This window comes from Natator depressus, chromosome 1, assembly GCF_965152275.1.
Source record: "Natator depressus isolate rNatDep1 chromosome 1, rNatDep2.hap1, whole genome shotgun sequence".
Lineage (NCBI taxonomy): Eukaryota > Metazoa > Chordata > Testudines > Cheloniidae > Natator > Natator depressus.
Window position 1 is genome coordinate 209,678,477 of NC_134234.1, and position 71,894 is coordinate 209,750,370.

General features: G+C 45.0%; 1 protein-coding gene across 2 annotated transcripts; it reads left to right on the plus strand.

The window, feature by feature from the left end:
- The first annotated feature begins 25,588 nt into the window (after nt 1-25,588).
- On the plus strand, nt 25,589-57,268 carry KEL (Kell metallo-endopeptidase (Kell blood group)). 2 transcript variants are annotated; one of them, XM_074948064.1, is made up of 18 exons: nt 25,589-25,750; nt 34,393-34,534; nt 36,217-36,420; nt 37,279-37,403; nt 38,335-38,481; nt 40,868-40,933; nt 44,386-44,574; nt 45,233-45,378; nt 45,823-45,949; nt 46,737-46,847; nt 49,266-49,364; nt 49,936-50,013; nt 50,514-50,617; nt 51,269-51,379; nt 53,513-53,580; nt 53,956-54,122; nt 55,261-55,356; nt 56,703-57,268. In XM_074948064.1, exons 1-18 carry the CDS (start codon nt 25,724-25,726, stop codon nt 56,877-56,879), a joined length of 2,184 nt encoding a protein of 727 aa, XP_074804165.1. In that variant the 5' UTR covers nt 25,589-25,723; the 3' UTR covers nt 56,880-57,268. The 2 variants fall into 2 exon arrangements, with proteins under 2 accessions (XP_074804165.1, XP_074804156.1); XM_074948055.1 differs by lacking the exon at nt 56,703-57,268 and having other exon boundaries at nt 34,393-34,582; nt 55,261-55,545.
- The last annotated feature ends 14,626 nt before the right edge of the window (nt 57,269-71,894 follow it).

A 71,894-nucleotide genomic window follows, 5' to 3' on the forward strand; every position in this document is an offset into this window, starting at 1 on the left:
CCTTCCCGCCCCCCCCCCCCGTTGCCAATCCCTCTGCATTTCAATCATGTTCTTTCCTCCTTCTCTTCCTCGCTGTCAGGGTGCCAGAAGGGAGTCACTGAGTGCACAGAGGAGACAGGATCCCTAGTCTCCATCCCCACATCTAGCCCCACAGCAGCCACAAGGACCAATTACAGGAAAAGTCCTGCTCAGCCCCAGGCTAAAGCCTGCTCAGTGAGCTCTGGTGAGGAAGAAGGGTAAAAGAAGTTTTGCGCCAGAATGCTGCCAGCCTCTACCCAGCAGGAGTGAGCCTCCCAGCCCAGGATGACAGACTCGGGCTGACGGGGTTCGCACTAACTCTCTAAAAATAGCTGTGTAGACAATGCTTTGAAGTTGCAGGCCAGGTTGGAGTTTGGGCTCTGAAGCCAAACCCCTGTTCCTAGGCTTCAGTGCCTGAGCCGCAGCCCAACTCACAACTTCAAAGTGCTCTCTGCAAAGCTATTTTCAGAGCACTAGCATGAGCCCTGCTAGCCCAAGTCAGTCAACCCAGGCTGCGAGGCTCGCTTCTGTAAGCTGTGTAGACATACCCTAAGAAACCACATGTGCAAATGGTGGTTTCCAGAGGCGTTTAATTTGGGTAGATTTTCACAGGGCTAGCAAAAAGCAAATCCTTCTCACTATATTGACCCCTTTCCTGCTACCTAATTTCAAATCCCTGCTTCAAAGCATGGAGGCTACTAATTTTACACCAGTGTAATGCCATTGTGTCACTCCTGATTTCCAACAGTGTGAGGGCAGAATCAGGCCCCATTCAAGGTAAATTCAATAATGCCTGTAAAGTTCTTTGAGGTTCAGAGGTGCTATAGAAACACCAGTTATTATAATTAGTAGTAGTAACTTCTATGGCTAAGTTTCCAAGAAGAAAAGGAGTACTTGTGGCACCTTAGAGACTAACCAATTTATTTGAGCATAAGCTTTCGTGAGCTACAGCTCACTTCATCGGATGCATACTGTGGAAACTGCAGAAGACATTATATACACAGAGACCATGAAACAATACCTCCTCCCATCCCACGCTCCTGCTGGTAATAGCTTATCTAAAGTGATCACTCTCCTTACAATGTGTATGATAATCAAGTTGGGCCATTTCCAGCACAAATCCATGTTTTCTCACCCTCCGCCCCCCCCCCCAACCTCACTCTCCTGCTGGTAATAGCCCATCCAAAGTGACCACTCTCTTTACAATGTGTATGATAATCAAGATGGGCCATTTCCAGCACAAATCCAGGTTTTCTCACCCCCCACCCCCCACCCCTTTTTCCAAAAACCACACACACAAACTCACTCTACACACACAAACTCACTCTCCTGCTCGCCAGCAGGAGAGTGAGTTTGTGTGTGTGGTTTTTGGAAAAAGGGGTGGGGGGTGGGGGGTGAGAAAACCTGGATTTGTGCTGGAAATGGCCCACCTTGATTATCATACACATTGTAAAGAGAGTGGTCACTTTGGATGGGCTATTACCAGCAGGAGAGTGAGTTTGTGTGGGGGGGGGGCGGAGGGTGAGAAAACCTGGATTTGTGCTGGAAATGGCCCAACTTGATTATCATACACATTGTAAGGAGAGTGATCACTTTAGATAAGCTATTACCAGCAGGAGCGTGGGATGGGAGGAGGTATTGTTTCATGGTCTCTGTGTATATAATGTCTTCTGCAGTTTCCACAGTATGCATCCGATGAAGTGAGCTGTAGCTCATGAAAGCTTATGCTCAAATAAATTGGTTAGTCTCTAAGGTGCCACAAGTACTCCTTTTCTTTTTGCGAATACAGACTAACACGGCTGCTACTCTGAAACCTAAGTTTCCAAGGTCTCTGTAACTCTAAGGACCCCAGGCTGAAGAGCCAGACCACAGAGCCAGATAACAATAAGTCAAGTTACTTCCCATAGCCAACACTTTGCATGAGACATTGTCTGTGGTTACAAGCCACTACATTGGGGGTGACTGCAGAGCTGAATGGCAGGAAGTCAAGAGAGTGTCCAGCACTCGCACTCTGCAGTGGTGACATAAGCCTCACTAACTGTGGTCTGGAGTCACCTGCTCACACCTCTCCCTTCCGGGGCACCGTGAAGAATTAATTTGGATAATGATATCCACCTTGAGATTCCTCCTACTCTGCCTTCTCTCTGACGGGGACCTCATGGCAGAGGGTGAGTCTGCAGCTCTGATCAGCCAGTTACCTTGAATGCAGATGGCACTGTGCTTGCTAGGGAAGCATGTTGACTTCTCTGGTTTCCTTTCAGAAAGGTGGGGAAGTTATAATTTTAGGATGAAAAATTCACATTGGGTGGGAAATGTGTCAGTTTGGAAGACAGTGGCCTTGTCTGCATGAGAAAGATCCCTGGGTTTAACTTAACATATAATTTAGTTAAACCAGTGCAAAGGGCTCTTATTTCAGTTTAAAAGTGGTTTGTATTAGTTACTCTTAAATCAACTCTGATTGCTGAAAATCAAGAAAATGTCAGTTTTGGAAATTTTGTTGAGAACTCAAAAATTTTTGTAGCAAATTAAAAAAAATTGTAATAAAAAAGTTCATAGGGAAAACACATTTCACAATCAACTGTACTGGACATACTCCAGTGTGAACACTGAACTGCCCTATTAAGCTTCTTACTGAAAACAAAGATGCATTCACTAAGGTTATGCTTCCTTATTCACTCAATTCTAATTGCTTTTGATATTTTGACCTTTAAATAGTAGGGAATGTGCAGGGGTCCGTAAACTGTGGAAAATTGGAAAGAATTTTTTTAGGATATTATTATTTTGTAAAGACTCTATTTGTTACTTTTTAAAATGGCCACATCATTAATAATAATTCGGATTTGAGGTTTTTGTTGCCTTTCCTCTTATAGAGAAGACAATGTGATGGATTATATCACAGTTACAATTTTAAGCTCGTCTTGTTTCTCTAACTTTTAGTGGCTTTTAAATCAGACAGTAATCGCCAACCCCTACCCTCTGGCCATGTTTTCCCAGACAACTGCTGGCAGATTGTGTCTGACTCCTAATTCTGAAGCTGTAAACTCAAGGTGAATGAAATGGAATCCATTAGAATCACAGAATCATAGAACTGGAAGGGACCTCAAGAGGTCATCTAGTCCAGTCCCCTGAACTCAAGGCAGGACTAAGTATTATCTAGACCATCCCTGACAGGTGTTTGTCCCACCTGCTCTTAAAAATCTTCAATGATGGAGAGTCTACAACCTCCCTAGGCATGATCTTCTTTTCATCTCACTGATCTGTGGGAGAGAACTCTTTCTCTGCATATTAGGCTCTTACTACCACATTTAACCTTGCATACTGGTCACATAATAATTAATAATACTTTGCACGAGGGCTGTCAAGTGATTCAAAAAAATATTGTGTGATTAGTCACACTGTTAAACAATAACAGAATACCATTTAAATATTTTTTGATGTTTTCTACATTTTCACATATAGTGATTTCAATTACAACACAGAATACAAAGTGTACAGTGCTCACTTTATATTTATTTTTGATTACAAGTATTTGCTCTGTAAACAAGCAAAAGAAATTGTATTTTTCAATTCACCTAATACAAGTAGTGTCTGTATCATTAAAGTTGAACTTACAAATGTAGAATTATGTAAAAAAAAACTGCATTCAGAAATAAAACAATGTACAATTTTAGAGCCTGCAAGTCCACTCAGTCCTACTTCTTGTTCAGCCAAGACTCCTTGGGGGAGAATTGTGTCACAAATTTAATTAATACATACTTTTTTTAAATGTGCATCATCAGCATGGAAGCATGTCCTCTGGAATGGTGGCTGATGCATGAAGGGGCATACAAATGTTTAGCATATCTGGAACGTAAATACCTACAAAAGTGCCATGCAAATTCCTGTTCTCACTTTCTGGAGACATTGTAAGTAAGAAGCAGGCAGCATTATCACCTGTAAATGTAAACAAACTTGTTTGACTGCGCGATTGGCTGAACAAGAAGTAGGACTGAGTGGACTTTCAGGCTCTAAAATTGTACATTGTTTTGGTTTTGGTGCAGTTATGTAACAAAAAACATCTGCATTTGTAAATTGCACTTTCATGACACTACTCGTATGAGATGAATTGAAAAATTTTTTTTATCATTTTTACAGTGCAAATATTTGATCAAAAATATACACTTTGATTTCAATTACAACACAGAATACAATATATATGAAAATGTAGAAAAACAGCCAAAATATTTAATGCATTTCAATTGGTATTCTATTGTTTAACAGTGTGATTAAAACTGATTAATCCTGATTAATTTTTTTCAGTTAATCGCGTGAGTTTACTGCAATTAATTGACAGCCCTACTTCGTACTTATACAGGAGATTTTTTACTTAATTTCAAAACATTTTACAGTAGTGGATAAACATAATTATCCCCATTTTCCAGATGCACAGAGAGGTTAAGTGATTTGCCCAAAATCACACAGTGATCGGAATGGAAGTGAGGTCTCCTGTCCACCAGTTTTGTGCCCTAGCCACTGGAGCATGGTGCAATAGTTTGAGATGTGTGTGAGCTTAAAAGGATGGGAGTGCAAGACACCAAGTGATCACATAGTGGCAGAAGACAGTAAGGGAATGGGGAAAGGTGGCTACCAGCCCTGAGAACTACTTCAGTTCAGGTTACCTATGTATAAACTGACAGGTCACTGGTACATTGCAGAGAGTGAGAGAATTTCAGCCCTTGGAAAGGAGTATATTGACTCCTCTCATTGATTCTCTTCCCATAGATATTTCTAGTGTGCAACTGGTGGGTGGAGACAACTCCTGCACTGGGCGGTTGGAGGTACTGCATGAAGCCACCTGGGGCACAGTGTGTGATAAGCACTGGGATGCTCATGACTCTGCAGTGGTGTGCAAACAGCTGGGGTGTGGATCTGCATTGGAATCTCCATGGTTCAGCTTTGGACCAGGCTCTGGTCCTGTATGGCTGGAGGCCACATTCTGCTGTGGTACTGAACAACATCTCTCACAGTGTCTGAGCCATGGGATGGGGCAGAAGTCCTGCAGTCATGCTCAGGATGTTGGAGTAATATGCTCAGGATCAGGTAACTCCATTCTTTGCTATTAACTCATATGGTTTAGTGCAGGCAGCCATGAGACAATTCCCCTTCCAACTTGCTCACTCTCCAGGAGCCACGAGTGCTGTGGAGGCTGAGTCTGTTACCTCCTATGGGTTAGAGCTCTGCACTGCCATGTAGGAGACACAGATTTGGGTCACCTGGGCCAGGTCTCTTGCTTTCCCTGGCCAGGGCCAATGGAGGTTGGGAGTGCCAAAGCAGATGGGCCTGGGGGACTTAGAGTTGGGCACTCTAAGCTGCCTTATGGGAGACCCAGATTCATTTAGCAATTCTAGCCTCCTGCTGTCCTACAGCTGCAGCAGGTGTTGGGAGAGCTTAGAGGCTGAGTTGGCTGCCTCCTAGAGGCTAGCATTCTTTGTCATCATGTTGGAGACCTGGGCTCAATTCCCAGTCCTGATCTCTAACTTCCCATGGAGAAAACACTGCAGCTGCTCCCTACTCCGACACAGGGCCAGTCTCAATCTGCAGTACTTCTCCCCAACCTTGCCCTTTCTCCTGCAGATATCTCTGGTGTGCGCCTGGTAGGTGACCAAGGCCCCTGTGCAGGGCGTGTAGAGATATTTCTCCAGGGCAGGTGGGGCACTGTGTGCAGCCTGGGCTGGAGCACCGCATCCTCCTCCATCCTCTGTGGCAGTCTGGTCTGTGGATCACCTCTGGAGACATCATCTATGCCAGCATCAGGCCACTCATTGGCACTCCATGGCCTACTCTGAGGCCCTGCGGACCACAACATCTCTCAGTGCAGCTCATGGCTGTCGGAGAGGAAGCTCCACGCTGATGTGAATGCCGTGGTGGTGGTCTGCTCAGACCCAGGTATGACTCAAGAACTTGTCTTGATCCCACCCCTGATCCCTGTGGTTGAGGAACCCCTTATTCTCCCCAGTCCAAGGCAAAGTGGGCTTGCAGAGGGTAATTGCTGATAGGGAGAGGGTGGGAATGATTTCCTGAGTTCATTAGCCATGAGGAGGGGAACATCACCAGGATAGTAAACCCTTGTGGGGGGCATGTCTCTCTCCTTCCTGCCTCCCACCAGTGGCAGAAAGCCTATGGATTTAGTGTGTAGGTGCTGAGTGGTGCTGGTGGTCTGTGATCTACAAGTGGTCAGACAAGATGATCTGGTGGTCCTCTATGACTCTATGGAGGACTGTAGGGTAGCAGAGTAAGCCTGGGAGAGGGGAGTCTTTGGGGAAGGGATCTGAGAGCTGGGGGTGGGGCAGGGCAGGAGTTGTGGGATTGGGAGAATGGCTCTCATCTGGCTCTTCACAGCCCTGGAAACCCTGTGGCTTGGGGTCTTTGTGTGAAGCACGAGGAGGAGGGAGTTTTAAAGGAGTGAGGGCTGAAGGTTTGCCAGGGCTGAATTTTTGGATGCAAATTTTGAGTTGAGTGAGAAGAATTATGGGTGTAGTTGAAATTTGGGGTGAAGGTTCAAGTTTTGGAGTGAGAGTTTTGGGTTAGTTTATGCTTGCTTCCACCCTGTCCCTGCTTTCTTAGATGGAGTTTTCAAAGTGAAATTATTTAGCCTGTGTTAGTTTGCATGGAATGCTAACTGATGGCCCTTGGATTTGTCCTGCTGAGTCCTGTCCCGCTTCCTGTTTCCCCAGAGAAATTTGTCAGTTGGTCCATCCCACCACCGTGTCTTCTTCTTTTGGAGCTCCTGGATTTTCCGCCTGTTGATCGTCATGGCTGTGTTTGTGTCCATTCATCTTGGGACCCACCTGCTGCTTGTCTCCCAGAAACAGAATTAAGATCACAGTCAAGGCTCCTGGGGGGACTGGATGCTCAGAACAGTCAGGGGATGGGATATGGAGCTTTTCACCTCTTGGTCCCCAGTTTCACTATAGCTCCGGGTCGGGAAGTCTGGGTATCTCAGTATGATTACGGAATGGAATATGACTAAACCATTTTGCTTTGAGTCATGGGACCCTAGGTTAGTAGAGCTGCACAGGGACTAGAATTTCTGCTCTGTGAAAAATTTGTTTTCATTCTAAATCAGAATTTTCCACAGAACACAACTAGATGTTTCATTTCAATAAAAATCAAAGTTTCATTCAAATTTTGACTTTTAAGAGAAAAAAAAATTGATACAAAACACTATTCTAAATTAAAAAGTCAAAACATTTCATTGTAAAAATGCTTTTACATTTTATTAAAATGAAATTTTGTCCAAACTGACATGTTTCCACTGGAAGTTTCAATTTTGACAAAATAGCATTTTCAAATAGAAAAAATTCTGTTGGATAAGTTTTGACCAACTCTAATCATGGGTTAATTCCCTCAGCAGCCATTAGATTCCTATAGACCTGTAGATACTGTGACCGGGATCCTAATGGGGGCCAGCTGTGGTCATTCAATTAGGGTGGACTGCAAAGAATGGGGCAGACGATCCCCAAAAAGCTGGTGGATATTCCAATACTTAGATTTACCAAGCCAACATAAAACAGCTTTTTTATTACCTCACTGGTTACTCCGAAGTCCAAACACAGTTCTCTTAAAGTGACCCAGTCTCAGGCCTCCATCGAGGTACCTAAGTCAAACATGATGATTTCCGAAAAATCTTGTTTCATCAAATAAAAGAAAAGGTTCTACCAATCCCAAAGGATCGGACACATTACTTCCCAGGTTAATGCATGTTTCAGATCTTACCCAAATACATGCTACAACCAATTCTTATTAACTAAACTAAAAATTAAAAAACAAACAAGCAAGAGAATGGTTAAAAGATCAATATACGTATAGATGTGAGTTCAATTCACCGAGGTTCAGATTCACAGCAGAAATGGTGAGCTTTGTAGTTTCAAAGAGTTCCTTTAGAATTCAGTTCATAGGTTATAATCCAATGTCCAAATATCATATTCAGGGCATACCAGCATAACTGGGACCTCAGTCTTGTGACTCAAAGATGAAGTTTAAGCAGATCTGAGATGAACAGGATCAGGACCCACGGGTCTTTTTATACAGTGTTCTAGCATCCGCTTGACCACACAGTCCTGGGTAAACAGGCTTTTGATGTAACCTTTTGCTTTCTAAACACCAGTAATTAGTTACACAAATTAACAAAGGGAAATTTATCCATTATCACAAACTTCAAAAAGACAATGACAATGACATATAGACAATGACATTATTTGACCCAAGATTCATCCAAATGTTAATATTCCCTTTTGATCTCTGAATCAGTAGTTACAGTGACAGACAGGAACTGTCTGTTTATGAGTAGCATCTAAGATACACACAATTAGTATTACTTCTAACAATATAGGTTTGCATTTCAAAGTTCTAGCCTATTTATGGACCTAATTATCATTTGCATACCTTTCTAACACGACTAAGTCATTCAGCCTGCAAGCTGTTTAACCCTTTCTATCCATGCGTCACACATATCATTAGCAAATATGAGGTTTTATGAGGCCAGCTGGAGGAAGCACAGAGTGAGAGAAGGCAGGACGTAGTTTCTAAAGATAAAGAGGGGTACTCCAGGAAGCCAAAGCCAAAGCGTTTTGTGTCTTTATCTTGGTTAGTAGACGAGACACAGGTTCTCAGAGCAGAGACTATTGCAGTTTTATTGAGCATGGCCAGATAGCCCAGTCTGCAGCATCACAGCTCTAGCAGCCCAGAATACTCCAGTGCAAGAGATCATTTTGTGCACTTTACATGGATCCTCACAGTCTCAGCTTATCACCTTTCTTTCCATTCAATACCATAGCTGCACATTTCTTCCTGACCACTGATGATGGTCAATATATGCCGAGAAGCATAAGAACTGGTGGCCTTGTAATTGTTATCCTAGCTAATTTAACTGCAAGTGCTGTTCTTTCTAGGTTTAAAGAAATTTTGACTCTTCCTAAATTAATTGCCTCTCCTACTTTGAGTTCCTTCGGAACATTACATTAAAATTTTATTTCCTTTCCTCCCCCATTTTCAATGTGTTTTCTTTTCATTGCCAGTGGCATCTTACACTTTTGCTCTTTTTAATCTGTTAATCCTGACTCCTTTAAATCCCCCCTGACATATATATGCACACGCAAACATCTCTCATTTTTGTTGCCCTTCTCCAAGCCTGTTTTATTTCTACTATATCTATTTTATAAGTGAGCAAGCCTGGATGAAGTAGTCAAAGGGTTTGACCCTAACTCCTTCCAAATTCAATGGGAGGTTTGACAAGGAATTCAATGGGTGGAGGTTCCATTTTAAAGTGAGGATACATGCTAGTGAGGCCTGATTTTCAGTTTCCTCTTAAAAGGGCCAGTTACATTTGTGTCATTTTGTAGGTCACCTCCATGGTCTGATCCTGAGAGCTGGTGAGCACCCTCAATTCCCATGCACTTCCATAGCAGTTGGGAACACTCAACAGCTCTCAGGAGGCGGTCAACACCTTGCAGAATTGGGCCCCAAATGAGTGACTTTCCCCTACAATTTTGCTGCACCCAGAAAATTTTTAAAAATCCAGTTGTTGAATCTCCACTTGCACTGTATGTATGTGCAACTGTTCAATCTCTGGGCCCAGTTCTCCTCTCAGTGAGACCAGTATATCTGCTTTGACTTCAGCATTTATTCCTGATTTACACCTGTGTAGTACATATCCTTTGTTTCCTACAGCATTGTTTTTCAGAATGTCTCAATCTAATTAGTTATACCAGAATGTGACGGTTTATGCCCCTAGGGTCAGGGCAGTGAAGCCTAGTGGCCAGAGTCTATGGAGCAGCCCTTATGTGTGTAGGGCTTGGGGGGATATTTTGGGGGAAGACGTCTCCAAGTGGTCTCTTCCCTGATTCTTTGTTTAATCACTTGGTGGTGGCAGCATACTGTTCAAGGACAAGGTGGAATTTGTGCTTGGGAAAGTTTTTAACCTAAGCTGGGAAAAATAAGCTTAGGGGGTCTTGCATGCGGGTCCCCACATCTGTACCCCAGAGTTCAGAGTGGGGAAGGAACCCTAACACTGTGCATTTACCAATTTTTCAAAAATCTTTTCAAGGGAACAAGTGTTTCAAGAAAACAATTTTACTCTGAAAAATGACTCCTTGTAAACGGCATCATGGGGCTTCTTGTTTATTGGCTCTCAGTGACTCCAGATCCAATGGGCTCAGTTTACAGGTAAAAATATGTTTATTTCTGATGCCTTGGCTCTGAGAGTCAAGCTGAGCTCTTTCCAGCTCAGACATCAGCACCACAAGTAAGGAGTCTGCAGGCTAAATTCTGCCCTGTCACCTGTGCAGCCCTTTTGCCTTCAATGAGTTTGCTCAGGTGGAACTTAATAAATAATTCTGTTGATAGAATCATAGAATATCAGGGTTGGAAGGGACCTCAGGAAGTCATCTAGTCCAAACCCCTGCTCAAAGCAGGACCGATCCCCAATTAAATCATCCCAGCCAGGGCTTTGTCAAGCCTGATCTTAAAAACTTCTCAGGAAGGAGATTCTACCACCTCCCTAGGTAACGCATTCCAGTGTTTCACCACCCTCCGAGTGAAAAAGGTTTTCCTAATATCCAACCTAAACCTCCCCCACTGCAACTTGAGATCATTACACCTTGTTCTGTCATCTGCTACCACTGAGAACAGTCTAGAGCCATTCTCTTTGGAACCCCCTTTCAGGTAGTTGAAAGCAGCTATCAAATCCCCCCTCATTCTTCTCTTCCGTAGACTAAACATCCCCAGTTCCCTCAGCCTCTCCTCATAAGTCATGTGTTCCAGTCCCCTAATCATTTTTGTTGCCCTCCGCTGGACTCTTTCCAATTTTTCCACATCCTTCTTGTAGTGTGGGGCCCAAAACTGGACACAGTGCTCCAGATGAGGCCTCATCAATGTTGAATAGAGGGGAACGATCACGTTGCTCGATCTGCTGGCTATGCCCCTATTTATACATCCCAAAATGCCATTGGCCTTCTTGGCAACAAGGGCACACTGTTGACTCATATCCAGCTTCTCGTCCACTGTAACCCCTAGGTCCTTTTCTGCAGAACTGCTGCCGAGCCATTCGGTCCCTAGTCTGTAGCGGTGCATGGGGTTCTTCCGTCCTAAGTGAAGGACTCTGCACTTGTCCTTGTTGAACCTCATCAGATTTCTTTTGGCCCAATCCTCTAATTTGTCTAGGGCCCTCTGTATCCTATCCCTATACTCCAGCGTATCTACCTCTCCTCCCAGTTTAGTGTCATCTGCAAACTTGCTGAAGGTGCAATCCACACCATCCTCCAGATCATTTATGAAGATATTGAACAAAACCGGCCCCAGGACCGACCCTTGGGGCATTCCACTTGATACCGGCTGCCAACTAGACATGGAGCCATTGATCACTACCCGTTGAGCCCGACAATCTAGCCAGCTTTCTATCCACCTTATAGTCCATTCATCCAGCCCATACTTTTTTAACTTGCTGGCAAGAATATTGTGGGAGACCATGTCAAAAGCTTTGCTAAAGTCAAGGAACAACACGTCCACTGCTTTCTCTTCATCCACAGAACCAGTTATCTCATCATAGAAGGCAATTAGATTAGTCAGGCATGACTGGCCCTTGGTGAATCCATGCTGACTGTTCCTGATCACTTTCCTCTCCTCTAAGTGCTTCAGAATTGATTCCTTGAGGACCTGCTCCATGATTTTTCCAGGAACTGAGGTGAGGCTGACTGGCCTGTAGTGCCGAGGATCCTCCTTCTTCCCTTTTTTAAAGATGGGCACTACATTAGCCTTTTTCCAGTCGTCCGGGACTTCCCCCGATCGCCATGGCCAATGGCTCTGCAATCACATCTGCCAACTCCTTTAGCAGTTTCGGATGCAACGCATCCGGCTCCATGGACTTGTGCACGTCCAGCTTTTCTAAATAGTCCCGAACCACTTCTTTCTCCACAGAGGGCTGGTCACCTCCTCCCCATGCTGTTGATGGTGCACAAGAAGGAATAGACTCCAGTTTCCTCTCATTGAGCTGTGCTGGCTCTGCAGGGCAAACATGAGTAAAAAGCAGTAAATATCTGCCTTGTCATTAAATTCAGCAGATTTGACTCTGAATACCCCAAAGGAGCAGGTCTGTTGGGTAGGAAGGGAACATTTTTACCTAGTCACTTTTCACAGTAAAACTGCACTTCAGATCATATATCATGTGATATTTTCTCTGGCCAGATGCAACTGTAATTGTAAAAAAAATAACTGGAGAGTAGACACTACCTTTTAGGACTGTGGGTAGCTCAGTTTCTAGCACATATTTGGGTAGGTGGTGTACTCTGGAGGACTAAGTATGGGGTTGCAAGGAAGGATTCCTGAGTTCTAATGCAGGTCTTATGACTGACTTGCTGGCCTTGGGCATGTCATTCACTTCTCTGCCTCAGTTTCCCTGTCTGTAAAATGAGGATAATTATTCTTACTTGCATACATCACAAGTATGTGTGTGTATCCTGAAATCATGTCTTTAATTTCTGTGTAATGCACCTTTAAAGTTGTGTAGTGCACAGATTTCACCAAAACATCCATTTTGTATTCTGAGTGATTCCAGCCTATTATAAGGGAGATACATACACCGTGCTCTCCTTTGCAGGGATCTTATTTTTGTTCTACCGTGTTTTGTTTTCCCATAATCTAAAATAAAAGCCGTTCAAGGTTTGCTTTTTTGAACAGGAAAGCAGCACCCCAGAGGAGTGTTGGCAGAATTTTATAGAATCATAGCTATCATAGAAATGTAGGGCTGAAAGGGACCCCAAGAGATCATCAAGTCCAGTCCCATGCTCTGAGGCAGGGTCAAGTAAACCTAGAGCATCTCTGACAGATGTCTGTCCAACTGTTCTTAAAAACCTCCAGTGATGGGGATTCTACAATCTTCTTTGGAAGCCTGTTCCAGAGTTTAACTATCCTTATATAGTTAAGGAGTTTTTTCCTAATATCTAACTGTAGCAATGCAACGCCTCACCAGTGTGGCATCTCCTGCTGCTGGTCCAGGAATTAGCTCTTTCCAGCCTTCAGAGTACCCTCTGCAGGCCAGTGTCTTGCCTCCCACTGGCCCCATGTCCCTCCCAGACCCCAGTGACCTTTACCCTGTGGTTCTGCCCCCACACTCTGGGTGTCCCCTCCCTGGGGAACCCCCAACCCTCTAAACCCACCTTGTCTCAGTGGCTACTGCCAGTCGTCATCTAGCCCCCGCTCACTGGGGCAGACTGCAGTGTAATGGCCACTCATCATTGGCAAGGGGTTAGGACCAGCTGCCTCTGCCTATTCCCAGGTTGCCCCTCTGCAGCCCCAGTAGGTAGGTCTTCACCAAGGCCTGCAGGTTTACCGGGCTGGGGCTGGGGCTGGGGCTGGGGCTGGGGCTGGGGCTGGGGCTGGGGCTGGCTCTTGCTCTTGCTCTTGCTCTTGCTCTTGCTCTTGCTCTTGCTCTTGCTCTTGCTCTTGCTCTTGCTCTTGCTCTTGCTCTTGCTCTTGCTCTTGCTCTTGCTCTTGCTCTTGCTCTTGCCACCCCAGGCCTAGAATGAGCCTCCTTCAGCTCCTGGCCCCCAGCCCTCTTATAAGGGCCAGCTGGGACCTGATTGAGCTGGCTACACCTGTGGTCAGCTACTCACTCAGCTTTTCCCAGCCGCAGCCCTCTCCAGAGCTGCTTTTAACTCCTTCAGGGCCGGAGCGGGGTGACCACCCCGCTACACTAACCTAAATCTCCCTTGCTGCAGATTAAGCCCAGTACTTCTTGTCCAACCTTCAGTGGACATGGAAAACAACTGATCACTATCCTCTTTATACCAGCCCTTAAGATAGTTGAAGACTGTTATCAGGTCCCCCGTCAGTCTTTTTTTCTAAGACTGAACATGGCCAGTTTTTTAACCTTTCCCCATAGGCCAGGTTTTCTAAATCTTCTATCATTTTTGTTGTTCTCCTCTGTCCTCTCTCCAATTTATCTACATTTTTCCTAAAGTGCGGCACCCAGAACTAGATGCAGAATTCTAGCTGAGGCCTCACCAGTGGGTAGAGCGGGACAATCAACCCCTGTGTCGTACCTATGACACTCCTGTTAATTCACCCCAGACTATTAGCCCAGAGGTCCCCAAACTGTGGGATGTGCCTCCCTAGGGGGGGCGTGAAGGAACATCCAGGGAGGAGTGGTGGCGACTGTGCCAGCCCCCACAGGAGGTGGGGAGAGAGTGCCACGCAGCCCATCCCTGCCCCAGCTCTGCTCCGGTCCTGCCCCCAGCTGCGCCCCTGGCTTCTGGCCCTGCACCTGGCCCTTTCCCCAATCTAGGCGTGGTTCTGCTCCTGGCCCTGCACCAGCCCCCAGCCGTGGCTGTTGGCTGCGGCTCTGTTCCCAGCCCACGGCCGAAGCTGGGGGCGAGGCTGGAAGCGGAGCCGCACCTGGCCGCAGGACTGGCTACCGGCCCCCACTGCAGCCCAACTGCAGCTCCGCTCCTGCCCCTAGCCTCGACCCCTGGACACAGCCAAGCTCCAAGCCCCATCCCCATCCCCAGCTGCAGCCCCAGCCTTAGTTCCCTTATCCCTGGCCGCATCCCACCTGCCCCAGAGCCACAGCCCTGCTCTCAGCCCCAGCTTTGGGGAGGGCACAGACAGGTTTAAGGGGATGCAACCCTCAAAAGGTTGGGAACTGCTGTATTAGCCTTTTTGGAGCTGCATCGCATAATTAGCACCTGAACACAAATAGCACTATACAAGCTCTAAGTATTATGATTAGCTTGAGTCCTTATAACGTTTTGTGTGAAAAGCTTAAACTCAGTATCACGTTTGCGAACTCATGTATACACAAACGAGAACTCAGTGGATCTAGCCTGAAGTGATGTTATAATTAAGACAGATTCGCTCTTAGAAACCTTTCCCAATTCAGCAGTAAAACCAGGCATTAAAGTTACTCAGAAAGTGATGAAAGGCATTCTCAGTAGGCAGAATTATGCCCAGGGAAAATGACAATAATAGGAAGAGGTAGGTGCTCTACAATTTCTATCTAACACCTTCTCCTATTACCTGCACCTTTGATCTCCTCCCTGCCTCTTGGCTTTCAGCTCCAATCCTCTCTATCTCCTGCCCTTCTTTCCCTGAGGCCCTGAACACCCTGATTTTTCCTCCCTCCCCATGATTATCCACCCCTGCTCTCTTCCTGGCTCTCACATATTTCCTGCTCTTTTCTCTCTGCATGACCTTCCTTCTTCCCTTCCTCCTGTCTCCCCTTCCGCTCCCCCCCCCATCCAACCCTCCAGTCTTGCCGCCCTCCAATCCTTTCCCCTCTTTCCTGGCTTCCCCTGATCTCCCCCACCCCTCTCCATTTTCACCCTTACTTCTGGTTTCTCTCCTTTCCATGGATATCAGGCTCCCTGATCCAGCCTCTGCCTCTTTCATACAAACTCAGCTTCCTGGCCTAAATGTGCTCTGGCTCCAGGCTGGATTGGCCATTTCCTTCTCTCCAAAGGGCCCACAGAAATGACACTATTCCACTCTCCCTGCCCTAGTCCTATTGTAAGCTTCTCTGCCACCTCCTCTGCTATGAGTTAGACTATCCCACTATCCCTCCCTGACTTGAATGCTAGAGTTTCCTTCCCCTTTTCCCTGTCATGGTGGCTAAGTTTCCCTGCCGTTTGAGCGTGGGGAGCCTCACAGGCTTTCTGTCCTCATTCATGGTTGGAGATGAAGAAGCAGGTGGAGGAATGAAAGTAGAAGAGATAGTGCACATAAAGAGGGAGGTATGGATAAGGGGGTTAAGCAGGGTGCCAGCTGGGTGTGTCACTGAGTCTCCATCAGCACTCTCTGCCACCGATGGGCTCTGCCACCTACTGGCTGGTCAGAATGGAGTGACAAAACCCTGAATCAGAGTAACAGTAAATTGGTTAGTCTCTAAGGTGCCACAAGTACTCCTTTTCTTTTTGCGAAAACCCTGAATGGCATCCTCAGTCCTGGCCTATTGGTAAGAGGTGAACTCACCCTGCCCATAGGGTCATCCTTCCACCCTCCACAGTGTGACAGCCTCATGCTGTCTGTGTGTCCCGACTCTCCTCACTCCCCCCACTCCGCCCTTCTCCAGATGACAATGGGATGGTCAGCACTCTTGCTAGCTCTAACAGTATTTGGTGTTTTGCTCTATGTCTCAGCTCCTAGATTCAAGCAATTACTGGAAAATCTCAGCTTTCATATAAAAATAGACGGAAGTTTCTAGCTCTCATGGTTGCAGAGAAAAGTTTGAAAATGTGAACCCAGTGATCCTGAAAGGCTCCAGAACCAGATGACAAAGAAACCAACATTTAAAAACAAACAAGCAAACAAAAAACCCTCCTGTTTTTTATGGCAAATTCATAATTTTGTTTCAGAGTAGCAGCCGTGTTAGTCTGTATCCGCAAAAAGAAAAGGAGTACTTGTGGCACCTTAGAGACTAACCAATTTATTTGAGCATAAGCTTTCGTGAGCTACAGCTCACTTCATCGGTGGGAAGACTGCTGTTGTATCTCTGCTACCCAGGCCCTCATGCCAGTGGGCACAACCCTTTCCCCTGACATGGACAGGCTGCAGCATTATAACAGAACAGAGAACATTCTATGACGTGTTATATTAGCACAATTCACACAACATGTGCCACAGTTTATTCTGCTTGCAGGACAGCCCTGCACTGCATCCTGGGGGCCCAGGGAAGGGATGGGAGAGGAAAGGAATGCAAAGCCTACTTAAGAGTAGAGTTCTGTACATGGAAGAGGAAGAAAGCCAGTATTGCCATTTCTACAACTCCTGTCACAACCATGGGCCTCAAGGGTTCAGAGCTGTCCTCTGCAGCTCACAGATAAGCTGATAAATGTTCCTGTGACGTCCCCGCTCTGACACCTCTGCCTCCATCAGTGGCCATGAGAAAGTTTCCAGGGAAAAGCATTTTGTCTGCTCTTTCAGTAGCTGATAAGGTGTCTTCGAAGAAATTCATGAGTTAGCAGCAAAAACAACTTCACATACACAGCACCTTTCCTCCTGAAGGATCCCAAGCTATTTGCAGGCTATATAGACAGTACAGGCATCACTCTTCCATCACAGTCACACTACACAACAGTATAGGGCATGAAGTGCAGAAGAGTTCAATATCCAGTGGAAATATGGACAGTTGAGAGAGATACATGGAGTTTGGCAAGGACACAGGGCTTAACATCCCCTACTCTTGGAGAAAAAACGCCATTGAATCTTTAACGGCCAAGGGCCGCTTTATATCACATTTAGATGACTCATAGCACCTTCTTATTGAATTACTAATCACTCTCCCTGCAATCCAGTACTATGCTAGGGCACACACCCCTACTGAGTCACCCTTGGCAGTGCCCACTAACTCCATTCTGGGGCATTCGGGTCAGTGCTGACTCAGAGGGGAGAGCACCCCAAACTGAGCCACCCATACTGCTGCAACACAGCACCCTCTAGTGCCATGCTTGGTCATTGCAGTGAGCACTGACAGAGGGATGAGTGGTCTCTGTTGAAGAAATGGCACTACTTCCTGAAGCACCCTAGATCTCCGTGGAGGTCTCCTATCCAAGAACTGTTGAAGTTCAGCCCTGTTTAGCTTGTGAGATCTGAAACAGCTCACAATCATCCAAAATGGTCTAGATACTGTACACGGAGAATACATAGCAGGGTCATAATAATAGGAATTACATTTCTCCCACTGGTGGGGCATACGTTAAAAAAAGCCTATCAGTGCCTAGCATCTGGTTAAGAGATTAACTTAAACAAGTTAACTCCAGTCTCATTCTCTCATTGATGTTTTCCAATGTTGATTGTTGGCCAATTCACGTTTCATAGTAATTTTAAAACCAAATATGTTTGGGGCCTCATTTTCATAGAATCATAGAATCATAGAATATCAGGGTTGGAAGGGACCTCAGGAGGTCATCTAGTCCAACCCCCTGCTCAAAGCAGGACCAATCCCCAATTAAATCATCCCAGCCAGGGCTTTGTCAAGCCTGACCTTAAAAACTTCTCAGGAAGGAGATTCTACCACCTCCCTAGGTAACGCATTCCAGTGTTTCACCACCCTCCTAGTGAAAAAGTTTTTCCTAATATCCAACCGAAATCTCCCCAACTGCAACTTGAGACCATTACTCCTTGTCCTGTCATCTTCTACCACTGAGAATAGTCTAGAACCATCCTCTTTGGAACCACCTCTCAGGTAGTTGAAAGCAGCTATCAAATCCCCCCTCATTCTTCTCTTCTGCAGACTAAACAATCCCAGTTCCCTCAGCCTCTCCTCATAAGTCATGTGTTCCAGACCCCTAATCATTTTTGTTGCCCTTCGCTGGACTCTCTCCAATTTATCCACATCCTTCTTGTAGTGTGGGGCCCAAAACTGGACACAGTACTCCAGATGAGGCCTCACCAATGTCGAATAGAGGGGAACGATCACGTCCCTCGATCTGCTCGCTATGCCCCTACTTATACATCCCAAAATGCCATTGGCCTTCTTGGCAACAAGGGCACACTGTTGACTCATATCCAGCTTCTCGTCCACTGTAACCCCTAGGTCCTTTTCCGCAGAACTGCTGCCTAGCCATTCGGTCCCTAGTCTGTAGCTGTGCATTGGGTTCTTCCGTCCTAAGTGCAGGACCCTGCATTTATCCTTATTGAACCTCATCAGGTTTCTTTTGGCCCAATCCTCCAATTTGTCCAGGTCCCTCTGTATCCTATCTCTGCCCTCCAACGTATCTACCACTCCTCCCAGTTTAGTATCATCCGCAAATTTGCTAAGAGTGCAATCCACACCATCCTCCAGATCATTTATGAAGATATTGAACAAAACCGGCCCCAGGACCGACCCCTGGGGCACTCCACTTGACACCGGCTGCCAACTAGACATGGAGCCATTGATCACTACCCGTTGAGCCCGACAATCTAGCCAACTTTCTACCCACCTTATAGTCCATTCATCCAGCCCATACTTCTTTAACTTGCTGACAAGAATACTGTGGGAGACAGTGTCAAAAGCTTTGCTAAAGTCAAGAAACAATACATCCACTGCTTTCCCTTCATCCACAGAATCAGTAATCTCATCATAGAAGGCGATTAGATTAGTCAGGCATGACCTTCCCTTGGTGAATCCATGCTGACTGTTCCTGATCACTTTACTCTCGTCTAAGTGCTTCAGGATTGATTCCTTGAGGACCTGCTCCATGATTTTTCCGGGGACTGAGATGAGGCTGACCGGCCTGTAGTTCCCAGGATCCTCCTTCTTCCCTTTTTTAAAGATTGGCACTACATTAGCCTTTTTCCAGTCATCTGGGATTTCCCCCGTTCGCCACGAGTTTTCAAAGATAATGGCCAATGGCTCTGCAATCACATCCGCCAATTCCTTTAGCACTCTCGGATGCAACTCGTCCGGCCCCATGGACTTGTGCACATCCAGCTTTTCTAAATAGTCCCTAACCACCTCTTTCTCCACAGAGGGCTGGCCATCTACTCCCCATGTTGCGATGCCCAGCGCAGCAGTCTGGGAGCTGTTCTTGTTAGTGAAGACAGAGGCAAAAAAAGCATTGAGCACATTAGCTTTTTCCACATCCTCTGTCACTAGGTTGCCTCCCTCATTCAGTAAGGGGCCCACACTTTCCTTGGCTTTCTTCTTGTTGCCAACATACCTGAAGAAACCCTTCTTGTTACTCTTGACATCTCTTGCTAGCTGCAGCTCCAGGTGCGATTTGGCCCTCCTGATTTCATTCCTACATGCCCGAGCAATATTTTTATACTCTTCCCTGGTCATATGTCCAACCTTCCACTTCTTGTAAGCTTCTTTTTTATGTTTAAGATCCGCTGGGATTTATGTTTAAGATCCGCTAGGATTTTCAGAGGGCCTGAGCTGCAACAGCTCCCAAGGACTTCCATCAAAGTTGCAAGGCTTAAATTCTTATAGATTATTTCTCAGGTCCACCCCCCCCCCCCACACACACACATACAATAAAAACTCCAAGGCCCATCAGGGATGGGGGCATGGTCAGGGCTCTTGGCTTCAGCTGCAGGCTTGTGGGGAGCTCAGGGCTTCTGCCCTGCGACGGAGTGGTGGGGCTAAGGGTTTCTGCCCTGAGGTTCAGTGGGGTTCTGGGCTTCAGCTGCAGGGCAGGGTGTCTCAGGGCTTTAGCCCCATAGGGGGTAGCACTGGGTCTCAGGACTTCAGCCCTATGAGAGACACTGGGCTTGGGGCTTTAGCCCTATGGGAGGGCGCTCTGGCTCGGGCCTTCTGCCTCATGAGTTTAAAAATTTTTACCGAAGCTCTACTCTGGACACCTCTAGCTGAATTTAAGCCCTGCAAAGTTGTAAATGTTCAGCAACTCCGAAAGCTTGACCCCTGCTTCCTTTACTCTGTGTGTGTTTTTAGATGGTTTTTGTTGGCAGCTATTCCTCCATCTGAGCTTTCAATGTACTTATCAAAATTTTGTTTTTCAAGGGTGTGGGTGAACTTCAAGGAAAGGAGATAAAATGTTATTTAAAAGATAGTTAGGGCCTAAACAAGCATCAAAATTTCTGGGTCAGGAAAGCTGAATCTAGTTTGCTGAATAGCAGGAAAATTGATCCTATTTAGCAAACCAAATTATTTTAAATTGCATCATGCCCAAAGCATTCTAGGCACTTTACATACAAAAACGGAAATAAGGTCTGCGCCTCAAAGAGCATACATAGCCCAGCCCCTACTAACTGGAGAGAAGAGAGATAAATACTACTTTATGAGTACATTCCTTAATTTTAGGAGGCTCTCAGGTACCTCAGTTACAGGCAGCATTTAAGTAGCTAGCTAGATATGTAAACAGTTAGAACAAGTTTTCTTCTATCCTCTATTGATGAACCAGGGGAAGAGACTTTAGGAGCAGACTGTATTTGCATAGACACACCTGATTAGCAGAGAGACCTGCTTTGCGAAAGTAATCAATTTTGGCTGTTTTGGGTTAATATGCACTTTAATCTTGGACCTGGGGATAATGAAATGTTATTATCCTGATTGTATGACGAAAGGGCAGCAGAACTTAATGTGTCCTAACTGAGGCGGTTACCCTCACTTTAACCTCACTCTCTTACCTTGCTCATTAAGCAGGGAGTAGTGACGCCAAATCCAAGGGAAAGTCAGAGAGGACTGGAATGGGTGTTCCTACTGGGTGATGTGGTGTTACTTAAAGAGCCTGTACCAGTTGATACTCCCCTCCAGTGTCTAAAGACAGAGCTGATCAGACTCAAAGGAGAGTCCTTGTTTCTGCTCACTAATTACTCACTAGAGGTGAAATCACTGATGGCTAGGTCTAGGGCAGCACTTCTCAAACTGGGGTTTGTGGACCCCTGGGGGTCTGCAAGGGTATTCCAGGGGGCTTGTGGGCCCCACTGATCAACTCCTCCCCCTCCCTCCCAGCGCCTCCTGCGAACTGGAGAACAGCTGTTCAGTGGCGTGCAGGAGGCGCTGGTAGGGAGCGGGAGGAGTGGGGACGGAGTGCACTTGGGGGAGGGTGTGAAAGAGTCCGGGAAGAGGAGTAGCAGGGATGGAGCGGGGATGGGAAGAGGTGCAATGGGTGATGGGGCCTGGGGCTGATCGGGAGGTTTGGGGATCCATGAAAATTTTAAAATCAAAATGGGGGTCCTCAGGTTGCTAAAGTTTGAGAACCGCTGGTCTAGGGGGTTGAACCTTAGACCTTGCGTAGAGACAGTATTGCACTGAAATACAACACAAAGGATACAGCAGCAGCAGCAGTAAGATTCCCCACTACCCAATGACATCACTAAGAACTGGACTAGGTAGTGGAACCATCACAGCTAGATGCAGAGGTGGCAGGCAACAGCATAGACAACAGCGGTAGCAGCGAGCAGCAGAAGGGGCATTGCTCCCCTCGGGGTAGGAGCTGAACTCACGTGAAAGCACCCCTGACTTCTGGGACTTTGCTGACTTTGGACAACTGACTGTGAGTGAGGTGCAGCATGTTAAAGGGACATTTGTCTGTCAGGCTTTCACTCCACCAGGTGAGAAATTGAGGCAAAGGACACTGCCCAAGATATTGTGGGGAGGTGTTCACTTGTAGTTTGCATATTTTTGAATCATTATTGTGGTGTTTTCCCAAATTAATGCTGCATTTCCTTTCCCTTTCAATAAAAGCTTTCTTTTGTTATTCACAGACTCCTGCTTGCAAGAGGGGAAGTATTGCCTCTTAGAGGTGCCCGGGATGGTATTTAGTTCTCCCAGCTTTTTGTGTGGGGGTGTTAGGATATAGATATTCAGGCCTGTCTGTAAAGGCCTATACTCTAAGAATTTAGGTGTATTCTTATCACTTAGCTAGTTATAGAGATATAAAAGAAAGAATCAAAATCACTGTCTGCTGTTGTAAGGGCCTTCTCTGACTGTGACAGTCTGAGGCCCTGTTCTTAGGCCTTTGGCTAAGCAGCAGAGGCAGCCATAAGCTGAGAAGCGACCGGTCACATCCTCACATTCCAAACTAGTCACATTGAAAGAAGGTGCTATTGGGCTGTTAGGAATACAATCCTGTCCTGATAATGCCTATCGCCTCCAGAGAAAGGGAAGTGCCTAGAAGACGTAAAAGGAAACTTAGTTTGATAGCATCCTGTTTGGTAAGAACTCACTTATCAATCGACACAGCTGGGAAACCCTTATGTCTTTATAGATGTAGTTGTGAAATCCTCACTTCTGTATTGTTTTGTCATTATAGTTCCCACTTTGCTATTGTTTATTTGCATGGTCTCTGTGATTGTTTCTGTCTGCTGTATAATTAATTTTCCTGGGTGTAAACTAATTAAGGTAGTGGGATATAATTGGTTGGCTAATCATGTTACAATATGTTAGGATTGGTTAGTTAAATTTCAGTAAAATGATTGGTTAAGGTATAGCTAAGCAGAACTCAAGTTTTACTATATAGTCTGTAGTCAATGAGGAAGTAAAGGGGGGAATGGGAAGAGGGAATGGGGGTGGGGAAGTTGGAATCACGTTTTGCTAAGGGGGGGAATGGGAACAGGGACACAGGTGAGGCTCTGTGATGTCAGAGCTGGGAAGGGGGACACTGAGGAAGGAAACTGGAATCATGCTTGCTGGAAGTTCACCCTAATAAACATTGAATTGTTTGCACCTTTGGACTTCGGGTATTATTGCTCTCTATTCATGCGAGAAGGATCAGGGAAGTAACCGGATTAAGGAATAAGCCCCTAACAGGGGGCTTGAGGCATTTCTGTTTTGCAATATTAACAGGAATCTCTAGATATGGAACCTGGCCCTTGTTGCTGCCAGCACCACCAGGTGTAAGCAGGGGTGCTAGAACAATTTGTATAGTGGGGGTGCTGAGAGCCATTTAGCCAAACTGTAAACTGTATATAATGGAAACCACTTCAAGCCAGTGCGTGTGGCAGCACCCCCAGGACCCCTAGTTCCAGCACCTCTCGGAGCAAGGGTGACAGAGGGACAGAGTCAGAGAGCAGATAGAAGTGAACAAATTTGGCCAGTTTATTCACAGATGCTTATAGGTGTCATGGAAGATTTATGTTTTGAGAAGGGATATGAATGAGGAGAGGATGGAATGGGGGACCTATGGATGAAGAGTACAGGAGTGTGAGCCCCAGGGTGAAGGCACAGAGACAAGTGTGGCAGAGGGACATGAAAGGATCAGCTAGATGCAGCTTGGAAGGGGCAGGGAGCAAAAGTAATCATGAGCTGAGCAGTAGGTAGAAGTTAAATTGTGCAGGGCCTTGAAGGCAAAGACAAAGAGCTTGAATATAATATAAATACTCTAATTCATCTTGCCAGTTGTCTGAGAGAACACATGCCAAAGTGAAGACATGGGCATGAGGGTCCAGGCCATCTGTCAGGAGAGCCTTATCAACCAGTCTGAGGACAGATTGAGTACCTCAGTCACATGATATAAATCACTCTGTCACTTCACAGCTATTCTCCCTATACTGGTTGGGGACAATAGTTTATGCTGCTCAGGGGATGACAGAGGCTGTGCTAAATAAAGGAACCATGAGGCTGAAGTGGGTTACCTATTCCCACCCTATTCAGGATCCTGGTTCATTGTTCAGGGGCTCCTAATTTAAATAAGTAACTGGTGGTTTGACATAACATCTCTCAGGTCACACCAAGTCATGTGTCCCTGTGTCTGTCAAATGGTTCTGAACATTCTGAAACATGATGCCCTCAGTCTCAGAGACTTGATTTGGGGTGACCCAAGAGCTATTTTCTGATACACAGCTAGATGCAAATTCGAGGAGCATTTGTAAAATGGAGGCTGAGCTGGGGGTGACACAGGGTAAAACACTGCACAAAAAGAAAACTTCTACAGGGACCTCCATGTTCCAGGCTATTCAGAATCATCAGATGGATATGGAGATGTATGACTTGGGGTAACACAGAAGTATAAGGAACTGGGGATAAGTAATTGACTTCAGCTTCATAAGGGATCAATATCCTTATCTCATAATTATAAAACTATGAATCTGCATGTGCACTTCACGGATACACAAATAACCTCACTGTAAGATTTTTTTTGGGGGGGGGCGCTAATATTTGGGAAATTTCTGAATGCCTGAACTGGAATCCAAGCCAATTTGTACATCCCAAAGGCAGTGTGGGAAGACAATGGCACATTCATCTGGAGAGTCTGTCAGAGTGGAGTGGTGAGGGAGGACCCTGCCCCTGGACCTCTGCTCAGGTCTAACCTTTCTGTAAACTCTCACCCCCCCAAATAGGGCCCAGCCACCCCTCTGTAACTGTCCTTCCCTGTCACTGAGCTTTAGGGGTCTTGGGGGAAGTAACCTAGACTCCCACTCCATTCATGAAACCTTCAAGGGACCACCAGCTGCTTTCTCTAAGCAGAGGAACCACGCCTCTTAAATCGTCCCAGGAACAGTCTTCAGGGAAGTGGGCTGCTGCTATTTTGAACCAAGCTGGAATGCACACAGGGTGCACCTGCCACCCTGGAATGTATACTGGGTGCAGAAGGAAGAGAATCAGAATTCCATTTCTTCTCCTGCTGGAAATAGATACTGGTGCTTTTGTAGAAGCAGCAGGAGAAGCACATCTGGATTTTTGCACCTTCTGCGGGTGGAGGAGCACCAGAATGTGCTCCTCATTATAAGTGTCATTATCTTGGAGGTTAGCAGAGGCCTCAGGGTTCAGACAGGCAGGTTCAGCAGGTTCAGACAGGCAGTTAGAATATCAGAGCAGGCATGTGGAGTGGAGGGAACAGCAGGGCAGCTGGGGTAGGAAAGAAGAAGCGGTGAGTTGGCAGGGGGAAAAAATTGCATATTTGTGACCAACATGGGTTCCTGGCATGGCAGAGAGAGGGCAGGTGCACAGGGTAACTCAGACAGATAGGCTGTGGTGGAACCTTGTTCCCCCAAAGGGAAGGAGAAAGCGAAAATGCACTGACGGGGGAGGAACGGGTATCAGCAGGAGAAGGTGGGCGGGGAGCTGCAGAAATGTATCCATATCTCTCTCTCTCGGCCTCCTGTTTTCTTTAAGGGTGTTTTTCAAAGCCCTTTTTCTCATCTCCTCCTCCTCCGAGCACTCAGCCAAGGTGGGAAGGAGAGACTGTCTGTGATCTGAACTGTGTTCTTTACCAGCTCTTGGGTAGGAGTAGGGCATAAACAACCTAGCAGCAGCAGCAGTAACCATACAGGGAGCAGGAGAGTCTCCACAATGAATGGCATAAGGACGCCTCAGCAGGTAGGGAAAGAGCTCTAGTCCCCTATTCATATCATTTAACACAGTTGTGCTCCCTCTCTTTTCCTTCCTTTCTATGTCTCTCTTTCACTCTTACCCTGCTCTGTGCCCTCAGGGGGGTTGAACAGCTGGACTCAATCGCACTTGAGAGTTGGGGTACAAAAGCACTTGCACAGGGCCCAACACTAGGGGTTCAGGTTCCAGCATGGGGATCTACAAAGTTTGAGTTTCAACTTTGTTTTGGATTTGCCTAATTTACACATAGATAACTCCTGGCTCCCCCTCCCTGCTGCCGGTGAGACAAGATATCAGAGTTTTCTGTCTCTATATTTATCTGTATCCCCTGCTTTGCCCACATTTGTCTCTAAGAGTCTTTCTTTCCATATTTCTGTATCAGAGTGAGTGAATTTGCGGGGGAGGCTCATTTTGCACGATTCCAGTTGGTAACTGCTGCTAGAACCACCAGTTACAATTCAGAGTCATCCCAGTGGGCAGTTTTGTCTTGGAGTTGCTGTCCACAGTTAAAGATTTTAGAAAACCGGTTCCCACTGGTGGCCATTTTGAGGTTATACTGAGACCTAAGTGAACAATTTGCAACAAATAATGTATCTGATGAGGTTTTTTTATAGTATCCACAATTTGTCCACACACAAATTGCAGAATTCCAGATACACTCTTTATTCAGAATTATTTGCAATTTTTTTCAACATTTTTTTTTAGTGTGAGCTCATTCTTCAGTTGGAAATACTTGCAAATTGAAAATCACATTGTATTGGCTAATTATATGTCATGTGGTTTTGTTTCTCTTTCCTGACTAGATGTCTTATGTAATTAATCAACATAACTGCACATTTATAATCAAATGTACATTTGCCAAGTAGGGCTAATTTGGTTAAATATATAAGATCCAAATGGAACAGAAACAATACCATATGAGTTATGTAACTAATCAACATAACATTAATTTCAAAATGTCTATTAGGTTATAATTAAAGCTGTTGAATTCAGCAAAAAGCAGAGTTCATAAGCCTTTGTTTGTATTCTAAATTGCTGTTCCATTTGTTCGTGTTCATACCCATTTTTATTTTCTGTTCGGACAAATGGGGTTTTGTTGGCATGTATATTTGGGGAATGGCTGTTTTACATACAAATACCCATATTCTCATGAGAACAAGAGTAGTTGTCATTCATTATTTCAATTTTTTATTGGCTGTTTTTATGCTTCACACTTTTCAGTCTTCCAGGCCAGGGTTCAGCAAACCATCTCTGTTCAGCAAAGCACTTTAGTATATACTTCACTTTCAATGTGTGCTTCAATCCCACATTTTCCAGGGATTTATGCACATGCTTGAGTGCCTTGCTAAACAGAGATGGATTTAAGCATGTGCTAAAGTGTTTTGCTGGATTGGGGCTCCAAATCTGAGAGGATAAGGTCTTTGGTGCAAGTGCACCCACAGAAATCAGGCCCAGATTAAACAATGTGCACTGGGTGCACTTGCACAGGGCCCCCCATATCAAGTTTTGCCCAGTTGCCCCTCCACTATGATGGAGGGGTGTTGGGACCCTGTGCACCAGGTTGCAGCACCACTCAGGTTTGGATCAGCCAGTCCTCTGTCATGATGGAGCAGGGCGCTGGGCCAAATCTGAGTGGTAGTGTGACCCTGGGTGCCAGGTCACAATGCCTGGAGCAGGGAGCCGGACAGAGCCCCGTGGGACAGGAACCGCTGCCCGGGTGGTAAGTGTGAGGCAGGCTTGTTCTCCAACCCACCCACTTCACCCACCGCTTCCTGGGACCTCCCATCTGCCCTGTGACAGTATTAGGATTGTAGTGCTGAGGCGGAGGGTGCTGCTGCTTGTGGCCAGTGCTCCCGCAGCAGGGCAAGGAGGAGGAGGCATTGTGCCTCCCATTGAATCAGGAGACTACATCCACCCCTGCATGTGATTACAGTGGCAAATCATGCCTCAGGCCCACTGAATAGCAAGTGGTCAAAGTGAACAGTTTGTGAACAACCCAATGGCTGAAAATAATTCATTCAAGTTATTTAGAGAATACTTACAAATAATAGCTCTGATTCACCACTGCCTTGCACCTTTTGTTTCATCATTTACACCCATACTGAGTGCAAATTAGATGTAAAATGCTACCATTCTGCTTTGGTAGTGTTCTACACCTGCTTTGTGCTCATTTTGCACAAGTGTAAATGTTAATGACAAGGGAGAACCAGGCCCAGTGAATGCATAGGCAGAAATCTGTCACAAACAGAAAAAGGGCTAAATTATTTGGAGAATTTATTTGCAAGAAATAATTTTACTAGCTTTAACTGTAACAGTCTCAGTTCATGTCCTCCTAGTTTATAAATCACATGGTTGTTGTATCAACCAGACAAGGTACTAACAAGCTTCAACAGGACTTTATTTTCAAAGTGGAAACCTTTTTACCAAGCTGCTTCTGCACCCTCTGTAGCTCTCTCCCAGCCTCTCAACTCCTCCCCCCTCCTTCCTGTTTCCTGTCCTTTCAGACTCCCAACAGCCCCTGCTCCCAATTCTAATAATTACAAACAACATCTAAACACCACATTTCCTCCTCGCTTAAGAAACTCTCCCAATTAAAATAAACATTGTTGTTCTAACCACAGGAACAAATATGAAACACGACACTATATTGTTGGCAAAAATATTACACTGAAAACACTGTAGATACTACATAAATAGTCTCTAGTCCAGACAGGAGGTCATCTGGGTCTGACAGGCCGTCTCTGAAGCCCTGGTTCCAGTGTAATGTCTTGTGGTGTTGGTACTACGGTGAAGTCATCCACTGCAGACTGGGTGTTGGCATAATTTTCTCTTGGTGCATAGGCAGGTGCAAGATAAGAAGCATTCCATACCCACCCATCAGAAAGTCAATCGGTGTAAGGTCCTTTCTTCTCTATGATTTTAAGAGGAGCTGTGAATTTATGGTCCCCTTTGTGTAAAATTCCTGGTTTTCGTATTCTAACAAAGGAACTACACTCAAACTTTGGTTCCTTAGCATCTCACCGCTTGTCTGTGAAAGCCTTATACTTTGCTTGGCTCTGTTCAGCTGTTTTTCTCACATCGTCCTTGGTTGGGGCATCAGGTCTTGCCTTTAACAATCCAGCAACGTTCAGTTTAGTATTCATCTGTTTCCCACGCAGTAACTCTGTGGGTGATCTTTGCGTTGTGGCATATCTTGTAGCCTGGTATGCTTGCAAGAAATCAGTAGTGAAGGGTATCCACAATCGTCCTTCCAGTATAGCCGTTTGCAAACTCTCTTTCAAACTTCTGTTAAATGGTTCGATTTCCCCATTGGCTTGAGGGTAATATAAGGATGACCTTCTGTGTAAAATGTTCCTCTGTGCTAGAAAAAATTCAAACTCCAGGGAAGTAAATTGACTACCATTATCTGAAACCAGTTCTTTGGGGTTACATTCCCTGCTAAAAACTGAAGAGAGGAACTTAATTACTGTATCAGAAGAGATTTGCGATGTAAACACAAATGTTTACTGTTTACTCAGGCCATTTACTGAAATAGTCTATTAAAGTCATGGCATAATGGCAGTCAATTGGAGCAGTATCAAAGGGTCCTACAACGTCAATTGCCAATTTTTCCCATGCAGATTCAGGAAGAGGAACAGGCTGTAATGGAGGGGTACATATCACTGCTGTCTTATCATGCATTTGGCAAGTGACACAGGATTTTATGAGTGCTTCAGTTTGAGAGTCCATCTGTGGCCACCAATACAGATCCTGTAGTCATTGTTTGGTTCAGACAATTCCCTGATGTGTATCTTGTGCCAGGTGTATGAGTTTTGACTGTAATTCTTCTGGCACAAGGAGCCGGTGTGTACCTCGTAGCACACAGCCATCAAACAAAGAAAGTTCATCCCGAACTCTAAAATAAGGCAGCAAAACTGAGTGGATGACTTATGTAATTAACCTACACACTGTAAATTCCAAATTGTGTATTTTACTCTTAAATAATCAGTTAGAAATTAGCTTCCAGTGACTATTCAAGCATTTGGGCTGAAATGGCAAATTTGGCAAGAGTTGGTGTTAGTAAAACTTGAGTGCCTGAATTTTCATGGAAAGCAAATAGGATTGTGAACATGGCTGAGTCAAAGTACACCTTCCCCTTCAGACTAATATTCTTAGAAAATTGTTTCCTTGCTTTGTTCACCTCTAGATATATCTTTGCTTTAGATGCCGATTCTTTCTCTTTCCTCTCCCTCCAACCACCAAGAATTTCTCCCACATTCAGCACTTCAGTAACTGAGCACTTTACAAAATTATCATTACCACAAGACAAAAGCTTCTTCCTTAGACACTCTGGGTTGGTTTTTTTCAGCGATTTCCTCTCCTCCTCTATCATCCCCTTTATTGCAGATGTGGGGAAAGATCAGCTGAAGAAACAAGTTTTATACTTTGCGCTAAGAGCTGTGAGCTCTGAGCTTATTTTTCATGGGAAGTGAATTCTATCCGCTTGAGCCAGCTGCTGAAAAAGCTCTGCCTTCTCCTCTCCCAGGATTAATTCTCCAGACTAACATTTTCATAGTTCCTTATTAGACATCTATGGAGACGGCCAAAGATCTTTTCTAGCGCTGCACTAGTTGAAATTATGGGCCAAAGATTCAGCAAAAAAATTCAAAAGTAAATTGAACAGTTTTGTTTTGTTCAAAATTTTTCACATTATTTTCAATTTTTGAAAAAAAAAAGGGAAAAGAAAATTAATTTTGAAAAAATGTGTTTTGAATTTCTGGATTCCCCCCCCCCATATCAGTTTTTACTCCTGCCCATTTTTTAAAAAGGCAAGGGGGTGTAAAAATGGGGGGAAGGGGAGTGATTTTCTCTCACTATATATACACATTTTCATACATTTCCTGTAGTGAATCATTTAAATAGAGATAGTCAGGTTTTTCCACGTATTTCTCTAACTTCTTTACCTTTTCTATCCCCCTTTTTCAGGGGAAGGAAGTTAGGAAGTAAGTAAAATTGAGAGAAACTCGGAAATTTCCAACTATTTTGAAATAAAAAATTCAAACGTTTAAAAGTTTTGGATATTTTAACATTTTTGTTTAGAAATTTTTCTAAACAAACAAGTCATCAACAATAATATATTTATTTATATATTTATTCACCAAAAAAAATTAATTAAACCCTATTTTTGGAGTCACACACACACACACATACACACACACACACACACACACACACACGTGTATCTGCCCAGGTGATTACTTGGCTTGGCTTGATTCTGTGTCTAACCTTAAAGACTGAAACAGAAAATTTGAATTTGGCCATTTATTCTGTGAGGAGCTCATGAAGTAAGCAGAGCTTTTGGGAGATCTGCTTTTATTGACATTGGAGCCTGCCTTAGCTCTGCTGCACTGCCGAATGGACTTTTAACGGCCCGGTCAGCGTTGCTGACCAGAGCCACCAGGGTCCCTTTTCGACCAGGTGTTCTGGATGCCTGGCAATCCTATCTTTATTAACATATGTAACCTATAAATGACATGGTCCATACCCCATTTGCCCATGCCCATGCCCCACCCTGGAATATCCAGTCCCCACAACATGGAGCAGCACTGGAAATGCTGACCCACTCCTCAGTCTCCTGTAAACCATTCAGACTCCACACTCCTTCATGAATTGAAGCTAGTGATGGCTTGGAGGTGAAAGGCTCTCTATCCTCTTCCTCAGTCTCCTCCAACCAGACAGCCAGTTTACCCACTCACTCCTCTCTTAGCTGGAAGGGGCAACCTGCACATGATAGGCTCCATATCCCATTCCTCAGTCCCCTGTAAGCTATCCAACTGTCTTGTACCCCACAACTTCAGGCCAGACTGGAAGATGTAAAAGCCTCCATATCCCATTGCCAAAACCCTTTGAGTATCCACACCTACCTGAGCTGAGACCAGACTGAAGCCAGAGACTATTTGAAAAATTCTGTAGATCAGTGGCACCCTTTCCCCCCTACAGTTTCCCAGAGCCATTTTATCCCCTTTGGACCTAAGGTCAAGGGTAGTTAGTTTGTGTTGGGCCACGTGTATCTAGCCATGAGAGGCAGAGGAGGCATTCCCCCATTCTGTATCTTCTTCCCACAGCACTAAGGGAGGAGATCAGTGTCCTTCTGAGCAGACCCAGGACATTGTTATTTCAAAAGTTGAATGTCATTCCTTCAAACCCAACATAAAATACAGATAAGCTAAATCCAAACGCTATTATTTGGAAATATGAAGTGTTTTAGGAACATTTGTTCTTGTCATGACCTTCACAGCACAGACCCTAAAATCTCAGCTTCTTCGCATTATTCAGAATTGTGGGTTTGGAGGGAGCACTGTAAATATCTGGTTTGTTTGCTTGCTTGCTTGCTTCTTTGTTTTAATCACTGTTCTTTAAACAGATGCATTATTTAATAAGGAAAATATTAATACACTTTATGTAGGGTCTACTGTGAATTATAGATTACACAGCAAATGAAAAGTCATATCTTGCTGCTTCCTGTCTTCTTATACCACAACTTTCAGCATTTGAGGAGGAGATATAAATACCCTTCAAAGACCACAAGACCACAGTACTCCAGGATTTTGAACACCTTGTAATCAGGCTGCCAACCTGAAAAACAGAGAAACATATTGCAGGGGCACGGAGGGGGCACAAGGGATGGTTTTGGAGGGAGTGAAGGAGTTGCACACAGAAGAAAAGGGTACCCACTCTCTCTGTTCTTAAGCCATGCAAATTCTCCCTCCCTTTCCACCCCTTCCCTGAGACTGTCTTCACTTTCAGAGTAAAACCCAGTGTGTGTTACCATCACAGTGGGGTGGAAGAAAACCATTTTTCTCCTTTTTTTGTGTTTGGTCTGGTCACTTTCTATGTTTTCTACCCTATATGTGCAGGCCCAGCTCCTGTGTATTTGATTTCCTTTCTCCTATTCCAAATCCTGCCTTAATTAGTTGGGGGCAGATTTTCAAAGGCACAGTTAGGCACCCATTGAAAGCCAATGGGAACTGGGCACCTAACTGGAATGTCTGCCTTTGAAAATCCCACATTAATGATTGTGCTGCCTTTCAAGGATGTAAAATACTAGATGTGCTAAGCATTATGGCCCCAGATCCATAAAAATATTGAGGCAGGTTCCTAAATTCCATTGAAATCAATGGAAGTTAGAAGCCTCAATACCTTTGTGGATCTGGGGCTAGAACCCTGCTTTTTGCTCTTCTTCTATTCAGCTCTGTATAGGATCTTATATCATGCTCATCACTATAGTGTGTGAGCAGCTTCCAGCAGAGGTAGGAGCACTTTCCAGCACTGCATTAAGCAGCGGGACTAACGTCTGCCATGTCTGGTTAGTTCTCTCGTATTCTCCCATGGGGAGAAGAATGTGTAGGAGTGTCATAAAAATAAAGGGAAGGGTAACCACCTTTCTGTATACAGTGCTATAAAATCCCTCCTGACCAGAGGCAAAACCGTTTTACCTGTTAAGGGTTAAGAAGCTAGGATAACCTCGCTGGCATCTGACCAAAATGACCAATGAGATGACAAGATACTTTCAAAGCTGGGGGTGGGGGGGAGGAAGAGAACAAAGGGTCTGTCTGTCTGTGTGATGCTTTTGTCAGGAACAGATCAGGAATGCAGTTTCAGAACTTCTGTTAGTTAGTAAGTAATCTAGCTAGAAATGCGTTAGATTTCCTTTTGTTTAATGGCTGGCAAAATAAGCTGTGCTGAATGGAATGTATATTCCTGCTTTTGTGTCTTTTTGTAACTTAAGGTTTTGCCTAGAGGGATTCTCTGCGTTTCGAATCTGATTACCATGTAAGGTATTTACCACCCTTAGTTTCTGGAGGAGTCCATTCCACACTCTCAGATCAGCCCCTGAGAAAGCTCTGTCTCCTGCACCAATGACCTTATAGAATCATAGAATATCAGGGTTGGAAGGGACCTCAGGAGGTCATCTAATCCAACCCCCTGCTCAAAGTAGGACCAATCCCCAATTTTTGCCCCAGATCCCTAAATGGCCCCCTCAAGGATTGAACTCACAACCCTGGGTTTGAGCAGGCCAATGCTCAAACCACTGAGCTATCCCTCCCCCTTCTGTTTCTATACCATCTCCCCATTCCTCCTCCCCCACCTGGGTTTTCTGTTATCTTTTCTCTGCTTTTATTATGATTATTGTTTATTATTAATCATGTTTATGGCAGTAGTGCCCAAGGCCTAGATACAAACACAAAGCAGCTGCTGGTCCCAGCCCAAAAGAGCTTACAGTCTGAACAGACCAGAGAGACACAGGGTTGGGGCAAGGGGGTAAAACACAAGCAGAATGAACAATGGGATGGCAGCATGTTAGTGCCATGATTTTGGGGGAGGATTTGAGAGGGTCAGCTAAATGGAAAGAAAGGGAAGGATCGCTGCAGTTGGTGAGGAAGAGGTGCAGAAACTGCTGTTGAGGGTTCTGCAAGGCATGGATAGAAGCAACTGGGGAACTGGTACAATTACTAATGTCTCTGGTTACCACCCCTCCTGTGTCAATACTAGTTGAACAGGTGGAGCTAGGAAGGCATGTGACCTGGTGTGACTTTAATAGGAATGTTTCTCTCTTCATCTCCTCTCTTTTCCTCACTCCCCCTTTTCAGGCCTGTGAGGAGGATCCGAGAGAGGCTTCAAAGAAAGGAAGATGGCTCCGGGGGAAGAGCCTGCTCCTGTGTGCTCTCATGCTCAGCACTGTCCTTGGGTTTGCATTGCTTCTTGCCTACACCATCCTGACCGGTGGCCTGGGTACAAGACATGACAGTCCTTCTCCTTTCCCTCACACCCGACCCACCAGTGAGACCCCTTCCTCTCTCCTCTCCCTTCATTGCCTTTTGGGCTGAGCATCTATGCGAGGTCCAGGCCCTGGATGATTCCTAAATCTTAGGAAAACAAATGTCTGAAGTAAATAAATTGTAATAAAGAGATATTGCCCTACCCCTCTCCAAGCCCTCCCTGCCATGTGAAGGCCTCCTCACTCCCAAGCTTCCTGCCAACCTAGTGTGGCCTGGCCCAGCTTCCATGAAGAGCAGCACTGCACCTTCTAAAAGCTATTGTATTACAGTACTCTCATCCCCTTTCTCTTACCCACAGCTTCTGTATCCCTGAGCAGTATTGGTCTGTCTGTAGGTGACCCAGCAGAAATAGGGATAAGTGTGGAATTTGGGGCTGGGGCTTGGAATTGCCCCTCCTTTCCATCCCTGAATTCATAGGCCCATCCTAGTTTTCACAGGTCCAACCAATGGAATCCTTGTACTAATAAGACAATTAGAGAGTTCCTGTCAGTGGCAGAGCTGGAAATAGAGCCCAGGAATCCAGATCCACAAGCAGTCCACTTTTCTAACCACTAGACAGATCTCTGCTATAAAGGATCTATAAATATGAAGAGGCCAAGTCATACATATCCTGTTCCCCAGTTTACTTATTTTCCCCTTAGCTGGCATTTCCTTTTAACTCCTCTCCTATCCTTTCCCCATTTGTGAGGGCTGGGGATACCCTCACTATAGACCCCTAGAAGGCTGCATTATTTCAAATCTCCCACCTTTTCCCACGTACATCATACCAACCAGTGAAGGTCTGAGCCCTACTTGTATATTATACAGCACTTTGTTTAGGGCAGTTTCCTATGTCTCAGACAGACAATGGCCCTTCCACCCTTCACCTTGAGACATTATGCTGCAGCCTATGGCCTTGTCTAGACACAAACATCCAAGGGTTTAACTAAAGATGTATTATTATTTTGACTGAAGAGTAGCTTATTTCAGCGAAGAACTGACTTAACTGGAAACCAACATAAACCACTCTTAAAACAAAATAAGAATGTCTACCCAGGAGTTTACACATGCTTAATTAAATCAGTTTTTAAATCAACATAAGTTGGACTGGTACAACTTTCCTCTGTAGAAAAGGTGTGACAGATTTCACTTTTGGGAAATGCTTCCTGATAGATCATTGTTCAGGTTTCTCTCTTTTCCCCTAGCTATGCCCTTCTCTTCCTCTCTGGTGTTTACACCCTTCTTAACCTTGTAATGGTTATCATATTCCCTTGGGGTCATTACTTGGCCAAACACCCACTGACACAGTGAATGTGGTAAGAAGATGGAAATAGGAGAAGTTCGTTGATAATCAGCTTTGTGGCCGCTTGGGTTGTGCCAAGATGGGACCTCCTCCCTGGGGTGACCCTACAGCCTTTATTTTAATGGCTTCCCTTAATTGGTACTTATTGTCATCCATCCACAAAGTCAGACATAGGATAACACTTTATTCTCTGTTCAGCAATCGTTTTTCAAAGAATCCAACACTGTGCCAAAAGCATAGAATTTTTACCACAAATAAAACTTCAAAATAACCTCTCTCCTATATTTTCATACAGTTGTCCTGAATTTCCTTCACCCTGCTAATGATGGCTCCTGTCTTTGCTTCTTGCCCAGAACCTTGTGACACTGAGGAATGTCTCACGCTCCTGGCCAGACTCCTGGAGGTGAGAAATGCCACCATAGACCCCTGTGAGGATTTTTATGGCTATGCCTGTGGCAACTGGGAAGCCAACCACTTGCGCACGGAGACTATGGAGTCATCAAATGTGTTTGATGTCCTGCTGGAAGAAAACCAGCTGATCCTGAAGAGGCTCTTAGGTAGGGAGGGGAGATGGATGGTGTATGTACTGCCAGCATCCTCTTCAGTCAGAGATGTGATTACTGACATACAACAGTGCAGCCATTCCCAACAGGGACCAAACCCAACCCGTCACCTCTCTGTCACTGCAACCACAAGCATGAACCCCAGCATGCACCAGTATGGGACCACACCACTGGGAATAACACCATCCCCCTGTCACCACAACCCCCAACATGCATCACTACAACCTTCCCCAGAAAATGATCAAACAATTTCAGTCACCATAGACACAGTAACAACCACATGGTCTCTCACTTTAGCCCCTTAAAGTCCAAATCATTTTCCTGACATCTCACACCGCCACTGTTGAAGTAGCCGTGCCAATCAGGCAGCAATACAACCAACCGTGCATTGACACACAACCACCCCCATGTTATCTCCCTGTCATTGCCACCAGAGCTATAGCCATCCTAGATGGGAACATAAAGCTCTCTTGGGATTCTCCAGTGCTGACTTGTGACTGTATCCCTCTGTCTCTTAGATTTCGGATGTGATCATGTCTCTCATTACTCTCTTGGCCCCTAAAAACTATAGCAGAAACCTCCTTGCTTACAGCTAAAGCTACTGCTTTGGTTTAGGTGATTGTGGGTTGTACTTTTTAGTGTGGAAAATCCAGATTTGATCTGCACTGGTGACCATGGCGTTTATCTATGCAGCTCCAGTATGCTATATTTCATCATGGATTATCAAACAAGCTGTAGTTCCTGCTTCAGGATGCACATTACCTCTTACCAACCCCACCTCCTCACCTGATGCTGCTTCTTGCTCTTCTTTAATTTTTGGCTCGTTAGCGTTGTGTGCTTTCCTTTTCTCAGAGGTTCCACAGCTCAGGGTTGAAGGCTCAGCCAAGGGAAAAGCCATCCAGTTCTACCACTCCTGCATGGATACCCAACAGATAGAAGCAGAAGGGGCTCAGCCATTGAAGGAGCTCATAAATCAGGTGATCATTGTTCACACTATATTATTTCTGAGCATACGTATACCCTTACACTTCAGAAAAGAGTTCTACCAGGAAAAGGATAGAAAACAATAGGGGGAAAGGTAATCTGCTTCATTATTTGCTCCTTCATTATTGCACTTGCCAGCACCAGGTCATTGGTGACTAAGGTGTCAGTGATGGCAAGTTGGTGGCTTCTGCCCATGGAATGAGTATAATTTGTAAATGAGGAGTCATAGCCTAATTTATAACTGACGAGACTCCATGGCACAAACAGCATTTCCCTAATAGATATGATGGGCCCAACGCTCATACTTGGCTGCCTGATTTCAGGCCCTGACTATGTATTTATTACCTTAATGTCCGTTCAGGCAAGTGCAGCCTTGCAGTTTCAGAATTCCTCCCATCCTGAAGGCAGGGATATTTTTATTAACAGAAACTCAGTGTAATTCAATAAGATCCAGCCTGCAGGATAGGAAACTCCCTGCAAAAAACAGATGGAATTTTGGGGCCCAATGAATGTATGATCTGATTTAAGCACCTAAATCCCCAAGTATGAAAAATGAGCCCTAACTGCCCTGCTTGAGGGTCACAGTGAAGTGTAGACACTTTCCTTTCATCCCCCTCTACCTTCTTAAGTCACCTGTGGCCGTCATGTGGCTTTCTCTCAATCTCTTGCCCTCCCCTGCCCTGTATGGCAATTTTATGTCATTCCATAAAGTGACAGGGTCACTTTAGGGTCACACAGTGAGTGTGAAGATTTTCATGGGTTCTTCCCATTCTTCTTCATTATTTATATTGATCCTGAACCTTGGCTGTCATATTCATCATGTTCCATGGGGTGGAATTTGGAAATCAGTATCCAGCAGCTGTTCTTGCTTCTCTTTCCACCAGTGGTGATCAGTAAGTTCTCTGTTTGTCACTCTTTCCTCAGGTTGGTGGCTGGAACTTCACAGGCCCCGGGAAACAAACCGATTTTAACCAGACCCTGCAAACACTCATGGGCAAATACAACACTTTCCCCTTCTTCAGAGCATATGTGGGACCCAGCTCTTCTGACCCCAGCACCAATATTATCCAGGTGAGAGGATCAGCAGGAGATGGCAGTCGGAAAGGACAGAGTCAGAGCAGTACCTATTGGCCTTTAGGATCAAACAACTGCTTAAGCTACTGCGAGTGGAAACTGGACATATCTTATGAGTATTATAAACACATTAGCTCCATAAAAAGATCTCTGCAAATCTATGCAATTAAAACAAACAAGAAGAACTGTTTTGCCATGCAGTGTGTAATTAAGCCGTGGAACTCACTGCTGCAGGATATCGTTGATGCTACTAGATCATTGAGACTAGAAGAGGATTAGGCACTTTCATGAACTGAACCAACACCAGCAGTAACACTATGTAAGGGACAAATTGTTTTGGTCATCAATCCTCATGAGCTGGGAGGCCAAGGAGTCCTCCTTGCTCCAGTTTTATAATATTACATAATAAGGTATGCTGTGGATATTTTAAAGCCTGTGTCTGCCAGAGACTGGAGACCAGATACTATTTTGTACCAGTTCCTTTTCTTACATTTTCCACTAATTTCTTAATTTTGTAATTACTTTTTTAAAAACAACAACAACCTTTATCATTCATTTCTGGAAATTGAGCATATGGGGAGTGGGTTAGGGTGAGCACATGCAGGTAAAGTTATTTCCCTTTCTCCCCCCCTTTATCTGCCCTTGTCTAGTTATACAGTAAGCTGTCTTAGAAGGGACTGGCTCTCGTTATGTGCATAGAACAATGGGGCCCTGGTCTCAGATGGGTCTCTTGGCATCACTTATTATAAACAAGTTATGAATTTGTATTTATTATATGTAATAATAATTAGGGCTGTCAAGTGATGAAAAAAGTCACGATTAATTGCATTAATTGCACAATTAATTTCACTGTTAAACAATAGAATACTATTTATATAAATATTTTTGGATATTTTCCACATTTTCAAATATATTGCTTTCAATTACAACACAGAATACAAGGTGTACACTGCTCACTTTATATTTTTTATTATAAATATTTGCACTGTAAAAACAATATGTTTCAATTCACTTAATACAAGTACTGTAGTGCAATCCCTATCATGAAAGTTAAACTTACAAATGTAGAATTTGATGTACAAAAAATAACTGCATTCAGAAATAAAAACAACAATGTAAAACTTTAGAGCCTACAAGCCCACTTAGTTCTACTTCTTGTTCAGCCAATCGCTCAGACAAACAAGTTTGTTTACATTTGCAGGAGATAATTCTTGTTTACAATGTCACCTGAAAGTGAGAGCAGATGTTTGAAGGGCACTAATGTAGCCAGTGTTGCAAGATATTTTTGTGCCAGATGTGCTAAAGATTCATATGTCCCTTCATACTTTAGCTTCAACCACCATTCCAGAAGACATGCGTCCATGCTGATGAGTTCTGCTCAATAACAATCCAACGCAGTGCAGACCAACGGATGTTCATTTTCATCAGCTGAGTCAGATGCTACCAGCAGAAGGTTGATTTTCTTTTTTGGTGGTTTGGGTTCTGTCGTTTCTGCATCGAAGTGTGGCTCTTAAGACTTTTGAAAGCATGCTCCACACTTAATCCCTCTCTGATTTTTGGAAGGCACTTCAGATTCTTAAACCTTGGGTCGAGTGCTGTAGCTATCTTTAGAAATCTCACATTGGTACCTTCTTTGCGTTTTGTCAAATCTGCAGTGAAAATGTTCTTAAAAACGAAAAACATGCTGGGTCATCATCCGAAACTGCTCTATCACGAACTATATGGCAGAATGCTGGTAAAAAAACCACAGAGCAGGAGACGTACAATTCTCCCACAAGCAGTTCAGTCACAAATTTAATTAACACATTATTTGTTTAATGAGCATCATCAGCATGGAAGCATGTCGTCTGGAAAGGTGGCCAAAGCATGAAGGGGCATACAAATGTTTAGCATATCTGGCATGTAACTACCATGGAATGCCGGCTACAAGAGTGCCATGCAAACATCTGTTCCCACTTTTAGGTGACATTGTAAATAGGAAGCGGGCAGCATTATCTCCTGTAAATGTAAACAAACTTGTTTCTCTTAGCGATTGGCTGAAGAAGTAGTACTGAATAGATTTTTAGGCTCTAAAGTTTTACATTGTTTTGTTTTTGATTGCAGTTACGTAACAAAAAAATTTACATTTGTAAGATGCACTTTCACGATAAAGAGATTGCACTACAGTACTTGTATAAGGTGAACTTAAAAATACTATTTCTTTTATTTATCATTTTTACAGTGCAAACATTTGTCTCAATAAAATCAGTTTATGACAATCGTAAGCTGCTTGCAGACAAATTTCTTGAACAGATAAAGAAACAAAAGTCATTGAATACATTATTTCCCCATCTCTAGTGTTTCTGGTATTAACTAAGTGTTTTTCCTTCATTTCGTTCCTCAGATTGACCATCCTGAGTTTGAGATGCCACCAGAGAGTGACTACAATGAAAAAGCAAATTATCCCGAGGTACCATATCAGAGGCTGGGGCAAGGCAAAAAAATGCCTACTGGGTTAAGGGATCTACTTTGAAGTGTCCCCTGATTTGGAATGGTTTGTGAGTGGTGATCACATGGGCTTAGTGTCGGATGAGATCATGGGGCTATTCTAGGGCTTGTCCACACTAGGACAGGATGGGGGTGTTTTGGAACATTTTTAGCTAACAGGTTTTTAAGTCATGGTGTAGGAAGGGCATGTTGAAGTTTTTTAATGTGTTAGCTTGTCAAGGGGAACATGGCTTACAAAAAACTTGTCCTGATTATACTAGGACTTTATAATCTGTTAGCTAAAATGTAACGCATTTCATCCTAGCGTGGATGAGAGCCCTTGGAATCAATCACCTTTGAATTCAGTCCAGAAAATCCAATTCCATTTAGTCATTTCATCTTCTTCATCTTCCTGAACTGGATCAGCTGAATTGACTGCAATTTACTGAGTGTGGGTCTTTCAAAGATCGTAAATACCAAAGTTCTGTCTTCCCACCATGGATATTTAAGATCCCCTGATAATCCAAGTAGAAACAGGAGTCTGGTCTGCTATCTCTGTCCAAAATTTCCATTTTGTTTGTCTCACTGTCTGGAGTGGCTAACAACTGTGAGTGCCAGTCTCAGGGCAGACTGTCAGAAAACAGGGCAGACACCCCAAACTGGTGGTGTATTCTATAATTAGATTTCATCAAGCCAGTAACAAATGTGCACTCCTGGATCGCTACATAAGCCTTACCATGGAGTCATAGCCTCTCCAGCCTATCTTGCCACCCAGACAAACTGGACGTTATGATAAAAGGTTGTATAATCCAATAATCACATCACATTAGGTTACTCCCAATCCCAAAGGATCAGTCACTTACCCCAGATCAACTCTGGATCTCACATCAAAGACAACGCTGGCAGCCAATTCTCTAGTAAACTAACTAAAGATTTATCAGATAAGAAAAGAAATGAGAATTAATGAGAGGTTAAAGCAGGCAAAATACATTAATAGGTGAGTCAAAGTTTGTAAATGCAAAATGATAGCAGCTGATATAATAAACTTCTAGTTGCCCAAAAGTCTTTTTCAGGGAACACAGATGTTTCTGGGGATCTCCACTTTGGACTTTTACAGGGAAGATACCAAACACAAACAGTCAGAGGTGACGATTATTCCTTTGAATCAGTATTTATAGTTTCTGCTCGCAGAAGACAATCTGAAGAGAGTCTTCAACCACATGAGCCAGTAAATTTCCATTGTCAAATACAATGGCCCTTGCTTTGAAGTTAGCACTCTTCTTCATTTACATTTCCAAGGCTCCAATCACATTTAATGGGTAATTTAGTTACAGGGATATATACAATGTAAGAGGTAATGCTCAGTGGTTTGAGCATTAGCCTGCTAAACCCAGGATTCGCAAAAAGAAAAGGAGTACTTGTGGCACCTTAGAGACTAACCAATTTATTTGAGCATAAGCTTTCGTGAGCTACAGCTCACTTCATCGGATGCATACTGTGGAAACTGCAGAAGACATTATATACACAGAGACCATGAAACAATACCTCCTCTCAAGCCACTCTCCTGCTGGTAATAGCTTATCTAAAGTGATCACTCTCCTTACAATGTGTATGGTAATCTAGTTGGGCCATTTCCAGCACAAATCCAGGTTTTCTCACCCTCCGCCCCCCCCCCCACCCACACACACACAAACTCACTCTCCTGCTGGTAATAGCCCATCCAAAGTGACCACTCTCTTTACAATGTGTATGAAAATCAAGGTGGGCCATTTCCAGCACAAATCCAGGTTTCCCCCCCCACCCCTCCAAAAACACACACACACAAACTCACTCTCCTGCTGGTAATAGCTTATCCAAGGTGACCACTCTCCCTACAATGTGCATGATAATCAAGATGGGCCATTTCCAGCACAAATCCAGGTTTTCTCACCCCCCCACCCCCATACACACACAAACTCACTCTCCTGCTGGTAATAGCTCATCCAGACTGACCACTCTCCCTACAATGTGCATGATAATCAAGGTGGGCCATTTCCAGCACAAATCCAGGTTATATTTATATTTATACTGGAAATGGCCCACCTTGATTATCATACACATTGTAAGGAAAGTGGTCAGTTTGGATGAGCTGTTACCAGCAGGAGAGTGAGTTTGTGTGTGTATGGGGGTGGGGGGGGTGAGAAAACCTGGATTTGTGCTGGAAATGGCCCACCTTGATTATCATGCACATTGTAGGGAGAGTAGTCACCTTGGACAAGCTATTACCAGCAGGAGAGTGAGTTTGTGTGTGTGTGTGGTTTTTTTTTGGGGGGGGGGGACACCTGGATTTGTGCTGGAAATGGCCCACCTTGATTTTCATACACATTGTAAGAAGAGTGGTCACTTTGGATAAGCTATTACCAGCAGGAGAGTGAGTTTGTGTGTGTGGTTTTGGAAAAGCGGGGGTGGGGGGTGAGAAAATCTGGATTTGTGCTGGAAATGGCCCACCTTGATTATCATACACATTGTAAAGAGAGTGGTCACTTTGGATGGGCTATTACCAGCAAGAGAGTGAGTTTGTCTGTGGGGGGGGGCGGAGGGTGAGAAAACCTGGATTTGTGCTGGAAATGGCCCATCTTGATGATCACTTTAGATAAGCTATTACCAGCAGGAGAGTGGGGTGGGAGGAGGTATTGGTTCATGGTGTCTGTGTATATAATAATGTCTTCTGCAATTTCCACAGTATGCATCCGATGAAGTGAGCTGTAGCTCACGAAAGCTTATGCTCAAATAAATTGGTTAGTCTCTAAGGTGCCACAAGTACTCCTTTTCTTTTTGCGAATACAGACTAACACGGCTGTTACTCTGAAACCCAGGATTGTGAGTTCAATCCTTGAGGGGGCCATTTAGGGATCTGGGGCAAAAGTTGGGGATTGGTCCTGCTTTGAGCAGGGGGTTGGACTAGATGACCTCCTGAGGTCCCTTCTAACCCTGATATTCTATGACACTCCTTTGATTTCTATTAGCATATGGATGAATTAGCTACAGCCCTGTCCTGAGCTGGCACCAAAGAAGACAGTACCACACTGTTCACTGTTGTTCACTTCTGCTTCATGCAATTAAACAGCTGCCTCCTCCCACCCCAAAAGTAGCTGCATTTCAGTGCTAAAATGATCCCTATATTTAAACCATTTATAAAGTATAAGGGAACTATAAGCTATTATTTCTCACTGATAATTCAGTTTTGTTCACAGGTCCAACAGCCCTACTCAGCAAACCTTGCTCCAGGTAGATACACAGGAACATTGGGATGAAAGGGGTGGTTTGTGGTGATGAGATGGTGGGGAGCAACCCCTGAAAGATTGAGGGTTGGGTGGGATGGCTCAGATCCCAATTCATAGCTCTTCTACTGGTGATGGGTTTTAAATCACACTGGTGATGGGTTTTAAATCACAGGTTGTCCGTGTGTATTTCTCATACCTGATGAAGCTAGGGACACTGTTGGGAGGGCCACAGAATGTTACCTCCACCGTCATCTCCTTCGCCTTGTCCTTCATCTCCAACCTCCAAAAGGAGGTCACCCCACTGCAGGAACGGCAGGAGAGAAGGATGCTCTTCTATCACACCACTATCAGGGAGCTGCAGGTGTGTGTCTTGAACTTCCAGGTGAGAGAGGATGTGTGGCGCCCCTTGAAGGAGCCTGGCAAAAATTGCCACTCTCCTGCCTCCTAGAGTCTCCTCTGTCACTGAACTGTCAGTTACAGACTAACATGGCTACCACTCTGAATCAGTAAAAACAATGAGGAGTCCTTGTGGCACCTTAGAGACTAACAAATTTATTTGGGCATAAGCCTTTGTGGACTAGAACCCACTTCATCAGATGCATGGAGTGAGAAATACGGTAGGCAGGTATAAAGATCCATCTTTTCATGTGCTGTATCTTTATACCTGCCTACTGTATTTCTCACTCCATGCATCTGATGAAGTGGGTTCTAACCCACAAAAGCTTATGCCCAAATAAATTTGTTAGTCTTTAAGGTGCCACAAGGACTCTTCGTTGTTTGAGCTATCAGTGCATCCCCAATCTGCTGAGGTTGTTCTTTGCTGGTTCCAGGGTGAGACTTCCATTCTTCACCCTTTCAGTCCTGGTAACTCCTCTCCCTGCACTGTCACCACCCCTGAATCTCACTCTGGTGAGATTGGTACCACAAGGGGGCAGAGACACATTCCTATTTTCCCCATTCAGTCCTGGGGATAGGCAGGGAAGTCACATTTCAGCATTTCTGTTTGGCTTTACCTTTAGGAAAAGGCACCCACAATCGATTGGCTGTCATGCCTCCAGGCAGCCTTCCATCCTGTGCAGTTGAACATCTCCCAGCCAATCGCAGTGCACGACATGGATTATTTGAAAGGCATGTCACGGCTGATTGAAAAATGGCAGAAGGGGAGGTAGGAGCTGATGTCTGATACTGTAGCCATTGTGCCTTGAGGAGGCGGTGATAGCTTCAGGTGTTAAACTAACCATGAATGGACTTAGTGAGTGTTCAGATGGGAGATGGCCAAGGAAACACTAAGGCACTGCAGAAGGATGACCCAGCAGGGGCTCTTCCCACTTGTAGTCATTAAAGATCCTATGGCACTTTCTGCAAACTTTGACCTGTTTCCTGGCCCAGTTCCAGCTCAGGCAATTATATTCTGCAAAACTAAATTCTTCCTGCAGTTCCAGGCAGAGGTACTGTTAATCACTCCTTGTCTTCGCTGTTACATGGTATTGCAGTTTGCAGTTAAACAGCTGCCACAGTTTACCCAAGATATGGGTGCATTTAGTGCTGGCTGAAGTGTTCCTTATATATTAATCCCTATAAATGTGCTGCTTTGTGTCTTTTCCCCCAGGGTCCTACAGATCTATATGATCCTCTGCCTGGTTGGAAATCTCTCCCCAGCCCTTGACAGCCGGTTCCAAGATGCACGCAGGGAGCTGTTTGAAAAGCTGCACGGAAAGACAGGGGAATCTGGGATGGTGAGTCAGCTTCCCTTCAGTTCCCCCAGCCCCCAAGGGAGCTCTATAGATGCTCTGCTCCCATGGCCACCCCCACTGGCTGCTGCCCCCGATCTCTAGTCATAGAATCATAGAATATCAGGGTTGGAAGGGACCTCAGGAGGTCATCTAGTCCAACCCCCGGCTCAAAGCAGGACCAGTCCCCAACTAAATCACCCCAGCCAGGGCTTTGTCAAGTCTGACCTTAAAAACCTCTAAGGAAGGAGATTCCATCACCTCCCTAGGTAACGCATTCCAGTGTTTCACCACCCTCCTAGTGAAAAAGTTTTTCCTAATATCCAGCCTAAATGAAGTAGAGTTTCTCATGTTGGAGGGACAGAGTGGAAGGACATGCTGACCGTGATAGCAGCATTACTTCCTATTTCCCAGCACTTTCCCCTAGTGATGATGCCATTAAGGAAGCCAGCCCTGTACCTACTGCACCCATGGAGTCCAATCCACATTAAGAGGCTTCCACAAGGACAGGGGTTGGAGAACAACATATAGATGGGCAGGTTTCCCTTTTCTGTCCCTTCCAGCCAGGATATGAGTCCCCTCCACTTGTGGAAGTGAAGAGGGTGAACCAGCCTTGAGTTTTATGGTCATGTTTTCTGAAGTGCTCAAAGCCTTTTAGGGTTGATAAAAATCTAATTAAAATAAATTAAATTCTTGATTTGCTATGATCATTACTACACATGTACACATTTCTCTGTCCCTCTTTTTCTATGTGTTGTTCTGCCTTCCTCCTCTCTCTCCCCCCTCCCCCCAGGTACTGGCCCATCGCTGGAGGAAATGCCTGAGTGACACCAGCACTTTCTTTGAGCCTGTCCTTGCGGAGATGATTGTGCAAGAGATTTTCCCTCAAGAGACAAAGGAACTTGTAGGTATTCTTCTTCCCCCTCCCAAACACAAACTCAGCTTCATTTGCTTCTCCTCTTTCCATTCTTAGCTGATACACTGTCAAGGTCAGGTCACTTCCTTATTCCTTACAAATGTCCCATCATTCTTTGGGAGTGAGGTAGGTTATGGGATCAATATACTTATTGCTAAAATAGTGAGTACTAGGACCTCCGTCCTTATCCTCATCCCTTCAGTAACAAAGCAGAGAGTGGGGCCCCCAGTACTCATGCGCGATCCTACCCTAACAAGCCACTGTGTGCAGCCCCAGCACTCATACAGGACCGTACAATAACAGGCCAGTGCATGCAGCCCCAGTACTCATACACAACCTACAATAACAAACCAGTTCCGCTCTAATGTTCATGAGTATCCCTACAATAACAAACTAGTGCATGCAGCGAGCTGTAGCTCATGAAAGCTTATGCTCAAATAAATGTGTTAGTCTCTAAGGTGCCACAAGTACGCCTGTTCTTTTTGCGGATACATACTAACACGGCTGCTACTCTGAAACCTGTCAGTACTTTCATGTGATCCTACAATAACAAACCAGTGCATACATCTCTAATGTTCATGAGTAACAATACAATGACAACCACTATGAACATCATTTATGAACAACCCTAGAACAGTAAGTGCAGTTCCAGCCATCTCATGATAACAAACTAGCATAGATTACCCAGTGCTTGTGAGCAATCCTATATTAACAAACCAATATGCCAGGGCTTCTGAATGGTTCAGTAATAACAAACAAGTCTGCATACCCTGGGGAAGGGCAACCTTTTTGCTAAGGGATCAGATTTCCATTTCCATTTGTAATGGGGCGGGGCTCACCCCTGCAGCACCTCGTGCTGGTCATCCAGGGAATTAGCATTTCCAGCCTCCAGAGCACCCTCTGCAGGCTGGTGTCCCGCTTGCCACTGGGTCCAAGTCCCTCCTCAACCCTGGTGCCCCTTTCAGGCCGGGGTGCTGCCCCCTGGCAGTATCCCCACAGATCTGGGTCTCCCCTCCCCAAGGAACCCCCACCCTCTATCCCCACCTCACCTCAGTCTATGGCCACTGCCAGTCATCAACTAGCCCTCGTTCCCTGGGGCAGACTGCAGTGTAAGTGCCACTCATCATCGGCAAGGGGAGTTTGGACCTGCTGCCTCTGCCTACCCTTGGGCTGCCCTCTGCAACCCCAGTACCTTTCTTTAGCCTTTAACAAGGCCTGCAGCCTGGGGGGTTTCCAGGCCAAAGCTCCCTAGCTCCTTTGGCCTTCCCCCAGCCCTGGTACACTGCATAGCTCCTAGCAGCTAAGCCCATCCCTCTCTACATCTAGAGAGAGAGTGAGTGTTTGTTCCTGGCCCACTGCCCTTTTATAAGGGCCAGCTCAGCCCTGACTGGGGCATGGCCGTGTCTGTGGCTGGTTCCCCAATCAGCCGAGGCTTGCTGCTTTTCCTAGCAGCAGACCTCTCGGCCACCTCAGCCTTCTCCCAGGGATGATTTCAAGCCCTTCAGGGCAGTAGCGGGTGGCCACCCCACTACACCAAAGTTATTGGCACAAGCACTGAATTTATAAAGGGTTTGCAATGTATGGAAAATGCCATGAAAAAATAACCCAGGGACATGGGACAATGAGAGACTGAGACCTTAAGAGGAAAGAGCAATGAAGAAGCAGAGAAGAGAAAGAGGGAAGAAGGACACAGGAGAGCATGTCATAGAATCATAGAATCATAGAATATCAGGGTTGGAAGGGACCTCAGGAGGTCATCTAGTCCAACCCCCTATGTCAAACTACAGCACTCAGCACCTTGTAAGGGCAGCAGTGAAGTGAATTTGCTGGGCTTCCTCCAGGGCAGAATATAGGTTCCACTGTGGGAGAAGTGTATGTGTGTGTGCACATGCGTGTAGCGAAGCCCTGAACTGACTGACTGAATCCCCCTCAGACACCACCAGCAAAGAGGCGGGTCAGATTGTGTAATAGAGGGAGTTGGAACTAAATGCATTCTGAATTTTCCTTTAATTCAAGCAAAGGGAAAGTAGTCTAGAATAGATCCCATCCCATGTTAGGAGAGGAGAAGTCTAGAACTGAATGAACAAGGGATTGTGTTCTCCTCTCACCTAAGCAGAGGCAAGGGGGAGATGAGAAGAACAGGGCAGAGTTAAGGGAGCAGTGTATAGGGACAAGCCCATGTCTGAAAGGATGTAAAGAATGAATTTCTTTCTCACTTCCTGGAAAGAGGGATCCTTACCAGGGTGGGCTGTAGCTCAATTTGTGGAGCATGGAGAGAGAGTAGCCCAGGACTGAATAAACATGGGCCCCAATTGCTCCCCTCTCCTCTCAGACCCAGATATGGCATTTCCTAAGGAGCAGCTGCTTTTCGGTAGCCCTGAGTGTATCTCTCTTTCCCCTTGGCAGGCTGAGAAGATGTTCTCTCTGGTCCGAGATGCCCTCCACAGTCGGCTGGATCAGGTGGAGTGGATGGATGAGCAGACCCGACAAGAGGCCAAGGACAAGGCATGTGTGGAAGACACAGGTCACTGGGGTCTTTATGTCCCAGAAGCCCCTGGAGAATGGATGGGTGTCTGCACCTGCACATACTTTGACATGCATGCTCATGTACATGATCCTACATGGACACTTTTATACATACCTGCTCAACACTTTTAGGTGGATACACATATACCATCATAAGCACATGGTCATACACTGACATGTATATATGGAGAAGCTCAGTGTTTATCCATGCGCACCCACAGCTGCATACGTGCCAACATATATGAGCACCAACAAGCTTACACATGGAGGGAGATAAAAAACAATTCCATGGGCTTCATGAGAGCAGCTGCTCTTTATATCAGGGCTGCATTTGGCCTTAGGGCACTGACTTGGGAAAGGAGAAGAGCAAGGGGAGATGTGTTACCTGGAGAAATCAAATAGGACAGCTCTTATTTTTACAGAGCTAATTTATAAGTCCTACTTACCCTGCCCTGAAACACATTATACGGACATTCAAAATGTAAGGAATCCTCTTGGTTGTGTATATTATTTAATTTAATTTTATTTTATTTTATTTTAATGATTTAAGGTGTCTAAGCTTCAGGTGGAAATTGGCTATCCAGACAGCATCCTCCAAACTGCTGAAATGGACCAGGAATTCCAGGATGTGAGTTATACAATGCAAACATACCTGTCTTGTTACTGGTAATATACCTGTTCCATACCCAAGGGCACCTTCTGCTGGAGGGGAAGGGAGCAGAGCATACTCCATACAACTAGCATACCTTCTCCTTTCCCTCCAATGTCTTGTTTTGAAAGAGGTTGGGTCTGGAGAAGCTGGGAGATCCAGCCAGTGCTCTTGCGTCTTTGCCTACTCTGCCTCCTGTTGCGGAAGGAGAAGTTGGGGGTGGCACAGTTCATCCCCCAAAGAAGGCGTGCTCTGCTTTGCTTGTGATAATATCTCCCGCAGTCCTTTTCCACATCTTAGCTTGGGGATTTTGAGGGTTGGGAGAGAAAAGAGAGAATATTTGATTTTTGATTAACCCCATTTTCTGCCCTGTTTGGTGTTGTCTCTTTTGCCCCATCCTCTCTCTGATTCTCATCTCTCTTTTACTCTCTCTTCTGTGTCCTTTTAAATATGCTCTCATTGCCTCTCTCTTTCCTCAGCTGGAGATACATGACAATACCTTTTTGCTCAATGTGGTGGCCTGCCTGAAGGCTGTGAGGGAAAATTTCTCCCTGAGGCTCCTTCAGCCCCACCTGCAGGATAAGTATGTTTCAGCCAACAGGTGGTGGGGATGATGTGTGGTAGGGAGCAGGTTATAGGAGGTGTATAGGCATTGGAGAGGAGGTATAGGAGCAGCTGATCAGATACAGAAGACGATACAACAAAAACAAGAGGATAAGTACTCCTTTTCTTTTTGCGAATATAGACTAACACGGCTGCTACTCTGAAAAGAGGATTTGAGATATGGTATAGGAATGGGCCAAGACAGTGGGGAGGAAAGTTGCTCTTGTGGTTAATGAACTGAGCAGAAAGTCAGACAAGTTGGGTTCATTTCCCTGTTCTACCACATGCCGCCTGCATGACCCCGAGCAAGTCTCTTCGCCACTCTGTAAAATGAGGCTACTAGCACTGGCCTACCTGACAGTGGTGTGGGGAGGGTACATCCATGAATGTTTTCAATGGTAATAAGTGCCTAATAAATAAATAAAGGCAGATACAGTGTTTGTATTGAACACATGAGGTTCTGAATAATGTGAACTTATAACTCTGCCTCCTCTCTGTATGGGATTGCACTGGGGAGTCCTTTCTCTATGTCACCACCATTCCCACAAAGGTCCAGTAGGGAGAGAGATCAGGAGAAGGTCCCAAGCCATTAATAGTGGGTGTTCTCTCTCCTTTCTTTTTCTGTTTCTAGTTGGGAGGTCTTCCCTTGGTCTGTCCATTCCTACTACTCAATGAGGCGCCACACCGTGGTCTTCCCTGCGGGAATGTTCCGCAGCCCCTTCTTCCATGCTGAGTTCCCCAGGTACTAAGAGGCTGCAAAGCCACCAACATAAACCTCACCCCTTCGGCACGCTGGGTTTCCAGCATACTGTTTCACTGCAAAAGGCCAAAAAGCAGGAAGGAGGGTCCTGCTCTGACTGACCTCAGTGGGAATTTGGCCACTGGCTTCACTGAGAGCAAAGTCAAAGCCTAAGTGATTTCCATGTGGGGCTGAGATAAGCCGCTGATGCTGAGTAACCTCAGACTCTTACCCTGAAACTCAGGCGGGCAGTTTTCCTGGCCCTCACAGGCAGGCAGAATATATTAGAGCACAAGGAAAAAAGACATGAGGCTTATCAAGACAAGCTGCAAAGAAGACAGTTCCTGAGCCCACCTCAATATTGAGTCACTCAAAGATGAGGGTATATTATTTTCTAGATTCCAAGAATAAATCCTGTGAAACCTTTCGGCAATCTCCTGTCCAAAATGTCTTCAAATGGATCAAAGACAACTCTGCTTCCCCCTTATAAAAAGACCACCTCTACTAAACAACCATTTATTTATTTATTTATTTATTGCATTATGAGGTTTGTATGCCTTCCTGTGAACCATCCAATAGTACAATTCTGTTCCTCTATTATAATGAGAGCACCTCTGTTGAGCAACCAGTTGTTGTCATTGAGTGGTCATTTAAGACACATCAAACATTGTTTGATGTAATTTTTTGTCCCCCTGGAGAAAGGTTTGCACAGAGAGAATAATCCCAGACTCATTAAATTCCTATTGTACAAAAATAGGCTCTCACTATGGGAAGGAATGAAACAGGTGGTCTGATCAATATAATATTCTTTTCAGTCTATAGTGAAACTTACACCCCTTATCTGTAGAACACCCATGTGCCCTTGATGACTCATAAAACTCATAACAGGATTAAGAATGGGACACAGCTGAAATGAATAATAGCAAAACAAATATACTTTTGTAATGCTATGTGCTTCCACTTAATGAGTGAGTCACTTCAGAATCAGCAGATCTGCCCCCTGTATCAGTCTGATCTGCCGATTAAATTGACTGTGATGGAAGTGCATTTGTTACGACTGTTAGCCCAGCAGAGCCAACCATTAAGAGAGAGAGAGCATTAGATTCAGGAGTCAGACATCCAGGGTTGGTTTGGTTTTTTTTCCAAAAATGCAGTTTGAGGTTGACAAAAACATTTCACGAATTCATTTTGAATTCTCCAAGTTGTTTCAGTTGAAATAAAAACAAAAAAATCAAAACATTTTGTTTTGACATTTTTTAAATGCAATGTTTTGATTTTTCAATTCTAAATGACTTTTCATTTTGAAATTTACTTCAATTTTATTAAAGAAACTTTTTTAAAAACTGAAAATGAAGTTTCTTTTCAGGTGGAACTGAATGTTTCATTCAACACAAAGCAAATTTTTTTTCAGTAGTTTGCGGAAAAAAAATTAAATTCTCGTCAACCCTGAAATAAAAGTTAGTTTTGATTTTTCAGAATGGCCAGTAAACTGAAAAATCAGTTATACATCCCGCTGTAGTTGCAGATAACCTTTAAAATGTGAACTGAGTGTAACCAGTGCAGTGATGTCTACTGAGTCTGCAGAACTCTTAAAGCAGCAGCTGTTAGAGAGATGTGAGCTGCTCCTGTTCACTTCAGTGACCTATTGATTCTGAAATCTAGTAACGATCACTACGTACATGTCAATGTTCTTTGCTTTTTCATTATTGATCAAGACATGTAAGAAAGGAGAGGGATGATCATACTGTGGAAATTTGATTGTGAGTGGACTCATTCTGGTGTTTCAAATGGGTGGAGCTTGGTTTGTGGATGGAGTTTGTGGGAGTACCACAACTATTTCTAGTGAAACCCCTGATTAGATTACTATCTTGCACATCTTTAGCAGACTTGTTAACAAACATCCAGTTGCAATTGTTCACTTGTACAATCCCACTGTCTTTACATTATACATTTACTGAACATGTTGATATGGAATAACAGAGACGATAAGCATGTAGCCCCTGATACTGGTTTTACATCATCATTTGGCAGAGTAGAATCATACTTGATGGAGCAGGGGTGTACAGAGAAACACATGCTTCCCCTGCCTCCTGCAGGTTTAGCAGCTGATACCTCTTTACATTCTGTGTTTTTCAGTGCTGTGAACTTTGGAGCCATGGGAGTGATCATGGCACACGAGCTGCTTCATGCGGTCTACGATTACGGTGCGTATTGTGACCCATTCAGGGTGCAGCAACATCCCCTGGTTTGAAGTAGTAATAATAAGTAAATACATGGTTTCCACTTTCAGCACCCTGACTTTAAAAATAGTTCCAGTGACCCGAACCATTGGTGGTAATTTATAATAGAATCTGTTCCCTCTGCTCACTGTCACAGGCCTCAGGGGTGTGTTCCCTCTGGAGAGCTCAGGGGAGTTCCTCCAGGACCTGCTCCCTATTTAAATGTATAGTGCAAAGGTGGGTTTGGTAAATTCAAAAGACTCAATCCCAGACCATGCTCATTACTAATGGGAGAAGTGACTGAATCCCAGTGGATACTGATATTGCATTTACCTTCTTGGATTTCCCTCTTCTCCACAGTGGTGCCTGAGAGCTGTCCTAGATGCAACAGGGATGCATTAGTGCGGGGTACAGACTGCCTGGTGGAACAGTATGAACGCTACTCTCTGCAGGGCCTGAGAATCAATGGCACTTTCACCCTGCTGGAGAATGCAGCTGACACAGGAGGACTCGCCATCGCTTACCAGGTATCACAAACTACCTGCTGTTCTAGTCTTGTAGTTTCACACAACTCTGCCTGTGCCCCTCAATCCTGCCCTGCAACCCCCTTCCCTGCTATTCTGGTCCTGGGCTGCCCAACTTCCTGTCCCTATGTAACTCCACAAATGCACCTCAATCCAAATTAACTGCACTCCTTGCTGATCCAGTCCTCCACCCCATCCCTCCTTCCCCCACAGCTCTACCAATGCCCCTCAGTCCTGCCCCTCAGCCCCCTGCTATTCCAGTGCTGGGCTCCCCACACAGCCCTATCAATGCCCCTCAGCCCCCTGCTATTCCAGTGCTGGGCTCCCCTCACAACTCTGGCAATGCCCCTCAGTCCTGGCCTGCAGCCCCCTGCTATTCCAGCCCTGGGTTTCCCACACAGCTCTGCCAATGAACCTCAGTCCTGTACTGCAGACCCCCTGCTATTCCAGTCCCTGGTCTTTTTTATTCCAAGATGGTCCTTTGTATGAAAATAGGTGACTATTATTTCAAGCTGATACAGGCCCCTGGGAACTAAACTGATGTCCTTCAATTCATTTGTCTTGGTCCTTGATGAATCAATACCCATATCTATGGAGGTGAAAGTACTCTGTAGAAGGAAGTTCCTCTTCAGTTTTCTGTTGCTGGGGAAGTTATGAGGTTTAATTAAATAATGTCTGTCACATGCCTTCAGATCTTTAGACAGAAGGTACTAGTGATATGAAAAGCATGGCAAGAATTTTTTGAGCATGGATGACTCAAGTTGAAATAGTTTTTATTCAATTATAGTGCATCAAACAGCATCATCTTCTGACCTTCTGCTGCCACTGTGTGGTATTGTCTGGAATGGGAAGCACAACAGTTAGGTTGATAGGGAAGAGGGCAGGGATAAGCCATCTCAGAGAGCAAGGAGATGGGACGGGAAAGAAAAGGATGCTACACTTTCTCAGTGAGTGGGTGGATGGATGTCTATGTCCCAGCGTAAGAGCTCCAGGGCAGCACCAGCAGGCAGCACCAGCATCCACACTGGGAGGATGAAGGCTCCTGATTTCAGCTCTCCCTTGTGCGTTAAACTTTAATGATATTTGTGGGACACAGTCTGAGATTTTTTATTTTAATTTATCTGTTCCTCTTTCCCCACAGGCCTATAAGAACTGGCTGAAAAAGCACAAACAGGAGAGGAATTTACCCAGAAGTGGACTCTCACACCATCAGCTCTTCTACATCAGCTTTGCCAATGTAATGAACACCCTGCTGATCTTGTCTGTCCCAGCCCATCTGGCCTCTTTTAATGTATCTTCCTCTCATACTTTGTCTCTCTGGTCTGTGTGTCTGATTATCACCATCTCCCTCCCTCCTGGTCTGAGTCTCTCTCCCAACTTCGCAGCACTGGACTGCTCCCTAAATGCTGATCAAAGGCCTCACTGAAGACCTACACCTTACACTGGGCTCTGAAGCGATAACAGACTGTCAAAGGGACTAAGCACAACAATATCTATCTACTATCCATCATTTAAGGTTTATCTAAGGCAGCAGTCACTGGAATATCTAGGAACCCTTGGTTATGATGACTGATGATAATGAAATAAAAAAAACCAAATTATATTTAACTTCCCTGTCGAAAGATAATTTACTTATCGGGGAAGAGTGGGCAAGAAGAAATTTAGGTTTGCAGGAAGGAAAAGACAACAAGAGTGAACCTGCACCGCCACTATGATGGCTTTAGGGAGAGAGCTGATCAAGTATTTTGGTGATGGGGGTCAAGCACATGGATGGATGGATGGAGTGAGATTTTTCAGGTACCTTCCTCTTAGCAAGTTTAGGGCTTATACATAACCAAACCCTTGAGCTGCAAGTGAAGTGCACTTCATAGATCACTGGTGTTATGTTCTCATAGAGGTTCAGGGAACATAGAGATCAGCCATTGTATTCGACACTAGCTGGAGCTTCCGGGTGCTTATTGATGGTAGCCCTGAGAAGAGTGCAGAAGAAGGTGATCCAGTCCTGAGGCTACGAAGGATTGGGTCACTCTGGTAAGGTCTGCATTAGAGAAGGGATGTGGCAGCTCTAGGACCAGCTGTCAGTGAATGCAGGCAGGATTAACCAGAGTGATCAACTGGGCTTCCAGCAACAGTGATGAGTCCAGTATGACCCAGACACTGCAAACCACCTGAATAAAGGCTGGACACTCCCCTCCAAAGAATGACATATTCACAGCACTGCCTGTCCTATAGGTGCTTCCCCTTCCAGCCAGCATAATTTTGGCTTTGTCAGGGCTGTGACTAAATCAACACACTGAAATAAAATAGTGACAAGTTTAGGACAGATAGATATGGATAGATGGAAATCTACCCCTCTACCATGCACTAGGAAATGGCAGTATCCAGGTGTTGATCAGAGTGTCATCCTCTCTCCTGGCATGGTTGTCCAGCATATCTCTCTGTCTCTCCTGTCTCCTGTCATGCTCATGTTGCTCAGGAAGGATGACAAGCTGGAACCCTGCAGAACCTATGTGAGGGCTCGTGGGCAAGTAAGCCTTTGGGATCATTCTTAGATGCTGACATGATTGTTTTGTTTCCCTCCAGGGGATGTGTGGGCACCAGAGCCCTGAGAGACTGCGAGCCTTTCTGCACAGGGACCCGCACAGCCCCCCACCACTCCGTGTCCGCGGGCCCCTCAGCAACAGCCAGGACTTTGCCAGGCATTTCCACTGCTCCAGCACAACACCAATGAATCCAGCCTTCAAGTGCCACATCTGGTAATCCACATGGAGAAGGAGGGGGAGAAAGAGAGACAGGCAGAGGTATGGAGACTGGAGCTTTGTAGAACTTTTCCCTGCTGAAGAATGGCCTGCCCTCACGCAGAGACATGCTGGAGCCTAACCAATTCCTCCCCATTCCTTCTTTCTCATCCTTTTTCCCTGCCAACAGGTCGTGGTGGCAGAAGGTTCCAGTCCGGGTAGCAGGAGGGAAGAAAGGCTAAACATAGCAGCCAGTACAGTGTGTGCTACTCCCCAACTGCTCCGCATGCCCTGCCCCAGTTAGGCCAAACTTGCTCTTCAGAGTGTGGGGGCACAGGCTTGCAAGGTCAATAGACAAGCTGCAATCATTAACAACTCAGGGGGAACCTCACAAGTCCCCATGCACACCTCCCACCCATGCCTCCCACCCTGGACCACCAGGGATAGAAGAACCTGGTTCTCTCACTCTGAAAGCACATTGGGGTGGGGGGGAGGGAGAGACATGCTGGATACTGCTTCCAGATGGGAAGATGAGACATTTAATTAATGTACATTGCTAAAAACCCCAGCTAGATATGTTATGGCACACCTGTCTTAGCGCCCCCAATATGAGTGGGATGGTCCTGGGATTTTATCTTATTTTCTGCTACTTAGCCTAGTGTCCTGGATCTGACCTGCCTAGCTCTTTGGGATTGTTTTTTCCCCTGTTACTCTTACCTCTGACCAATAGGGGCCTGGCCCAGTGCCAGCTTGAATGGAAAGCTCAGTTCCATTAACTTCATTGGACTTTGGATCAAACCCTAGATACCACTCCTCCAATGCAGCAGCTGCCTCTCTTTTCTGATTGCTCCCCCTGCTGACTTCTGCCGAGAAGGAATAGCAGCAGCAGTAGCAGCTATGCTCAAGCTTTTTCACACTCAGAAGAAGGGGAAGAGCATGCACTGGCTGAGGGAGAAGAAAGGCTGGAACGGTGGAACCCCTTCTGTGGAGAAGAGGAAGTGGGGAAGCAATTCATGGACAGGACAAGGAGTGGAATCTCAGGAGTCAGTGATGTAGATACAATGTTGCAAGTAATGAAGTTCCACCGGAACCATTGAGTTATGAGGTTATGGGGGACTTCCAGATGGAATGGCGCTCCGGCACGTCACTTGGTCCATAGGGTGGCAATGTCGCTCAAACAACTTTGGCCCTTGCCCCACTGGGGCCCAGGCCAGATTTGAGCGGCATTGTGACCCAGGTGACACCACTCATCACTTAGATTTGGTCTGCTGTGTGATGTGGGGTGGATAATGGGGTGAGAGGAACTGAAGGGCAGCCGCCAGCCAAGATTAGGAGTTGCGTCCCTAGCCTGGGATGGGAGCGGAGTGCTGAGCTGGGCACTGGTGAGTGGCCTGGAAAGTCCTGGGGGCCGGTGGATGAGGGGTTGGGGGTGTGAGGTGTTGGTGTACTATGGGGCAAATGGGAGAGGTGGGGGGAGTTGTGGCGGACAACTGAAGATGTGGGAGGTGGTGGGGTAGGATGTGGGCCCAATGCTGGACATAAGCAACATTTTAGATTTTGGAAGGGAGCCCCTAACCTAGTCCTGCACCAGGGCCTCGTCGTGTACAGTCAGGAGGAAATGGGGTCTGGGAGGATGTTATCCCTCCCGACCCCCACAAGGTGTTAGAGATTCCTACTCGTTGCCCCCAGTCACTCCATATGAAGATAACAGACAAGTCTTGTTCCCTCTCACAAAAAGGCATCGGGTTAGGGTGACCATATATCCCATTTTGGCCGGGACAGTCTCTTTTTTTAAGCCCTGTCCTGGCTGTCCCGACTTTTTTTTGGCAAAACTGGGCATTTGTCCCATTGCTCTTGTCAACTGATCAGTTAGCAAGAGGAAACTGTACACATGCTCAGTTTTTCCAAAAAGGTTGAGTGCAAACCTTAGCGGGGCATGGAGGAACATGTGTGTGGGGGCGAGCAGCAATGCCAGCCCTTTGCAGGAGGAGGGCTTGGGAGAGCGGCTCGGGCTGGGCCAGCCCTCCACAGGTGGGTAGCAGGGAGTCTCGGGCTGGCTCCACACAGGAAGGCAAGAGGGGGTGGAACAGCTCAGTGGTTTGAGCATTGGCCTGCTAAACCCAGGGTTGTGATTCAATCCTTGAGGGGGCCGTTTAGGGATCTGGGGCAAAAATTGGAGATTGGTCCTGCTTTGAGGGGGTTGGACTAGATGATCTCCTAAGGTCCCTTCCAACCCTGATATTCTGTGGTGCCTTGGGCTGGCCCCATATGGTGTCCCATGTTCCCCTTGGGAAAATATCATCACCCTACATCAACTTAGCTAGGGCCTGGGCCTGTTTAAGGAAAGGTTGGGATGGTAGGGGATGGTTTCCAGGGTTTATGGGAGCCTCCAGAGTCAGACTAACCATCCAGATTTTAGAATGCTTCTCCAAATACCAAACTGCTTTTCAGGAATTTTTGCTATCCAGATAGGGGAGTTTTGCTGCTGTTATGTTTTTGTGACCTAGTATCGTTGTAACCAAATGTCCTGTAGTAATGCAGTGTAGGGGAGGCAAAGAGTGAAAGATGTAGTGGATTTCAGGAGCAGCAAGAAAACTGGCATTTAAGAATGTTTCTGTGTTACTAAGAACAGCCTGAAAACTATCAATTTGGAGGCCCTGATAATTAGACCTATATTTAAAAAAACAAAAAACCTAAAATTCACTAGAATTGGTGAACACACCCCTCCTGCAGCTCACGGATACCTGGTTTCTTTGTAAAGCTATCTCTGGGAAATTTTTTAAATGGTGGGAGCTGTTTTATTCTGACCATTATACAGTAACTCCTCACTTAATGTTGTAGTTATGTTCCTGAAAAATGCAACTTTAAATGAAATGATGTTAAACTAATCCAATTTTCCCATAAGATTTAATGTAAATGTGGGGGGTTAGGTTCCAAGGAAATTTTCTGGGGGCAGACAAAAGGCATTATATACTGTACAGTACTGTACTGTACTGTGGTTGGGAAGTGCCCCTGGCTTACTCCACACAGCCCGCTGCAGGCAAGGACACTAGGAAGCACCTTCGCAGCAGCAGCAGAAGCTTCCCCCCTGAAGAACAGGCTCTGACTTTGCCGGGGAATGCTCCAGGCCCTCCTCTTTCCATCCCCGCTCCACTCCAGGCCCACCTCTTCCCACCCACAATCCACCTCCTCTCTGGAGCACACCGCATCCCTGCTCCTTCCCCCCTCCCAGAAAGTCCTAACAGCTGTTTGGCAGTGCTTAGGACTTTCTGGGAGGTAGGGGGAGGAGCGGAGAAGAGGAATCTGTTCAGTGAGGAACAGCTGTTTGGTGGCAGAGGAAGCGCTGGGAGGGAGGGGGAGGAGGCAGAGAAGAGGAACTTGTGCAATGCTCCCTTGTAAAGTTGCTGCTCTTCCACAGAACCTTACAAGCAGTGGACAGAGCAGGCAGCCAAACCTGTTATAAGAAAACATTGCACAACTTTAAACGAGCATGTTCCCTAATGGAGCAGTGACGTAACTTCGAAACAACATTAAGCGGGAGGACATTAAGTGAGGACTTACTGTATTACCAGTGTGGTGAGTCTTTGGGAGTAGATACTGGTATTGGGAATGAGCATCAAAATTAAAGCTGGAAAAGACCTATTAATTGTCTTATCACTGTGACAATTAGCAAGGGTTGTGGAGGATTCTCAGTCTTTGGCAATTTTTAAATTAAGACTGGATGTTGCTCTAAAAAAACAGGAATTATTGGGGGAAGTTCTATGGCCTGTTTATACAGGAGGTCAGACTAGATTATCACAATCATCCCTTCTGGCCTGGGAATCTATGAATCCAGTGCCAGCCAGGGTAGGCCAACACAGTATATTCTTCAGCAGCACTTCTTTTGAAAGACTATTCCACTGTTCTGTTCTCACTGATTAAAGCCAAAGAGAATGTACATGAATAAAAGGTTCCTTATCTGTGTTGTTATTAATAACACTTTTGACTGAAAAATTATAATTGAAATAATCTTAAAATATTAAATGTACTATTTACTATTAATGCTGATTGATTCATTTTTGAATTTCACTCAGTATGAGAGAATGAAAATAGACTGCTGAATTTCACTTTTTTTCTGTCAGTTTTATTTTCCAGCTCTCAAGCACTAGGTCATTGCTGTAATATCAGAGTTACAAATGCTGCAGGAGAATGTTTAAATCCAAACAAAAATCTGTATTCCTTGGAGTGAACAAAGAAAATCATAGAAACATTTCTACTAGTCTTGAGAAAATGGTGTATATCAAACTCAGAGTTTGATATAAGTAATAGCACATATGCTGGTGATTTTCATACATAGATCTCAAAGCACTATACAAAGAGGGTTAGATATCATTATCTTTATTTTACAGATAGGGAAACTGAGGCACAGAGACACTAATGACTTAACCATTATCGCACAGCAGGTCAGTGGCAGAGATGAGAGAATAAACCATAGGTGAAATCCTGGCTCCGTTGAAGTCAGTGACAAAACTCCCTTATGATATTAATACGGCTGGATTTCACCCCAGGCCTTCCAACTCTTACCCCTATGCGTTATCCACTGCATCACACTGACTCCCTTTAAAAAAACCAACCTAATATTACATATTTAAGATTACTTCCAATGAGAAACAAATGTGGATTTCTGAGGTTTTTCTTTTCTTTTATTTGTTTGCTTCCTGAATGTGTTGTCATTCCCCCCCGCCAATATTTTTTCTTTTTTTTTTACATTGGAAATTCAGGTCTTGTCAGCCATGCTTTTCTTGGAAGCCTCTTGGACTACCAGAGAGCTAGGATCTTTATGACATCAGAGAAATCATGCAAATGAAACCTGATTCATTAGATGGAAAGAGATTTTTTTCTACTCTAACTGTTTAAAACCATTTGTTTGGTTGTTGGTGGTGATGCTTTTGTTTTTTAAACATCTGTTTAACAAACTCAAATACCTGAATAATCAGTGTGAAGCAAAGCTCTTGTAAATAGGGCATACCTTGCCCTTCAAGTATGGGCTGTGAGATCTGAGAATCTACATATCCATGTCTTCCAAGAAAGACCTCCAGCAAAACAGGAAAAACAAGATTTATTTTCCTTTTATTTCTAAGGTTAAAAAAAAAAGAAGAAGGTGGTGAATACCTTACAGCTTAACTACACATGGAGTTATTCAGGGACAGCTATTATTGAATAACTCCATGTGTTGACACACCCTTACTTGGATTGTAAACTCTTTAGGTAGGGCTCCCTTTTTGTTCTGTATCTGTACAGTGCCTAGCAATGGAGTCCAGGTTCATGACTGGGGTGCCACCTTAACAAATCCTGTTAGGCCTTTTTTGTCCCTCACAAAGAAGAGCACAAGCCAAATGTTGCTATCCTTTGCAGATCACTCTTAAAGTGTTTACTGATTCCCACACCGGAACTTTTCCTCTTTGTTCAATTTTGTTCCACTAATTCCTAGTTCAGTCACCTCAAGCAAGACTCCCTGAAAAATACTCCTCTTTCCTTTGCATTTATTTCCTTCAGATACTACAGCCTGACCTAATGAATTGTGAGCAATATATACTGAGAATGATTCAGCTCATTTTGACTCACTCCATTGTACTTGGGTTGCATGTCTCCTTCTTTGCTTCTTTACAAGAAGGCTTTATAAAGAAAACCTTTACAAAAAATAAGGCTTTCTTTTCTGGTTGGTGTTTGCTTTAGAAAGATCAGCCTGATCTTTCATGGTTTTTCCAGGGGACTTCTTGTGGGGTGTCATAATACCTGTATTGTGAGCTTCCATAGCTCAGCTGAAGGGGTAGACATCCTTTGTCCAAACTGTTCGTTCATTGGATTTTAATAAAAACAAAGAGTTCTGAACAATCTATAAACCTTTCCTGTCACAATTGCTCAGACTTCAGTCTCTGTTGACTCTAGTAATGTCATCTTTTCCCTACTTATCCAATTTCTGTAAAGTCTTTTAGGATGGACAAGACCTGAATTTCTAATATAAAAAAAAAAAAAAAAAAAAGAAGGAAAATAAATTAATAAATCCTTCCCAGGCCAGCAAAAGTTGGCACAAGCCCAATTTTTAAAAATCCTTTGCAGGTCAATTTTAATATTTCTCATATGCTTTCTATTGGCTATTTTGGTGATTTTTTTTATAATTGGTATCTCAAAGTGTATTTAGTTATTTTACTCATAATTTTCATCATCAAAAAAAGATTGTGTTATGTCCCCAACAAACCTATTCTTTATTATTTAAACTGATTCTTACAGTAATCTGCATTGGGCTCTGTTTTGACTTTTTTACTCCTTGTTAATCAGGAAAAAAACATTTTCTCTGGAATGTAGTTGAGAAAAATGTTCGTCATTCAGTAGTTTCTTTTCCAGCAATGTATGTAACATAATTGTGTAAGCCCTTTACACTGCTGCTCTTTCAAAGACAGAAACATCTTTAAATATGGGACATTTTTGGCCATTACAGTGTCTGACTTTATTACACAGGGCATAGTTGGCCTGTGGAACTCATTGTCTCAACATATTATGGAGATGCAGAGTAAAGTGGGATTCAAAGCAGGCTGAGATGTATCTGAGTAAGAAAATATCTGCAGTGACATTGGATAGGATCAGCTCTTATAAAGAATATCAGATCTACTAGTTTATGGATAAAACAAACACTAACTGCTTGCATTAAGAAATACCTTCCCCTGTAAGCACATGTTTGTATAGTTATGGTGGACTTTGCAGCTTCATGTGAAGCATCTGGTAATGGCCCCTGTTGGAGACAGAATACCAGACCAGATGGACCAGCTGCTGCCCTTTGTGTAGCAAGTTCCTTTCACTCATTCTCATGTGAACAATCCATGTCATTGGTTTAACCATTAACCATTAAGTACCTACAGGGTGAGTCACTCCAGATCCTTGCGCTGGTGGACGGTTAGGTATTTTGGCTGCCACACTGTAGAAACTGGGTCTCTGTCACCTTAGCAGCACCAGGTGAGAAAGGAATTAAGACTGTGACCCATAGGTAGGTCACCAACATGGCAATGCAGCGCATAAGCCCCTTTAGAGCCCCCTGGCCCAGCTCACTGAGGAGTGCTCTGCTCTGCCATAAAAAGCAGATGGGAGACAGAGAATGGAGATCCTGAGATGGGGCAGTCTGGTTTATAAGAGATTCCACAAGCTTTGGATTGAGGGTTTATTGCTGTTTTCAAGGGAGTTGGGAGATGAGCCAGGTCTGGGTGATGGGGAAGGTGCCTGTTGTTGTCACTTGGTGTCACAGGTTCCCTGGGGTGTGGGTAGTGGGGAAAAGCACTGCTGCCTAGTAGGCAATCATGAAACGCAGGTAGACATTCAGGTTGTCTTCATCCATGAGCATGGCAATGATTTCTGGTTCTATGTCACGCATAAAAAAAAGAGCATGATGCTGCCTGTGTTCAAGGAGATGGCCAGATCCAACAGCAAATCCTTCACCACTGCATTCCTCAGTCTTTGTGCATCCTCGTTCTGCACCATGTCAATCACCTCCATGCCTTCCCCTGTTGACGAGGCCACAAAGGTTTCTTCCATTTGCTCCCAGCCTGCAACCCGAGAGGGGGAATAAGCTCTCCTCTCTGCCTCTCTCAGTTCTCTCTGCCTCTTTCACTGTCCATCCTGTCTGTTCTCTCATTCTTTTTGGTCTCTTGCTGCTTCTATGTCTGTCTCTCCTCTCCTCCCACTCCTTTCTCCATTCTCTCCCTCAATTCCTCCTCACCCTATCTCCATGCTCTCACTCCTTCACTCCCTTCTGCACTCAGTCCCCTCCAGCTCCCCAACTGCTTCCCTTCCTGTCCCCTTTTCTCTCTTCCGAACTCCCTCCCCTCACTATCCTTCCTCTCCCTAGACATGTCCCCTTAGCCCATCCCTCACCATATTGTTGTCATAGCTGCCAAATTCTATGTAGCTCCTTGTGTGACATGCTTATGGATGTGTGTGAAGTGAATGAACTTTTTCTACACCAGCAAAATCATCTAATGCTAATAAATGAAAGCTAATGCTAGTAAATGAATGCTACCCTGTCATCCGAGGCTATGAAGGTGCTCTCACCCACCTGTGACCCAAGATCATTATAGATGGGGAAACTGAGGCAAAGAAGAGGGATGAGACTTGCCCAAGGTCCTACCGCAAGTCAGTGGCAGATCTGGCAATGGAACTCAGGAGTTCCAGGCCTGTGCATGAGCCACATGACCCTACTTGTCCCTACAGCATTTTCCCTCCTCCCTTTCCCTTTCTCAACAACAATCTCTCATCTAGTCCCTCCTACCTTTATTTCTTCATGGTTGGCCCTCTCTCTCTCTTTGGTCTCTCCCATCCCTTTCACCTCCCCTTTTCTGCCTTCCCTCTTCTCACAGGGATCCAGTGCCCCTCTCCCAGAGCCTTTGCTCCCCCTGAACTTGTGAACTCTGGTCCCATCTCCCTCATTGCACAGAAGGCTGCTGGAGGTGGAATGTGCTCAAGCTCACAGCCTGCTCACTTCTCTCTCCCCAAGTGAGGCAGAAAGCAGTGAGGCCAAGTGAGGGTGGGGCAAGGGGAGGAAGCCTTGGATGCCTGTTCAGAGAAGCTCTGAGAGCAAGCCCTGCTGGGAAGGGGAGCTGAGCGGATGAAGGGGAAACCTTGCTCCCTGCCTATGAGTGGCATTTCAGCTGGCATGAGTGAGAAAATGGCAGGACTGTATCATTTAGTAATTATATTTGTAACACCAACACTCCTGGATGGGTCATCAGCAGCGGGGAGCAAACCTGAGACCTCTGGATCTTAATGCAGGAGCCTCTGCTGCCTGAGCTAAAAGACAGATTTTTCAGCAACAGTTGCAGCAGGCTTACCAATTTCTAGTTGGCCTAGCCATCCCTAGAGAAGGACAGAGTGCCAGACTGGGTATGCATCATTTACATATCATACTACCACTCAGAGGCCCTGGTCCAGAGTAGGGCCTCATTGAGTTGAGGCATTGTATCTATAGATAACTAAAAAACAAGCTCCTCTGAAATCGCCTCTCTTTATATGTACCCTTCCCTTATGCTGTCACTTCTTATCACCTTTCTTCCCTCCCCATCCCATTCCTTTTTCCCTCTCATTCCTCTTTGCCAACTCCTATTCCTGCTTTTCTATCCATTCCCCTCCCTCTTTCTCCATCTCTAGCTGTCCCCTTGAACCCTCCCTTTTTTTTAAATCCTCACACTCTAACCCCTCCTTCACCACATCCTTTCTTCCTTCCCACTCTGCCATCTTCTCAGTCCATCCTCTCTCCGCATTGGCTCTCCACACAGGAAAGCCAGAGACAGCCTCTCTAACCTGGTGGTGAGCTCCTTCCCTCAAGCTTCCTGTCCTTGACTCCATGGAGCATGGTCTGGCTTTTTGATGGTATGAAGGCATCAGAGAACACCAGGAAGTGGGTGGCCAGGAGTGCGGCCAACAGATAGATGGTGTACCCCAGGGAAACCATCAGGATTGGATCACCCCTCCTCCACCTCTCCCGTCCAGCAGGAGATGCCTGTACTCATTGCCCCTTGAATTAATGAAGGACTCAGGATCCTCCTGGCAGACTGACTCCAGCTCAGGGTGGGCTGTGACATCACTAGGCCCTTGTGACATACCGTGATGTCATAGTCTGTTGTGCATCTGCCCTGTGAACTGGGGGTGGGGGGGAGGAAGAGTCCCCTTCAGAATGGAGCAAGGACTCACTGCTAACAAGAACCTAGAATGTGGAGAGAGTGGGAAAGCACTTTGGGAATCTGTCGGATCATGATTTACTTACAGCAAAGACTGTACAAAACTAAAAGGGAGGCTAAGGAAATTGGGCTAGCAAACTGTAAGACCATAATTAAAGGGAGACCACTGATCTGAAAATCACACTTCACTCTGAACATGTTGTACCTATTATTGTTACAAGTTTCACTTCATACATTGTAACAGAAACAGACTTCACAAATCATATTTGTCTCTGTTTTTGTGCCAGGGGGAAGGGATTGTGTAGTAGTTTCCCTGTATTACCAGTTAGCTAGAATCCCTGTTGTTTGTACAGATCTTTCACACAGCGCCAGTGGAGAGAATTCAGAGTAGCAGCCGTGTTAGTCTGTATTCGCAAAGAGAAAAGGAGTACTTGTGGCACCTTAGAGACTAACAAATTTATTTGAGCATAAGCTTTTGTGAGCTACAGCTCACTTCATCGGATGCATCCGATGAAGTGAGCTGTAGCTCACGAAAGCTTATGCTCAAATAAATTGGTTAGTCTCTAAGGTGCCACAAGTACTCCCTTTCTTTTAGTGGAGAGAATCACATTTTTAAAAATAGGAAAATGTGCTTGTAAAACCATAAAAAATGTGAAAGGGACTCAGGGGCAGAGGTGGGATCTGAAACTACATTCTACTTAAGAAGGAGATGACTAGATTTCAAGATGCTTTAAATAGAAGCATATGCCCTAAAACAGCCTCCAGATGGTGCTCTAGCATCATCAGTGAAGAGACACAGCTGCTGTTATTGAGTAGTTTTATATTATAGATGAAAAAGTTATTTGAGGTCATGTCTTGTCCGTCACTTCTCTTTCCCCCAGCCTCTAGTGGATTGTCCACTACAGTTTAGCCTTCAGTTCTTTGTCTGGACCACAGTTATATGTCTCCAGTGATGGGGTTTCCAGCGTGTGGCTTGGGAAGCAATTTTCTCTAATCATTTTCAAATTCACGGTGTAACCACAGCTCCATTTGCCGTTAGGAGATGCTGACAAAGTTTGTGGAATTTTAAGCAGAAAGTTTTGCACCATCATTTATAGGCTGTTCCTCTGCTTTTTGCCCTCCTGCCCTTGCACATTTTCTTACTCCTCCTATTTGTTTCACATTTTCTACCTTTCATCTATGACTATGGGACAGACTCCTGGGCTGTTTACTCTTTCCTGGATATAACTGTTGGGCAGTAGCCAGTTAACAAACTTATCTGTGTCAAACCCAAAGTAATCTTACACTCTTTCTTCGGGGATGCTGCTTCTACTCTCAGGTATTTGCTTCTTTCCTGGGTGCCTGGGATTTTTAGCCTTATGCTCAGGATACCATTTCTTTCAAGCCTCGGAATTTATCAGAAGACTGAATGGGCTGGAATATGACTTTCTACATCCTGGGATGTTCTGCGGCCATCTCCAGATTCCTGACTGGGACTTTGAACCAATCCAAAAAGAGACTTGCCCCAGATAATCTTTCCCTGTTTCTACCATGAGCCCAGGCCATGCTGGCTGGGACAAGACTTCAGGAGTTTGTGGCCAAATGTTCACAAAGGCTCAGCACAGTGAGGGCCATTAGTGCCACAATAGGACCTGCAGTGTGCTGAGCTCCCTTGAATATCTGGCCTTTAGTGAGTGCTGTATATATGCCCTGCCGTGCAGGTGAGATCAATAAAGATCACTGTTTATGAATACCACTATCAAGTCTCAGTGCCTTGATTCAAGGATACTCTAGTACACAAGACACCACAGGTTCCATATGATCCCCAGATATAGGCAGTGCACATCGGATGGCTCAAGGCCAATGAGATTGGGCTATGGAGTTTTTCATCTCTTGATCACTACTTGCAATCAACTTGTCCCTGTTTAAAATGGGTGCAGTCGCTGGAAAGGTAACTCCCAGGAGCATGTTCCCTACAGAGACCCCAAGGGACCAACTGGACCCTGTTCCCAATTTAAGGATGGTGTAGCGTGTATCCCAGTGGTGTATCCCTATGGGGACATATTTATTGTTTAAAGGAGGTGCAGTACCAAGGGAGCTGAGTCCTAGGTTAGAAACTCATGGGCCCATGTCATAAATATAAAGGGAAGGGTAACCACCTTTCTGTATACAGTGCTATAAAATCCCTCCAGGCCAGAGGCAACATCTTGTTACCTGTAAAGGGTTAAGAAGCTCAGCTAACCTGGCTGGCACCTGACCCAAAGGACCAATAAGGGGACAAGATACTTTCAAATCTTGGTGGGGGGGAAGGCTTTTGTTTGTGCTCTTTGTTTACATGGTTGTTCTCTCTTGGGACTGAGAGAGGTCAGACAGAAATCCATCTTCTCCAACCCATCCTAATCCAGGTCTCCAATATTGCAACCAGTATAGGTAAGCCAGGCAAGGCAGATTAGTTTATCTTTTGTTTTATGTGAATTTTCTCTTTGTTAAGAGGGAGGTTTATTCCTGTTTTCTGTAACTTTAAGGTTTTGCCCAGAGAAGGATCCTCTGTGTTTTGAATCTGAATACCCTGTAAAGTATTTTCCATCCTGATTTTACAGAGATGATTTTTACCCTTTTTTTTTTAAATAAAATCCTTCTTTTAAGAACCTGACTGATTTTTCCATTGTTCCAAGATCCAGGGGTTTGGGTCTTTGATGATTTTGTAACCAATTGGTTAGGATATTATTCTCAAGCCTCCCCAGGAAAGGGGGTGTGTAGGGCTTGGGGCGATATTTTGGGGGAAGACGTCTCCACGTGGTCTCTTTCCCTGATTCTTTGTTTAAAACGCTTGGTAGTGGCAGCATACTGTTCAAGGACAAGGCAAAGTTTGTACGTTGGGGAAGTTTTTAACCTAAGCTGGTAAGAATAAGCTTAGGGGGTCTTCCATGCGGGTCCCCACATCTGTACCCTAGAGTTCAGAGTGGGGAAGGAACCCTGACAACCCATGAAACGGGAACAGGATGGTTGTATTATCTTCCCCTGATTACACAAAGGTCTGGCCACTCCGCTTTCACTTAACCCACATAAAAATGAATCTGGCAGCAGAGCAGACACATAACTGAGATAGCACTAACCCATACAGAGGTGCTGTAGAGAGTGACAGGACTTTGGGCTAATGCCAGCACTACTTAAAAACAGTTCTTGACTGAGCAAAAAAATCAGGAAGTAAAATTCCTAAAAATAGAGACTCTGTGCAGGGTGGAACTGGGGAGCACCGATTGGTGAGGAAGAGGCAAGTTGCCTTAGCAGCCGCATCAGAAAGAGGTGCTCAGGCACCACCCTTCCAGCACTTGAGTGTATATTGCTCTGACTCTATGCTCCCATCCCCAGATACAGGCAGGTACTCTCGTCGGAGGAAGCTCAGGGTCTGTAAGGAACTGGGAGGCATTGGGGCAGTGGGATGTTTTTGCCTAGGCCATCAAGCTAATAAAACACTCAGCACAGAGAAATTATGAGTGAGGCAATACACACAGGGGAGGAGCCTGGTAATTTCATAAGGCTCCCAAGCAACTAGTATGGTGCAATCCAGTGTTTTCCCACATTTTGAAAGCTGACTTCCCCCACCTCCCTCTTCAGGAAAATGACCCCAATCATGGTCTGTTGCTAAAGGCCTGCCCAGCTTCTGCTCTGGTCAGCCTGTCCTTCGTGCCCATCCCCACCCCCATGTTTGGGAAATGCTGGTGTCAATCTTAGCAATATGATTCTTCATAGTCTTTCCTACATGCTGTGATGAACAGCATTCTCCTTTGGCAAATCTCCCTTGGTTCATCATAAGGCCCCTGCCTGGAAGGCTTTAGCAAGTTCACCAGCCAAGCCCCCTGCTGTGGAGGGTTAAGTTATCCCTCCCACCTGTAACCTCCTCCAGAGATCTGCAGCAATAGTTCAGGTCCAACCATGTGCTCAGATACACAACTTTAACTCTGACCTTGTATTTTCTCCGGTACAGACAACACAGTGTAGATGTTTCCACTACTTGTCTGTGTATAGCACCAGGCCAACTGAATGTTTAAACTTTTATATATATTTTTTTCAGTGAATGGGATATGGGTCAGCTGGGATGTTGGGATCTGGATTGAACAGCAGGTTGTTCAGAGGTGGGATTTTGGTTTGTGTCCCGAATGAAACCCTAATGAAAATAAGTATCAGAGAGACTTTAGCGATGTACACAATACCACTTAAGTTGGCAAAATTTATGTTGTTCAGGGGTGTGAATATTCCACCTTCCCGAGTGACATAAGTTACGCTGGCCTAAGCACCAGTGTGCACAGCGCTATGTCAGCGGGAGAGCTTTTCCCACCGACATAGCTACTGACGCTCGTTGGGGATGGATTAATTATGTCGACGGGAGAGCTGTCTCCCACTGGCATAGAATGGCTACACGAGAGATCTCCAAGCGGCACGGCTGCATCAGTACAGCTGTGCCACTGTAAACTCCTAGTGTAGGCACAGCCAGAGTAAAAAGGGGAAAAGGGAAGAGTGAGAGTGGGGGCTTGACTACACTAGGAAGTTTTACCACTTTAGCTGTGCCAGTATAATGAAATCCACTCCACCTCACCCCCAAAGTATAGGTATAGTCATACTGGCCCAAAGGTGCTCATACTAGTATAGCTGAGACCATGTATGCACTAGGAAGGCTTTACCAGTATAAGAATACCAGTGCACTATACTAGCCAAGTGTTCCTCCTAGGGGCGCAGCTGATGTCAGAAAAGCTGCACATTTGTTAGCACAGCTTCTACCACCCCCCCACCCCCCTCCCAAGTGAAATAAGCTATACCTGTAAAAGTGCAGATCTGCTGCTATAACTTTTGCCAGCACAGCTCAGTTGGTCAGGGATCACACCTCTTCACACTCCCTGAGCAACCGAGCTGAGTCAGCAGAAGTCTGTAGTCTAGAGTTGGCCTTATTCTGGTTCAGTTAGGGGAATAACTTGTACCAGTATAAGGCCCCTTCTTACTGAAATAACTGTGTCCACACTAGGGGCTTTTATTGATACAACTAGTTTGGTTTAAAAAAATCACCCCTTTAATCAAACTAATTATACCAATAACACTTTTAAGTGTAGTCCAGGCCTGAGAGAATGAGACCAGGAGACAGGGAGAGGGTGTGAATCAGAGGAGGGGGGGGGGCAGGAGAGAAAGGAGGGGGGGCAGGAGAGACAAGGTGTGGAGAAAGTGAATACGGAAGTGTTATTTACCCCTTCACATAACACAAGAACCAGGGATCACCCAATGAAATTAATAGGGAGCAGGTTTAAACTGAACAAAAGCAAGTAACTTTCACACAACACAGTCAACCTGTGGAACTTGATGCCATG

Bases quoted from the DNA above. Each gene is read 5' to 3' on its own strand.
- KEL (XM_074948055.1), top strand. From the start codon at position 25,724: ATGAATGGCATAAGGACGCCTCAGCAG. The intron at 45,950-46,736 runs GTGAGTCAGCTT...CCCTCCCCCCAG, and splicing joins AGACAGGGGAATCTGGGATG to GTACTGGCCCATCGCTGGAG. The intron at 54,123-55,260 runs GTATCACAAACT...CTTTCCCCACAG, and splicing joins GACTCGCCATCGCTTACCAG to GCCTATAAGAACTGGCTGAA.